Source organism: Dreissena polymorpha, chromosome 8 (genome assembly GCF_020536995.1).
Source record: "Dreissena polymorpha isolate Duluth1 chromosome 8, UMN_Dpol_1.0, whole genome shotgun sequence".
In the NCBI taxonomy this organism is placed as follows: domain Eukaryota; kingdom Metazoa; phylum Mollusca; class Bivalvia; order Myida; family Dreissenidae; genus Dreissena; species Dreissena polymorpha.
Window position 1 is genome coordinate 105,165,968 of NC_068362.1, and position 72,089 is coordinate 105,238,056.

Genomic DNA, 72,089 nt, shown 5'->3' on the forward strand with positions numbered 1-72,089 from the left:
GCAAAACAATCATGTCAAATTGCAACTAGTGAATGGAATAGTAACACAGTCATGAAAATTAATGAAAAATGCTTTAATTCGTAGATGTAGTTGGTTAATCAAGGTCCATGGACATAATTAGAATGCTGCATTGACCATGCAGTAAACGCAGTTGTAACTCCTGAATTTTTGTCTTTGTCAACCATAAGCTTCCATATTGCTTAGCCAACAGATTTGAACTGAACCAATTTTGTGGCACAATGTTTCAGAGATAGAAAGCTTCTGAAAATAATATAGACATGCAATGCAATCATTTTAAATCAACCAGAGAATATGTGTTGAGTTAATTTCAGTATATTCTTAAACTTATTTCACAGGTGGTTATAGAGAAACAAATATGTTCACCAGGTGCATAGCAATGGGGGAAAGGGACTTTCTCTTAATCCCGGAGTGTTAAAAATATGATATCCTAATATTTCATCACTTTACATTGACAATACTTAAAAATACATGAAAATTGATCAGATATCATGTTTTTGCGTAATACTGTATTAATGTGGGACCTTAGTCAAGTGGTGGGATGTTGGTCTAGGAAACGAAAGGTCCCAAGATAGGATTCTGCTCACACCACAGAAACTGTGCAACTCAACTCAAACAATTAATCCCATTCTTGTTCTATTGGGTACCTGTGAGGGAAATAAGCAAATCTGCTGTGGTTGCATACTGTGCAGAATGTAAACGGACGACTTATATCCCAGTGATCAGGTGCCACAGTGTACGTTTTGCAATGGTTAGGGGACTTACCTATTGAGATGTAGTGAATGAGTTGGAGTTTGTTAGGATTTTTCTCTGTGAATAGAAACCAGCTCTTTGCGCATCACTGACATATGTCCCTGTAAACCAAATAATTAATGCATTCTGAAATAGCATCAGTTTATATGGAGGTCAATCAATGTTGTTTGATTAAATAATATAAGAAATACATTATGTTTGAAGGCTCTTGATGCAAATGAGGTATACAATTAACACTTCACACACACACAGCCTACTATATACTGTTCACTTGATACAATCATTTTTCATCCATATCTAACCAATCTGCATTAAGTTACGTGTAACTCCAAAAGAGTTGGACGGACATAAGGAAGAATTGAAGGACGGAGAGAATTCTACAATTCTATCCGACATCCCCCCTGCACCCTTTCAAGGCAATACAAAAAGGCAACGATTATGAATATTTACAATTACGTAATGAATTTTGTTTAAGTTAGCAGCAAGGATAGAGTATTACCAATGTATAACACGCACACACTATTGAAATAAAAGTTTGAGTAGTAACACACTGCACATTATACACAGTAAATTATAGGACCAATGTACCTTGTAGAAGAGGTAATATCAGCCCACTTGGCAGGACAGTTTGGAGCCCCAGCTTTAGACTGGCTGCACCTATCCGGACCCAGCTTACCAGACAGCCTGTTGTTCAGCTGGGTACCGATCTATGACAGCATGGGATCCTGTAGGAACCTCCTCTTAAAACAAAATTCAGGAACTTAAATAAATATTGAAGGTAATAATTGTATAATGTGCTGAAGTCATTAAAATAATTGATTTGCTAAAATTAAATAAAATTTAACAAGTCTATTACAGCAGATTTTGTATGGAAGGATAAAAGCTTGGTTCAAGGGCTGAATTTCGGCCAAAACGTAGACAAAACTATGCCTTCACCTTCTATCATTAAACCTGATATGAGATCAATTGCTATTTGCTATTTATTTATCAAGTGGATTAATTTTAAAAACACATACTAAACCATTTGATGCTAGGAGATTTCTTCAATCAGGCAGAAAAAATACTGATTTTAAGTGAGCTATATGAGCCTCATTCTGGGAAAATAGGGCTTAAAGTATGTGCAGTATGCACAGGCTAATCTGGGATGACACTATAATAGGACTTAATGTATGTGTAGTCTGCACAGGCTAATCTGGGATGACACTTAAATAGGACTTAATGTATGTGCAGACTGCACAGGCTAATCTGAGATGACAATTTAATAGGACTTAATGTATGTGCAGTCTGCACAGGCTAATCTGGGATGACACTTTAATAGGACTTAATGTATGTGCAGTCTGCACAGGCTAATCTGGGATGACACTTTAATAGGACTTATTGTATGTGTAGTCTGCACAGGCTAATCTGGGATGACACTTTAATAGGACTTAATGTATGCGCAGTCTGCACAGGCTAATCTGAGATGACACTTTAATAGGACTTAATGTATGTGCAGTCTGCACAGGCTATTCTGGGATGACACTTTAATAGGACTTTATGTATGTGTAGTTTGCACAGGCTAATCTGGGATGACACTTTAATAGGACATTATGTATGTGCAGTCTGCACAGGCTAATCTGGGATGACAATTTAAGCACATACATGAAGCCCCATATCCCAGAACACCGCTAAGATACTACTTATTGTTCTTGTTGCTGCTGCTGCTGCTGCGACTGGGCCATAGACAGAGATGTAGTGAGTCCCGACGCCGAAGTCGCCACCCCAAACCCGAGAATTGCCGACAACAACTGTTGTTGAATGGCGTCAATCGCATACTGCTCTCCAGGCCTAAGGTTCACATTATTTGAGAACAACATATCGAGGTCAGTCACATTAACAGACGTGTCACGCAATGCCTGCTCTACCTGTTGGATCAGATCGTTTCAGTTCGAGCGACTTGTCCGGCCTAATTTGTCGACGCCCATCATCCAATTGTTGCTAAGCGACATCGATGCTGAGACGGAAGTCAATTCACCAAGGCTCTGCTGTTGGAAGTGTTGATGTAGCCAACATGAGAGGAGATATTGATAGGAGGCTTGGTATTCTGACGCAAGACGTCTTCATGCTGAATTTCTTAAGCGAGTTGTAGTATGTGTGCAAGAAGGGGGCTGTTATCGACTTTCACTTCAATGACGTTTGTCATGTTTGCTAGTAAAGTTCACTGAAAAGGAAATGGAAAGTAAACTAAAACCAGATTGTTTAGTGACACATGAATAAGCCTTGCAACACCTTACTTTACAGACCTGTTTTTAAAATGCCAAACATTGTGCCTAAAATTGATATTTAGAATATTGCAATTAATTGTTCACCAATTAGAACTCAGAATAACGTAGTATCAATGTTTTACGCGCACCAACTTGAAATTGGAATTTTTGGTTTTGTAGCAAGGTGTTATATTTATTTTTTGTAAATCAAAAACAGGCATTACTTGAGCAATTTAGAATGTGAGACTGTACACCTTTAATTGTGTGACTATAAAACTTTAAATGTGAGAATACATAATTTTAAATGTGATATATATACTCAGCAACTTAAAATGTGAGACAACACAACTTTTAATGTTACAATCTACATATTTAAGTGTGAGTCTGCACACCTTTAAATGTGACAGTTTATGACTTATACCTGAGACTTAACAACTTTAAATATGAGACAATACAACTGTATGGCATTTAATAAGAAACAATAGATGTGAGTTCAAAATAGTAATTTAATTTAGTGAAATAAGCAAACTAGAGCTTTGTCAAAGACGTGATGAATACCCCCACATGCCGCATTGACACATAATATTTTGCATGCCGTCTTCACAAAAACAGCAAACACCATGCTCAATTTTTAAAACGCAGTAAGTGACCCCTTGACCTAGTTTTTGATCTAGCATGGCCCATGTTCGAACTTGGCTTTCAGATTATCTAGATAAAACTTCTGACCAAGTTTGGTGAAGATCGGATGAAAACTACTTGAATAAGAGAAAGGACACCATACTGAATGTTAAAAAAAGCACAAAGTGACCCAGTGACCTAGTTTTATGCTCGGCATGGCCCATGTTGAAACTTGTCCTTAAGATCATTCAGATAAAACTTGTGACCAAGTTTGGTGAGGATTGGATGAAAACTACTTGAATTAGAGAGCGGACAACATGGTGAGGTTTAAAACGCACTAAGATACCCTGTGACCTAGTTTTTGACCCGGCATGACCTATATTCAACTTGACCTAGACATCATCTAGATACAACTTCTGACCAAGTTTGATAAAGATTGGATAATAACTACTTGAATTAGAGAGCGGCCAACATGGTGAGGTTAAAAACACACTAAATGACCACGTGACCTAGTTTTTGACCCGGCATGGCCCATGTTCGAACTTGACCTACACATCATCTAGTTACAACTTCTGACCAAGTGTGGTGAAGATCGGATTTAAACTACTTGAAATAGAGAGCGGACATGCTCAATGTGTAAAACGTACTAAGTGACCCCGTGACCTAGTTTTTGACCCGGCAATGCCCATGTTTGAACTTGACCTCAAAATCATCTAGATACAACTTCTGACCAAGTTTGGTGAAGATCGGATGAAAACTACTTGAATTAGAGAGCGGACAACATGCTGATTGTTTAAAACGCACCAAGTGACCTCATGACCTAGTTTTTGACCCGGAAAGGCCCATGTTTGAACTTGGCCTAGACATCATGAAGATACAACTTCTGACCAAGTTTGGTGAAGATCGGATGAAAACTACTTGAATTAGAGAGCGGACACTTAATACAGTCAGACCGACAGACCAACTGACAGACAGACAAGTTCACTCCTATATACCCCCTAAACTTCGTTTGTGGGGGTATAATTAAGCCAGTTATTCTGAAAAAAAACTTTAAAATGTGCTATCACTAGGGGCTAGCTCTATTTTTACCTTTTTTGGATTGGGACTATTCGTGACAAGAGCACCGCATTGCGGGTGCAGACCGCTCATCTATTTTCTTTTTAAAGGTGAAGGGACTCTCAATTTCAATCACAAAGGAGGGAGGGGTGGAGTGAAGAGAGGTGTATGGTGTGGGAGTGTGGACATTTATTACATTATCTTCCAAAAATGGGAAAAAAAATGAAAAAAAAAATCGGGGGTGGGGGGGGGGGGTGGGTGGGTGGAAGGGGAATCTTTGGTGCGATGGTTGTACGTATTTCAAAAATAAAATAATAAAATAAATATTTGTGTTTTTTAACTGTTTCAAAAAAAAATTGGGGGGGGGGTGGGGTGGGGGGGGGGTGTAATGTGTAAGGATGTGGTGGTCATTTGTGAGATGATCTTAAAAAAAAAAATTAGGGGGGGAGGATTCGGGGGGGGGGGGGGGGGAGGGCACGGGGGATGGTTTGGGTGGAGTCTATTGTGGTAATTGTCAGCCAAGAGTAGTTTTGGCAAAGTATCAATCAAATCTAATCATAAATAAAGAAGTTATGGCAATTTTAGCAAAATCTAATAATTTGACCTTGAGAGTCAAGGTCATTCGAAGGTCAAGGTAAAATTTAACTTGCCAGGTACAGTTACTTAAGATAGCATGAAAGTATTTGAAGTTTGAAAGCAATAGCATTGATACTTTAGAAGTAAAGTGGATCGAAACACAAAATTTAACCATATATTCAAAGTTACTAAGTCAAAAAAGGGCCATAATTCCATAAAAATGACAACCAGAGTTATGCAACTTGTCCTTTTACTGTACCCTTATGATAGTTTGCGAGTGTTCCAAGTATGAAAGCAATATCTATGATACTTTAGGGGTAAAGTGGACCAAAAAAAAAACATTAACAAATTTTTAATTTTCTAAGTATAAAGGGCCCATAATTCCGTCCAAATGCCAGTCAGAGTTACATAACTTTGCCTGCACAGTCTCCTTATGATAGTTAATAAGTGTTGCAAGTATGAAAGCAATAGCTTTGATACTGTAGGAATAAAGTGGACCTAAACACAAAACTTAACCAAATTTTCAATTTTCTAAGTATAAAAAGGGCACATAATTCTGTCAAAATGCCAGTCAGAGTTACATAACTTTGCCTGCACAGTTCCCTTATGATAGTTAGTAAGTGTTGCAAGTATAAAAGCAATAGCTTTGATACTTAAGGAATAAAATTGACCTAAACACAAAACTTAACCAAAATTTTCAATTTTTTAAGTATAAAAAGGGCACATAATTCTGTCCAAAATGCACGCCAGAGTTATCTAATTTTGCCTGCCTAGTCCCCTCATGATAGTAAGTAAGTGTACCAAGTTTGAATGCAATAGCATTGATACTTTCTGAGAAAAGTGGACCTAAACGCAAAACTTAACCGAACGCCGACGCCAACGCCGACGCCAAGGTGATGACAATAGCTCATAATTTTTTTTCAAAAAATGGATGAGCTAAAAAATCATAGTGTTTTGAATTTAATTGGGAAAATGGTTGTAGTTTTTGCTAAACATAATTTAAACAAGGGACAAAATTGTCACAAAACCAGGTTTTCATTGTGAAAAAAAATCTGATAAAGGGAGACAACTCAAACTGAACTTTTGAAATGAACAAACAAAATTAACCCCCTTTGTAAGTTTGTTTTAAAATAAATCTATTTTTAGTCGTGGCGACCTTGACATTGGAGATATTGACGTGATTCTTTCGTGCGACACACCGTCCCATGATGGTGAACAAATGTGCCAAATGATTTTAAAATCTCATAATGAATGACATAGTTATAGCCCAGACAAGCTCATTTATGGCTATTTTTTACCTTTGAACTCAAAGTGTGACCTTGACCTTGGAGATATTGACGTTATTTTTTCGCGCGACACACCGTCTAATGATGGTTAACAAATGTGCCAAATGATTTTAAAATCTCACAATGAACAACAAAGTTATGGCCCGGACAAGCTTGTTCCGCCCGCCCGCCAGCCAGCCAGCCAGCCCGCCCGCATTCGCCAATCTAATAACCAGTTTTTTCCTTCGGAAAACCTGGTTAAAAACCTGGTTAAAAATGAGAATAAGTGTTATCAAGATAAATTGTGCTAAGGTTCAACTTATACAGCTGCATAAGGAAACAAACTCAATTTGTAACCTATTAAAACATTGTTTGGGGTCAAACCTTGAATTGAGAACTTTAGCCAGTAATTATGGAAAAAATAAACTGTTTAAGATTAGGAATGGGACTCAATTTTGGCCACAATTTCGACAAAATGAATAACACTGTATGATCTCACCTGAAGCTCAAGAAGCTGAGCTGATATGCTGGCCTCGGTGATATTGCCAAAGGCTGAATTTGAGTTCTGATTAACTCAATGTTGCAACCTATCAAAACATTTTTTTTCTACTGGGAAACCATGAATTGAGAACTTAAGCCAGTAATTATGGATATAGACTTTTTGAGATAAGAATGGGGCTGAATTTCGGCCCCAATCTCAAAAAAATAATAAACACAGTAAGGTCTCACCTGAAGCTCAAGGAGCTGAGATGACATGCTGGCCTTGTTGATATTGCTAAGAGGCGAGTTTGAGTTCTGCTTTCTTCAGGTTGCGAGTCGAAGGGCGTACTGGACCACACAAGAAAACTGCTGTCATTTTCAAAGCCTTCTCAATTCAATGTGAGGCCTTTTTGGCTCGGAGTGCTAAGTGCTCATAACAAAACAGAAAACAGAAACCAGACATGTTCACTTTAAGCACCTTGTTCACAATAGTGGGCGTAATTTGAGTCTGTGGCACACCCCATGGATGTATGGATCTCTCAGTGTATACAACAAAGTCTTTACTGCCTTTCTGTGTCATCATGGATGTAATGTGCTGTGGGTGTTTAAACAACCAAGTCTTTACTGCCTTTCTGTGTCATCATGGATGTATTGTGCTCTGGGTGTTTACAACCAAGTCTTTACTGCCTTTCTGTGTCAGCATGGATGTATTAAGCTCTGTGTTCACAGCCAAGTCATTACTGCCTCTATGTGTAAGCATGGATGTATTGTGCTCTGAGTTCACAGCAAAGTCATTACTGCCTTTCTGTGTCAGCATGGGTGTATCGTGTTCTGTGTTCACAGCCAAGTCATTACCGCCTGTCTGTGTCAGCATGGGTGTAACGTGTTCTGTGTTCACAGCCAAGTCATTACTGCCTTTCTGTGTCAGCATGGATGTATTGTGCTCTGGGTATTCACAACCAAGTCATTACTGCCTTTGTGTGTCAGCATGTATGTATTATGCTCTGGGTGTTCACAGCATAGTCATTACTGCCTTTCTGTTTCAGCATGGATATATCTTGCTCTGGATGTTCACAGCATAGTCTTTACTTCCTTTCTGTGTCAGCATGGATATATCTTCCTCTGGGTGTTCACAACCAAGTCATTACTGCCTTTCTGTGTCAGTCTGGATGTAATATGTTCTGGGTGTTCACAGCATAGTCATTACTGCCTTTCTGTGTTAGCATGGATGTATCCTGCTCTAGGTGTTCACAGCTTAGTCATTACTGCCTTTCTGTATCAGCATGGATGTATTGTGCTCTGGGTGTTCACAACCAAGTCATTACTGCCTTTCTGTGTCAGCCTGGATGTATTATGTTCTGGGTGTTCACAGCATAGTCATTACTGCCTTTCTGTGTTAGCATGGATGTATCGTGCTCTGGATGTTCACAGCTTAGTCATTACTGCCTTTCTGTATCAGCACGGATGTATTGTGCTCTGGGTGTTCACAACCAAGTCATTACTGCCTTTCTGTATCAGCATGGATGTATTGTGCTCTGGGTGTTCACAACCAAGTCATTACTGCCTTTCTTTGTCAGCATGGATGTATCGTGCTGGAGGTGTTCACAACCAAGTCATTACTGCCTTTCTTTGTCAGCATGGATGTCTAGTGCTCTGGGTATTCACAACCAAGTCATTACTCCCTTTGTTTGTCAGTAACATTGCCAAAAGTCCGTTCTATTATGATATTTTGGCCGCTGAGAGGACAATCTGGGGCAGTCCGTAACCCTACAGTCGTCCAAACTATTAACAGCAGAAGTATCCCACTAGGAAAGCTTACGCTTTTATTGTTCCTTGATTTTCTCCCGTTCAATTTCTGTTTGTCCCATAAAGATTGGAACAAGTTATTGAACGTTTTATTTTTCATGATATTTGTTGTGATGTCAAACAGCAACAACTGACTGTTGGCGTTACCATAACTACTGCTATTACTTTTCGTGTCTGTAACACTTGTCCCTCTCAGGCCCACAGGGAACTCTAGCTTAACAAAACTACCCAGGCTTATGTTTGGAAAACGTGACATGGGCATTGCGTTTGTTCAGAATAGAATCATGCTCAGAATTTCCTGCAGAACAGAGTTATTCAATCATGCTGACTTTTTGAGTCAGGAGGTCAAGGGGGATGAGTTAGAAGTCAGGGGAGGGGAAGGGTCGTTCTGGACTGGGGCTCCTGCAGGTAGGGCTCGTGCGGTTGCTGGGCCAACTTGATATCAATGCTGGTGCTCTGCTGAAAACAAAAATAACACAGTGGGTGATAGGAACTTGTAACAAATTATATTATAATCTATAACAAACTATGCCTCTTGACAGGTTGTGAAGGTTTTCAACAATATGAATTTCTAATCTGGCATTTTATTGGTTCCTTGTCCTTAATAGCATGAACATAAATACAGTTAAGTCATTTTGTATTACAACAAGAAAAGTATTGGCTAATGCTATACTTATCTGTAAATTTATATCTATTATCTTTACTCCATTTTCAGAGATGTATTTTCATAAGCCAATATGCGGATCACTAATGTTAGAAAGTGTCGTCCCATTTTAGCATGTGAAATTCACACAAGCTAATAAGGGCGGGTAATTTCTGACTAGACTGGATTTTCATAAAGAGGATTATTTGTTTAATGAAAAATACCTTTAAGAGGAAAGTGTTGTCCATGATTAGCCTGTGTGGACTGCAAAGGCTAATCTGTGACAACAATTTAAGCACATGCATAAGGCCCCATTTTTCCACATCACAGCTTATTTATCTATTAGCCAATTTTTTGCTGCATAACAAAAAGCAGGAAAACCATCTGGTTAAAAATTTAATATTTTTTAATTGTACTTATTCTATTAATCACATTACTTTCAAAATGCCATTAGATATGTTTTATTGTTAATATATGTTTCAATAAATGGGAGGCAACAATATTAATATTTAATAATAATATTAATGTCTCACCAACATTGCAAAAAAAAACACAAACATATTATTTTACCATGCCTTTACAGATCTTTAATGGTTAAAATCTGTTTAAATTCACACTAGAAAACAGTTTTAAAGTCAATCAACATGTAAGTTGTAAGACATAATAAAAATAAATAAAACATTAAACAACTTAAGGGCAACAACTCACTGCTGGTGCAGATCTACAGTTCTCTCCCTTGTTAGTTTCAGCTAAAATGTCCTTCATGTTGCAATACCAGGACATGGAAAGGCTGTGTCACCCTCACATTGCTGGACTTTGATTTGGCTGAGCCTTTCACTACTCCTTTGTCTTCTGTGCTTAGCAGTTGCTGTAACATTGAGAAAACCAATATGAAGTCTTTTGAACTAGTAAATTAGTAATACACCAGCAATTTTTTTGCCAAATTGAAAAAAGTATTTGTACCACACCAATGAGGACAAGGGCTGTTTGTAAAACATGCATGCCCCCCATATGGGCTGTCCGTTGTAGTGGCAGCCATTGTGTGAATACGATTTGTCAATGTGACCTTGACCTTTGACCTGGTGACATGAAAAACAATAGGGGTCATCTGCGAGTCACGATCAATCTACCTATGAAGTGTCATGATCCTAGGCAAAAGCGTTCTTGAGTTATCATCCGAAAATCATTTTACTATTTCGGGTCACCGTGACCTTTGACCTAATGACCTCAAAATCAATAGGGGTCATCTGCGAGTCATGATCAATCTACCTATGAAGTTTCATGATCCTAGGCGTATGTGTTCTTGAGTTATCATCCGGAAACCATTTTACTATTTCGGGTCACCGTGACCTTGACCTAGTGACCTCAAAATGAAAAGGGGTCATCTGCAAGTCATGATCTATCTAACGATTAAGTTTCATGATCCTAGACGTATGCGTTCTTGAGTTATCATCCGGAAACCATTTTACTATTTCAGGTCACCATGACCTAGACCTTTGACCTAGTGACCTCAAAATCAATAGGGGTCATCTGCGAGTCATATCAATCTACCTATGAAGTTTCATGATCCTAGGCATATGCGTTCTTGAGTTATCATCCGGAAACCATTTTAATATTTCGGGTCACCGTGACCTTGACCTTTGACCTAGTGACCTAAAAATCAATAGTGGTCATCTGCAAGTCATGATTAATCTACCTATGAAGTTTCATGATCCTAGGCCCAAGCGTTCTTGAGTTATCATCCGGAAACCACATGGTGGACGGACCGACCGACCGACCGACATGTGCAAAGCAATATACCCCCTCTTCTTCGAAGGGGGGCATAATTATATTCTTTGACATGCGTTTGTGTTGAAATGTTCAGTTTCAGTGCTCATTTTATCAATCTCTTGCACGACGGTTACATTACATTCACCTCTGTGTTGGGCTCAGAACGGACTATTGTTATGAAAGCGTCTCATTCATGTCATGATCATACCAAGCGTTTATCATTAAGGTTACAGTATACTAAACAATATTTTGCCCGACGGTTACATTGCATTCAATGCATTTAAGAAAACCATCTCATACCATGATAACTTATATCAGTCTTAATTCATTCTTATAAAATTGATATGGTTTTTTGATGTTAAGAAACCAACATACATACACACGTCGAAGCAATTCCTAACGTCACTCAATAAACATTATGTTCAATTATTTACATATGTAAAGTGCGTGCCATGATTCCATCTGCGTAAATGGGCAATAAAATAGTTCCAAAGAGTTGCATTAAAACTCGCAAGTATTTGCACGATTTATCGAACATTTTAAAGTCATATTTCTTAATTTAATGCATGCGATCTTAAATATCCAATCAAATATACATTGAATGCTTTTGTTCGGTTTTAGCTATTTTATAGACAAAATGGCGTGCTGAGCCTTTCGCAGAGTTGTATGTGAGAGCAAAGAACGACAACTCTGCGTGGAGATTGTCATTTTATTAGCCCACTTGCATATAAGTGCCTATTACGTGTACTTTATAAAGATGGAAAGAAAAGGCTTTTTTTTCACATACACAATGGAGTAAAAATTATGTTACAGGCCATTTGCCCTTAATAACTATCATATTACAATACTAGTTTGCCTGTACTTTGATGACGCCCATAAATCTATATTTTCAGTTACCAATAACAAAACAATATTTTGTCCAAGTTATTTTAAACATTAACTGTGTTTGATATGATATTCTGTGAACAAAATACGGCTCAAAATTTTTAATTTTGTGAAAAAATGAGTAGCCAACTCTTTAAAAATGGCAAACTATGTTAAATTGGGATATTGTGAGCTACTATTAGACTTGCTTAATATGTATGTTAAATTTGCATTGATATGTACACTGATGTCTCAATTACCAGTTTTTAATCATAGTGGTTTTTATACCATATTTGATCTAATCAGAATTTACAAATACCAACAGACTGGAGGCAGACTAAACTTGAGCCATATTCCGGACAACTGGGCTTAATGAATATGTATAGTACCACATTAGCCTGTGCAGTCCACACAGGCTAACTTGAGATAACACTTTCCACCAAGACATGATTTTTGTTTAGAAATAATTTCTTTAAAGCGAAAATTTCCTCAAAAATGGAAAGCATTATCCCTGATGATTCTGAGTGCACACTGCACAGGCTAATCTGTGGATGGTACATAACATGCATTAAGCACCCTTTTCCCATAACAAGGCTCACCTGGTTTCATCTTGTACAACTCTGTAACAGACTGTAGGAGGATTTACTTTGAGCCTCATACCGAGAAAACAGGGCTTTATAAATTGTGCACTAAGTGTCTGCCCAAATAAGCCTACCGGTAACAACTTATAATGAAAGACTACATAATTTTTAATTTTATACTCGGCAACTTTAACTGTAAAACAATACAACTTTTAACATGACACTGAACAACTTAAAATATGAGACTGTACATATTTAAATGTGCACATCTTATTACGCGAGACTAATCAACTTGCAATAGACAATACAACAAGTCATAAGACACAATACTGTAAGTATATGAGTACTTGATCACACACGTTTTGCCTATGGATTAGACAGAAATGCAAAAACAGATGAAAGTCTATGGTGAATTAAGTATATGATATTCTGTCTTGCTACCAGGGGCCATTATACTAGTAATAATAGCCAATTCTGGTTAAATTTTTTATATGTACGTGATATTGAATCGATACTAGTTAATGTCTACATTTTATGCAATTGTTTTTGTAACACAGACCTTAGATGTAAAGTTTAGTCACTGGCGTTGAAAGTGTGTGCATAAGGATATAAAAGCAGTATAGTGATATTGTCTTTGCAAACATCCGGTTTCTAATTTAAATAAAAATCATAATCAGTTATACGTGAACACAAATACTTAACAATTTATAATTTTTGATTTGTATTTTGATTGTACTAAGTTTCAACTTATACAGCTTAATAAGGCAAGTAACTCATTGTTGCAACCTATCAAACACTTTTTTTGGCAAATAATGCATTGTAAATTTTAACCAGTAAATATTTATAAAACAAGGGCTGTGTGTAAAACATGCATGCCCCCCATATGGGCTATCCGTTGGAGTGACAGCCATTGTGTGAATATGTTTTTTGTCACTGTGCCCTTGACCTTTGACCTAGTGACCTGAAAATCAATAGGGGTCATCTGCCAGTCATGAATAGTGTACCTATGAAGTTTCATGATCCTAGGCATAAGCGTTCTTGATTTATCATCCAGAAACCATTTTACTAGTTCAGGTCACCATGATCTTGACCTTTGACCTAGTGACCTTAAAATCCATAGGGGTCATCTGCGAGTCATGATCAATCTACCTATCAAGTTTCATGATCCTAGGAATAAGCGTTCTTCAGTTATCATCTGGACACCATTTTACTATTTCGGGTCACGGTGACCTTGACCTTTGACCTAGTGACCTCAAAATCGATAGGGGTCATCTGTGAGTAATGATTAATGTACCTATGAAGTTTCATGATCCTAAGCATAAGCGTTCTTGAGTTATCATCTGGAAAGCATTTTACTATTTCAGGTCACCATGACCTTGACCTTTGACTTAGTGACCTGAAAATCAATAGGGGTCATCTGCAAGTCATGATCAATGTACCTATCAAGTTTCATGATCCTAGGCATAAGCGTTCTTGAGTTATTATCCGGAAACCATTTAACTATTTCGGGTCACTGTGACCTTGACCTTTGATATAGTGACCTCAAAATCAATAGGGTTCAACTGCGAGTCATGATCAATCTACCTATCAAGTTTCATGATCCTAGGCATAAGCGTTCTTGAGTTATCATCCAGAAACCATTTAACTATTTCGGGTCACTGTGACCTTGACCTTTGACCTAGTGACCTGAAAATCAATAGGGGTCATCTGCGAGTCATGATCAATCTACCTATCAAGTTTCGAGATCCTAGGCCTAAGCGTTCTTGAGTTATCATCCGGAAACCATTTAACTATTTCGGGTCACGGTGACCTTGACCTTTCACCTAGTGACCTCAAAATCAATAGGGGTCATCTGCGAGTCATGATCAATGTACCTATGAAGTTTTATGATCCTAGGCCCAAGCGTTCTTGAGTTATCATCCACAAACCACCTGGTGGATGGACCGACCGACAGACCGACCAACAGACCGACATGTGCAAAGCAATATACCCCCTCTTCTTCGAAAGGGGGCATAAAAAATTAGACTTTTTGAGGAATGGGGCTGAATTTAAGCCCAATCTTTGACAAAGTTACTAACACTGTAAGGTCTCACCTGAAGCTCAGAAGCTGAGCTGATATGCTGGCCTCGCGGATATTGTTAAGGGCCGAGTTTGAGTTCTGATTAACTTCGGGCTGAGAGTCGAAGGGTGTACTGGAGCATACAACAAAACTGGTGTCATGTTTTTTAGCCTTCTTTAGTCTCAATTCAATGCAATGCCCTTTGGGCTCAGAGTGCAAAACCGGACGTGTTTACTTTTAGCAACTTGTTTTCAATAATGGGGTGAATTTGCGTCTGTGGTGCACCACATGAATATATTGTGCGCTGAGGACAGTCTGTAACGCTACTACTGTCCTAACTATCTACATCAGATATACTTCTGAATGAATCATTTCAATTGTTCCTTTTTTTCTCTCGTTCCTTGCTGAATATATAGCTGTCTTATAAAGAATTAAACAAATTATTCAACGTTTAATTCCTCGTGAGATTCTTCGTGATGTCCACAGCAACTGTTAGCGTTAACTGTTAGCGTTACCATAAGTACTGCTATAACGTCTCGCTTCTGTAACACTCATCCCACTCGGGCACTAGAGCTAAACAAAACTACTCGGGCTTGCTTGGGGAAATCTCAACACAGACATTTCAGCTGTTCATAACAGCGCGTGAAAACTTGACGTGCTGAGGATTTATTGCACAGACTTGTGTAACGATGCTGACCGTTTGAGGCCGGAGGTCCAGTGGGAGGAGCTAGGGATCAGGGGAGGGAAAGGATGGTTCTGTATTGGGGCTCCTGCAGGCCAGACTGGTGCTGTTGCTTGGCCAACTCGATATTAATGCTGGTGCTCTCCTGAAAACAACAACACTAGATTGGGGGATATGAACTTGTAACACATTTTTATAATACAATGCATAATACACTACATATATGCCTCTTGATTGGATGTGAAGGTTTTCAACAGCAAAACATAATTATCTGAATTTCTAATTTGGCATTTCATTGGTGCCTTGTCCTAAATAGCAATTAATGAAAATTAATGCAATTAAAGGGATCTTTTCACGCTTTGGTAAATTGACAAAATTGAAAAAAGTTGTTTCAGATTCGTAAGTTTTCGTTTTAGTTATGATATTTGTGAGGAAACAGTAATACTGAACATTAACCATGCCATGGTTCAAACAGAAATCTCAAACCTAAATTCAAGCACTTTTCAAGGACTTTTTAAGGCCAAATTTTCATTTTCAAGGCCGATTAACACAGTATATATCATTTATTTGCTTGAACACATTAAACTTATTTCACAATAACTCATACATGTTATTTATAGTCATTACATACAAATACACATTATCCATCCTTAACTCAGAGAGTCTCACATATGTATTTACTTTTTAAAGTTATTATAAACAAACACATTGTCTCTTTCTATGCTCACATCAAACAGACTAGTTCATTTTATTTAAACATAAATCAGTTACTATTACATTTTGTATTTCACAGGGCTGTTGTTGTTTATGACTGTTTTAGATTCAACAGTTTTAACAATAGTACCTTCCTGTTTCACCAAAAAACACATTGCTTTTCAAAGCGCTGTCCCCCATTCCCCCGACCCCAATGGTCTTCATATAGACCAAACATTGTGCTTTTCGAATGTCATTTGTTTTCTGTACCCAGAAATATTCATAAGTTTCGACCAAAACATAACGATAAACGTCATTGTGACAACTTCTTTATGACCAGAAAATAGCGCCATGAATATTCATGTTTAAAGAATGTTGACGTATCGTATAAGTTGTAATTATTTAAGCATTTTTCTGCATTTCATCGGTGTTATGACCAGAAAGTAGCGCCAGGAATATTCAGTTAACCACTCTGCTTTGAAACGACACTTCCCCATCGCTGAATTTTTACGCGCGAAAATAAATCACAACGGAGATCCTCTGACCTAGTACACATAATCTGTGACGTGTACACTTAACGTTTCGTACCCAATAGTGTACGAAACTTATATTTCGTACTTAACTTTTTGCGCAAAGGAATTTATGATAAATTTTCGTTATATTTTCCTTAAGAACGATTAAAATTCATGGCAATGATAAAAGTAATTTTGAACAGAAATAAACATTTTCAAGGCTTTTTTACATGAAATAAGCACTTTTCAAGCACTTTTTCAAGGCCAACCTTAGTTCAAGGGCTTTTCAAGCCTAGGACTCGTTTTCAAGCACTTTTCAAGCCCTGTGCGAACCCTGCATGCTCTAATATAGCCATTATATGCATCTTTTGACGATTTTAAAACCTAACAAGAGTTCCGCGGTCGGAGATGACCGCATTGAAGCCGGATTTTTGATTTAAATGACAGGAAAGTACCTTTCGTGTTTTTGTCAATGCAATACTTAAATTACTGAAATATTGTTCAAAGGTCAAAATGAAATGTAAGTACTTTTCAAGGCATGAGCAAACCTTGTGTTATGTTTTGAATGCATGCATATACATGAACAACAATAACATTTAAGGTCACAAATATGAACTTGAATTGACAATTAGGAAAGTTTGATCTCAATTTTTTTATTTTTTAACATTTTTACATTCAAGGTCACGGTGACCTTGACCTTAAAATGACCAGTGGTCATCTACTAGATCTGGCCAACCTTCATATCAAGTTTGAAGACTCTAGGTCTAAGCATACCAAAGTATTAACAACTTTAACATATTTACATCCAAGGTCACAGTGACCTCGACCTTCAAATGAATGACCTTGAAATGACCAGTGGTCATCTAAGTGTGCTTGCAAACCTTTACGTCAAGTTTGAGATTCTAGGTCCAAGCATACCAAAGTTATAACAATTTTAACATTTTAACATTGAAGGTCACAGTGACCTTGACCTTCAAATGAATGACATTGAAATGAGCAGTGGTGATCTTCTAGTACTGGCCAACCTTTATGTCAAGTTTGAAGACTCTAGGTACAAGCATACCAAAGTTATAACATGGAATAAGAACTTTAACATTTTTACCTACCAAAGTTATAAGAACTTTAACATTTTTACATTCAAGGTCACAGTGACCTTGACCTTAGAATGAATGACCTTGAAATGACCAGTGGTCATCTAAGTGTGCTTGCAAACCTTCATGTCAAGTTTGAAGACTCTATGTCCAAGCATACCAAAGTTATAACAATTTTAACATTTTAACATTTAAGGTCACAGTGACCTTGACCTTCAAATGAATGACATTGAAATGACCAGTGGTCATCTTCTAGTACTGGCCAATCTTTATTTCAAGTTTGAAGACTCTAGGTACAAGCATACCAAAGTTATAACATGAAATAAGAACTTTAACATTTTTACATTCAAGGTCACAGTGACCTTGACCTTCAAATGAATGACCTTGAAATGTCCAGTGGTTACTTACTAGTTCTGGCCAACCTTCATGGCAAGTTTCAAGACTCTAGGTCCAAGCATACCAAAGTTATAACAACTTTAACATTTTTACATTCAAGGTCACAGTGACCTTGACCTTCAAATGAATGACCTTGAAATGTCCAGTGGTTACTTACTAGTTCTGGCCAACCTTCATGTCAAGTTTCAAGACTCTAGGTCCAAGCATACCAAAGTTATAACAACTTTAACATTTTTATATTGAAGGTCACAGTGACCTTCACCTTCAAATGAATGACCTTGAAATGACCAGTGGTCATCTGTTAATCCTGGCCAACCTTCATGTCAAGTTTGAAGACTCTAGGTCCAAGCATACCAAAGTTATACCATGAAATAAGAACTTTAACATTTTTACATTCAAGGTCACAGTGACCTTGACCTTCAAATGAATGACCTTGAAATGACCAGTGGTTACTAACTAGTTATGGCCAACCTTCATGTCAAGTTTCAAGACTCTAGGTCCAAGCATACCAAAGTTATAACAACTTTAACATTTTTTATATTGAAGGTCACAGTGACCTTGACCTTCAAATGAATGACCTTGAAATGACCAGTGGTCATCTGTTAATCCTGGCCAACCTTCATGTCAAGTTTGAAGACTCTAGGTCCAAGCATACCAAAGTTATACCATGAAATAAGAACTTTAACATTTTCGAGCACGCCGCCCGCCCGCCCGCCCGCCCCCCCCGCCCGCCCGACAACATCAATCTATAAGCCGAGATTTTTTCGAAAAAAATCCGGCTAAAAATTATAAAGCGTTGCAACGCGAAACGATTGAATAATTTGGAGAGTTCTGTTTTTGTCGTTAAATTTTGTGCAACTACGAAGATTGCTTATATATGGTATAAAATACGTCAAGAATGTGTACTCGGCGGAATAGCTCAGTAGGCTAATGCGTTTTTACTTCAGGACTCTGGCAGGACTCCAGGGGTCACTGGTTCGAAACCTGCTCCGGGCAATGTTCTTTTCCTTTTTTAAAATTTTTTTCTTGATTTTTTACTGGAGCTTTAACGATCCAATGCTTACATTTATCAATATAAAGCATTTAATGAATAAGTTAAAAAAATGCCAAAATCTGTGAAAAGGCCCCTTTAAACCATTTCGTATTAAAACAGTGTTGGCTAATGCTTTAATAACCTGTAAATTCATAATAATTATTCTTACTTAACTTTCAGTGTAATTTTATAAGCCAAATTGCCGCTCATCAATATTAGAAGCTTTCGTCCCAGATTAGCATGTGAAATCCACATTAGCAAATCATGGAGGACACTTTCTGACGATACTGGATGTTCACAAAAGAAGATACTTATTTTCAACCAAACATACATTTAAAGAGGTAATTGTTGTCCCTAAGTAGCCTGTGCGGACTGCACAGGCTAATCTGGGACTACAATCTAAGCACATGCATTAAGCTCTATTTTTCCACAGCGTGGCTCATGTCTTAAGCCAGTTTTTTCCTGCATAACAACAAAAAAGAATGGAAAATCATCTTGTTAAAAGTAATAAATGGTTTATTGTTCTCATAATCATAAACGGTTAACTTTTACAATTCATTCACAGAGGATTTACTGTTGATACAAGTTTCAACAAGCAAATTCGTTGAATTGATATCCCCTGCCAATATGCTTCTGGACACAAAAGTGTTATATTTATCACTCAAAAAAGCATTTTTTCAAGATACAAAGTGCCATAACTCTGTTATAAACAGATGGTGTACAACGCCGTTTGGCGTGCATCATTCTCTTATCAATATATATACTCATACCAAGTTTCAATGCAATCCGCTAAAGCACTTCCAAGATATGGCTCCGAACGAATGGACGGACGGAAAGACAGACGGACAGACAACGCCAAAACAATATCTATCCACCTATGGCGGGGGATAATAATAAATGGGAGGCAACAACTTCATATTAATGTATTCCCAAAGTTACAAAAACACACACACCATTTTTACCATGCCTTTACAGGTCTTTGGTGTTAAACTATGTTTAAATTCACACTAGACAACAGTTCCAAAGTAAACCATCATGTCATAAAAGTTGTAAGATATATTACAAATTAGTAAAATATGAAACAATTTAATGGCAACAACTCACTGCTGGTACATATTGACAGTTCTCTCCCTTGTTAGTGTAAGCTAAATTAATTAAAGGCCACAATATACTAAATGATTTCCCTATATAATTCAATTTAAAAGCGTCAACTTAAAGAGAAAATAAATGCAACATTTTGAACATAGAGACCACCATAACCAAACTTTTACTGAAAGTTCATTCTAAGTTGAATCAATTTAAGCAATAAAAAAGATATGTCATGTTAAAACCAAACATTAACTTTACTCAAATCAAACTCTACTTCTTTTGCGCCTTAAATTTTGCGGCCATTTTCTAGTGCAATGTAACTGTTTTCAGGTCAAACTTGTACTTTAGTCTCTAACTTTATCATATGTCAGGGATTAAATACTGAGCACCTTTTCTTTCCCTTCCAATATATCCAAGAGATAAAGCCAGAACACCAGTCTAAAGTGTAAAACATGGCTTCGAGTAAAATATGATTTTTTTAGTCAGTACAGCCCTACATGAAACGATTATTTAGTATAATGTAACCTATAAAACAACCTGACCTGTTTAAAACGCAAAAAATATGCACTTCCTTATCATTTTTCATCTATCCTCAATGTGCATGCCAAACTTCAGATTGATCCTTTACGTAGAAATGTTTGAACAATGAAAATTATTATAATAATGCCTGATAAGACATATGGCTTCAATTGTCGGTGCTTAAATTTATAAAGGGCTTTCAAGAGCAAATAATATTAACTTATATAACAGAATACAGTAAATATACTGTAAACTTCTTATATGCTTTATCGAAGAAGAAATATAATATTATTAAAACGTGTTTGGGCTTCTTTCAGTGCGAATTTGTGAGTTTAGAGTTGCTCAATACGAGATTCTGTACTTTTTATTATCCCCTGCCATAGGCGGAGGGATACTGTTTTGGCGTTGTCTGTCAGTCCTTCCGTCCGTCCGTCTTTCCGTCCGTCCGCCCGTCTGTCCGGAGCCATATCTTGTAAGTGCTTTGGCGGATTTCATTGAAACTTGGTATGAGTATGCATATGGATAAGAGGATGATCCACGCCAAATGGCATTGTACACCATCAGTTAATAATAGAGTTATGGCCCTTTGTATCTTGAAAAATGCTTTTTGTGTGTCCGGAGCCATATTTTTGAAGTGCTTTGGCCGATTTTATTGAAACATGAAATGAGAATATATATGGATAAGAGGATGATGCACGCCAAATGGCAGTGTACACCATCTGTTCATAACAGAGTTTTGGCCCTTTGTATCTTGAAACATTGTTGTTTTGAGTGTCAAATATAATACTTTTGTGTCCAGAAGCATATTGGCGTGTGCTATCAATTCAACGAATTTGCTTCTTTTAATTATTTTCCCATACAAATTTTCCAATTTAATTATTTTTCTTTACACTTTTCAATACTCGTTAACTCCATGAAACAAAACGCATTTATTCCATGAAACTAACAAGAACGCATAATATCCTGTGAAAAAATGGTGGTTTTATGTAAATCATGCTCCTTTGTGACGGGGCCTGTTTTGACTAAAAAAACAACACTGTATACTCAATGAAAACTTAACACCTCCTCGCAATAAGACTCTATACCGCATTAGATGGAATAGATTCCAATCAAATAGGCTTAATTAAATATCTTACAGCTTTACAAAAACTCAAGGCCTGCATGGGGATGACAGAAATTATTGCGGTGTTGTGTTTCTGAGGTGTCTGTATCGGTAAGTTGGAAAGCATCGAGCTGGAGAAGGGTTTGAGTTATTGATCATCAAGTAAAATAAGTTGTACTGAAAACACGATATACACAAGAATAGACGCCATTTTACCTTCTGTGAAATCATATCATATCATTCTCGTACACTTCACTTATTTATACACTGCAAAAACACTATTATTCGCGGGACATTATTTTTTATCGATTTTAAGGGTTAAACGATCCACAAATTAAATACAAACACACTGGAAAATAACTTACACAAATTCCATATTTATTGTTTCCAAACTGAGAAAGTCATGCATTAACTACCACGTCCATGAAAGTCTTTTTTTAACCACGAAATAACATGCGGACTAATATATATGATTTTACAATAAACAAACAATTTAAAAGGATATTTTACCTTATGTAAATTCATACCATTCTTTGCCACCTCATCTTAATAAACAGGAAATACACAGGCAGTACTTTTCCTTGAGTATTCATGGGTCTGTTTAACAGACCCATACCCAAAGCGTGTTATATGCTGTTTCTTATGAAAATTATATCTAAATTATGTTTCAATTAGATCTAACAAAGTTTATAACTATTATAATAGGATTTTATTCCTATAATTTGAAGTATAATTAAAACTTATATTAAATGTGTTTTTCCCAAATCAATGGACTTTTAGCACAAAACAAATTCAAAATCCCAAAATTGCATTTTTTCCCAAAGTGGCCAAGAAAAGGCCTGACAAAGCGTCTCTTTTACCTTCTGCGTCATGCTTGTCCCCCACATCCTCAGCATCGTTGTCCCGACCCAGCAGCAACTGAAGCAGCAGAATAGCTTGATGTTTTCCTTGTATGTATATTTAGGACTCACACACACTGATATAAATGTAATAACAATCAATAAGACATGTTCAACATCATAAAATATGGCAAATTAATAAATCTCACATCAAGTGTAACCTTTCTGTAAACGTTGCGTAAAATATCAATATATACTCCTCCAAAGATTACTTAAACAATTTCATATTTTATTAAAAAAGTATTCATCACTATACATTTCTTACATGGCATGGTGTTTATAGAAATGAAAGTCTAAAAATAGCCTCAGTTGCTATGTTCATGTGCATATATGTAGAAATATTAAATTTTCAGTTGAAATGCTTTGTTTTTTCATGCAAAGTTTACAAGATCTAAATTTTAGGACCATAATGACACAAAGGTTATGACAACATAACATAATATGCATTAGATCTTATGTTCAAAACAAAAACCCTCACATTGTGTAATCAGATAACATATGTGCACATAAATTATTTGTATCTTTAACTACACACTTAATGTTGTATTGTAACATCACACACTACTATGTTCGTATGCTAAACAACAAATTGTCATTGAAATAATAATCACAAATTACAACAACTAATACATACATGTACACACTATTCCACTCTGAACACCAGGATGTTGTCACTCCATTCCTGTCCCACAATGATGGATGATGTTGTGCTGCTGTAGCAGACTGACTCTGGGTACCTCACTCCATCTCTCTGAGTAGCAAGATTAGCCAGCTTACTCTCTCCCTCCCAGCCCACCTGTAGTACAGTGTCGGACCAGTCTCCACAGACCAGCACCTGGCCTGCAGGGGTCACATGTAGACCAGTTAGGCACCCTAGTGCTAGGTCTGAGTATGTAGCCAGGAGTGTGCCATCCCTGGCCAGGGTGAGAAGCTTGTGCTGCGGCCCGTAGCTGGTGATGTACAGCCTGTCCCCTGTGGGACTCACAGCACACTTGTATACTGCAAAACAGAGTAACATCAAGATATTGAATTACTGTTAATGTTAAATAATCTTATTAAACATACTGCAGTGATATTGTATTACGCATATGTTGCTATAAAGAGGCCTTTACACATCTAAAATATATGCATACATTTCAATGATTTAATAGTTAAGTGTGCCAATAAACTTCAGTAGCAGAGCTATTGTGTTTACGTTTGACAAGTTTAAATGCGACTGGTGAGTAAGATATGAATTAGAGCAAAATTACACAGATGGAAATAATTACACATACTGAAACAATTGCACACTTCAATCAACAGGTAAACATATTGTACATGTACAATCATTTAACAACCACAAAATTAAGACAAGGTCAGAAAGTGTCTCTTTCCCAGGAACACAGTTTCTATTTATAGACATGCCATGTAGTGACAGTCAAAATACTTCATTACTCATGTTACTATAATTTATATGATTAAAAAAAAAAGATAAAGGCCTTATGGGTCAATATTTGTTGATTGAAAAAAATAAATCCCAATTCGGTTCATTAAGTTGATAAAATTTGTCATTGTATGGATTTAAAATAACACAATTTGACTAGACTCCATTTCCCACAATGGCTAGAAAAATCCCTGTACATAATAGGAATGTTATGAGGATGGATTCACCATGATTCTTACCTGGCATATAAGCTAATCTATCTTGGTAGAGTCTGCAGATCAGTTTGCCATTCAGCGTGTATTTGTACAATTCTTCACCAGAGGTGACAAAAAGGTCTTCATAGTGATGGGCAATACCTGTACATTCATGTTGTAACTGAAACTTCCTGCCAGGAACAAGCTTTCCCTGGTTGACAGTGATAAACTGGACCTCATGTATCTTGCTAGTATTCACAGCCACTGCAACCTCACTGGGTGTGATCAAACAAATGTCAACTGGCCTAGCATTAACATCCCAGTGACTCACCACCTGGTACTGCTGGTTCAGCAGCTTGACTTTCTGATTTTTCGAGTCTACAATCAGTACCTGCCCATCGGGAAGAACACATATGCCTGTGATAAAACATTCACCTGAATCACTTGGTATTCTCACATTGTGCTTAGTATTACTCTGGACATCAAATGCCTTGCCTGACTTTCCCAGCAGAGTCAGTGCCTGCTGTATTATATGCTTACATTTTATGCTGGCTATAAGGCAGAGCTGCTTATGATCTCCAATTTTCTGAACAATTTCATGGAATTGTGACAAGTCATTGTGAACACTGGTGCATTTATGAATAGAACTTGTAACTGACCCTTTAATGCTTATAACTTCATCTTTCATCTCGTTAAGTTCCTTCGCAGTAATATTATCAAATTCATTCACGATAGAGAGAACACTCCTACACATCTCTTCTTTTAAATATTGCTCATTTCCGCCTGATGTACCCACAGAATTATTATCACATTCATCTATATAAGTATTTAAATTGCCACGCATTTGCTCTATCATAACTGCACTATGTTCCTTGTATGTTCTCTGCAATGACTGAATGCTGGCCTTCTGACTGATTTGCAGGGTTTTAATTTCCCCCAGGACAGTTTCCAGCTCCACTGACAGCCCCTCTAAGCCTGTGGGCTGCGAGTTGGTCAGCTCCGAAATCTGGGTCACTTTACTGCACTGGCTGAAATAAACAATTAATACATGTACATATTAAGGAATAGTCAGTGATATTATGTAATGCTTCAAACAAGTATAGTGTCAAATAAAAACATACATGGACAATAAATAAACGCTTCTTGGGCTTAATATGGGGCTATATAGATTTGCACTTTTCCATCCATCTGCATGACTTTTTTGTCGTATATAACTCAATATGTATTCCTGCAACTTTACAAGTACAGTAACCAGGCATGTGAGCTAATGTGCACCTCTATACATGTATGTTGTTTGTGTTGTTTTCATCATAATTGTAGTAGTGTCTCCTTTTTAGACAAAAATGACATTTTAAAATATGTGAAGAGTGTAAAATAAACAAGGGCTGTGTGTGAAACATGCATATGGGCTGTCAGTTGTAGTGGCAGCCATTGAGTGAATACGTTTTCTGTCACTGTGACCTTGACCTTTGACCTAGTGACCTAAAAATCAATAGGGTCATCTGCGAGTCATGATCAATGTACCTATGAAGTTTCATGATCCTAGGCGTAAGCGTTCTTGAGTTAACATCCGGAAACCATTTTTCTAAGTTGAGTCACCGTGACCTTGACCTTTGACCTAGTGACCTGAAAATCAATAGGGGTCATCTGCAAGTCATGATCAATGTGCCTATGAAGTTTCATGATAATAGGCATAAGTGTTCTTGAGTTATCATCCAGAAACCATTTTACTATTTCGGGTCAACATGACCTTGACCTTTGACCTAGTGACCTGAAAATCAATAGGGGTCATCTGCCAGTCATGGCCAATGTACCTATGAAGTTTCATGATACTAGGCATAAGCGTTCTTGATTTATCATCTGGAAACCATTTTACTATTTTGGGTAACCGTGACCTCGACCTTTGACCTTGTGACCTCAAATCAAGTCATCTGCGAGTCAGGATCAATGTACCTATGAAGTTCCATGATCCTAGGCCTAAGCGATCTTGAGTTATCATCCGGAAACCATCTGGTGGACGGACAGACGGACATATGGACAGACCGACATGTGCAAAACAATATACTCCCTCTTCTTCGAAGGGGGGCATAATAGTATTGCTACTAGAGGACTAACACTTTACATAAATATTTATCATTGTGTAATTTAACCCACATGCATAGTTTGGTATGTCTTTTTTCAACATACCCAGAGTTATGGCCCCTGTTTAGCAAAGAAATCACATTTAAAATTGTGTTGTGAGTAACTCAAAGAAAACAGCTGAAAAAGGGATTAACTATTCTTAAAGTATTACCCACCATGTGAAATTATGCACCTTGATATTTTTTTTAAGTTTTTTTTTTACATAAGAAGAGTTATGTGACAATCCCTTTAACCAAATGATATTTTTTCAATTGTGAGAATCGTTACTCAAATAGAGGGATACTTCTACAGTAACATATTAATCATCAGGTTAACTTGTGCAACTCCATATATTTGTTCATAATTTTAAGACATTTGTGCAGTTGTGGGACAAATTGGATTGTAGAGGTCTCCATGTACTCAAAACAATGTTCTAGTTGTTTATACTGTTTTCAATTTTAATATTGTAAACCTTGACCACACTATCAATAATAACAAATGCAAGAAAAGAGGCATGACTTTTAGTTTATGTATATTCCCACACATTTTTAAATAAGCCATAGATGAAAGTCAATATATTGTTCACAACCACCTGTCTTAAGTGGATTAAAAGTCAATGAATGAAAGCATTTAATAAGGGCAGTACTGTAATATATATGAAGAATGTCCAATTGTCCTACATGTACAGTGTTTTATGATAATGAAAATCTGTTTAAAATATTGTTATGATTGGTATAACAGGTACGTAAACTGACCTTTATACATGTAACTTCATGTTATAAGCTTCTGTGACTTTTGACCTATTGACCGAAACATGGATTTACCTCTTAATCTTCCTGCATGTAAACATAAAATATGTTGCATGGTTGTAGGACGAAGTATTCCCTAGACATCATGTGGAAACAATTTGTCTACAGACCAATATACAAACGGACCACAGGACAGATGCCAACCAAAATAACACGGCTTCTTAAAAGAGGGTCCTCTATTTCATAAAGTCTCAGCATGAACAATCTAGCCTGTGATGAGTGGCTTATGACATGCAACCTCATGGTCTACTATATCCCAATATGTTGTGTTGTTATTTTAACTATTGTCATTACTTTGCTTTAGTTGTTGTCACATGATCTATGTGTGGAAAAGAAAAGACGCCATTGTAAATTGTTTTAAAGAAGGATCTGAGAGATTGGTCTATTGTTTATTTATATGTGATATTGAAATACCATACAGTAGCAAGCCTAGTGGCAATGATGTATATATGAATAATAATTTTGCAATTTACTTTATACTACACAACATAACAAAAAATTATAACTTTTTAAAAAATTTGTGGAAAATATACTTTTATTGTATTCGCATTATTTGCCAAAAAAAAATGTTAAATGGCACCAAAGCAAGAGCCAATCGCTGTTCATAAGCTATTTTCACATTCAAAATGTTAATTTCCTAATGTTAATGAAATCCAAGATACAAAACATGTTTATGATTATTTTACACACATATTTTACAGTATTAAAAGTGTACTTAATATTGAACACAGAGGACTGCACATTTTCAACAAATATACACTCATTTACTTTTCTAAATTATTCAATAAAAACAAAGGTTTAAGTATTGTTGTGTTGTTTTCTTCCTTAAAGTCACATAACATCCACCGCATGAAATGTTTGTAAAAGTTTATGTATTTTAAATCACATTATAGTGTTAGTAAATATAAAAAATAACCTGTTACTCTGTTTATCATACCTCAAGGTCCCCGATTTTAAAGAAATAATGACAAAATCGCTAAAAAGCTGCAGTTTAAGCGGGAATGAAGATGACTTTTGTCATTTGACGTGTTAATAATGACGTCATGAGCACGGGCACACTTAATATTTGCAAAAAATGTGTTGTTTTTTTCTGTTTGTGTTGCACTTTATGTTTAAAATATATGACATCTTGGTATCAAATTGTTTGTTTTGTTGAAACTTATCTATTTTACTAAAAATGATTACTTTATAGCTGATTCCGAGTAATATGACCATCCTCCACACATGACTGATATAAGAACTTCCTGTTGACCGTGATATAAATAGAGAATATATGACTGGTGACTTTTTATATCACATGATATCAAAAGTCACCAACCATATATTCTATTTATTATGCCACATTGAAGTAAATAAGAAAATATTAACAAAACAAACAACAACAAACAACCGCTTAATTTCATTGATGTACTGTAGTAAAATATGCAAATTAGTAGCACCCTGATTACATCCACTAGCATTTATGCATATTTACACATAAATAATAGTTCGCAAGTAAGCAACAAACAATAAAATTTAAATGCTTATAATTTAACAAAATAAAACAAGATGTATTTGTGAAAAACAATGTCCCCCTATATGATGTTTGACCTTGTAGGATGACCTTGACCTTGACCCTTCACCACTCAAAATGTGCAGCTCCATGAGATACACATGCATTTCAAATATAAAATTGTTAGCTTCAATATTGCAGAAGTGACATTACATGAGCAATTTTGACCCATATATTTGACCTTGAAGGATGAACTTGACCTTTCACCTATCAAAATGTGCAGCTCCATGAGATACACATGCATGCCAAATATCAAGTTGCTATCTTCAATATTGCAAAAGTACTCCTAAAATGAGCGATTTTGGCCACATATAATTGACATCTGACCTTGAAGAATGACCTTGACCTTGACCTTTCACCACTCAAATTGTGCAGCTCCATAAGATACACATGCATCCCAAATATCAAGTTGTTATCTTGAATATTGAAATACTGCAAAAGTGTACATTAAATGAGCGATTTTGACCCATATATTTGACCTTTGACCTTGAAGGATGACCTTGACCTTTCAGCACTCAAAATGTGCAGCTCCATGAGATACATATGCATGCCAAATATCAAGTTCCTATCTTCAATATTGCAAAAGTTATTGCAAATGTTAAAGTTGGCGCAAACCAACCAACCAACCGACCAACCAACAGACCAACCAACAGACCAACAGACAGAGCAAAAACAATATGTCCCCCACTACTATGGTGGGGGACATAAAAATTGAAGCGAGAAATTGATACTTAAAATTACAATTTCTGCACTAAAAACGAATAACAAATATATTGTTTATAATAACACATTCAACGTGTACATGTACTTCCAAGTACACACCAATCGCTATTTTCAAAGCGAATGTGTAGAGTGAAAATCTCAAACAATAACGACAATAACTAAATGGAACTGGACTTTAACGCACTGCGCTAATTGGAAGTGATAAGAGTGATTTATTTGTCAACTTGTCCATCTCCGTAGTATACGTTTAGTAGTGAGATGTTAACGGTTTCGCTGGGAAGTCAAAGTGGGTGGAGAACGCAACTGCTTTTGGATTTTGAACTTTCTAAGGAAGCTGCTTTTGTGCAATATTCAGCGATTTCGCAAGCTGTGTGTTTGGAGTTGGAGATATATTGCTGAGATTAATGATGTGTACGTTATTGTGACCAATGATATGCATGATATCAGTGGGAGAGCATCCTGAATCCCACATAGTCTGTGCAACCATATGTTTCCTGGTCGAGTGGTTGGTAAGTTTCATCGTTATACATACACATTACACATGCTTCATTATTTTTGCTATTTTTGACACCCATTTTCATTCTGATGAACCAACAGTCAGTGCCAGTACAGGGCCCTCAATCTATCAAATCTGCCGCCGAATTTCTGCGGCAGTCCCCCACCTGAAAAGTATACTTTTTTCCCCTTTTGGGGGGAAAAATTCCCCCTAAAAAAAAAAAAAAAAAAAAAAATTTTTTTTTTATTTTTTTTTATTTTAATAGAAAGATGTGTCTCATGATTATTATATCTCAATTCTATTTCAATTGAATCTTTTCAAACATACTATATTATGAAAAATGCAATGAATATAGTGCAAACATGTACAAATGAAATAATGAGAGAGTAAGTAAAAAAATCCCCCAAAAAGGGAAACGCCGCAAAAATTCCCCCTCCTAAGGGCTGCGGACCCCTTCCCCCAAAGTAGTGTGAGGGCCCTGCAGTAGTCCTACTGTTATTGGTCTGTGTGCTTGTTGAAAAAAGAATGGGTTGTTTAGCTCCGAAAAGCAATGGGGCTATTTTTTGGATAAAATTTCTGGCAGTGGGCTTTTCTCATCTTTGAGCAGCTATCTTTGCCCCCTCATTTTGTGAAAAAATTTGTCGCACACTGTTCCTATTGTGAAAAAATGAGTCGCGCACTGTTCACAGTTGTGAAAAATGGGTGGTGACCATTCAACATTGTGAAAACATGAGTCGCGCATGGTTTAAAAGTCATAAAATATCAGTCGCAAACTATTGAAAATTGTGAAAAAATGAGTCGCGCAATGTTGAGTATTGTGAAAAATGAGTCGCGCAATGTTGAAAATTGTGAAAAATTAGCCGCTCCATCTTGAAAGTTGTGAAAAAATAAGCTGCACACTGTTCAAAATTGTAAACAAATTAGTTGTTACTGTTCAAATTGAGAAAAAAATAAGTTGCACATTTTTCAAATTTGTAAAAATATGTGTCTCAAACTGTTCAAAATTGTGAAAAAAAAATTAGTTGCTATAAACTGTAAAAAATGTGAAAAAAAATAGTCGCTTACTTTTTAAATATTGAACATTTGCATCACAAATTCATCAAATTTGTGCAAAAAAAGCCATTTGCTAATGAAGAAAAAGCCCCTAGTCTATTATAAAAAGGTTTTCAGTTTAAAGACATTCTTAATTATTTTTTATCTGCCATTTCATATGCCTATATTATCATTTTTTTATAATGATATTGTGTGCCTGTCTAAATTGTAATTTGTTCAAGTTGTGCTACATGTATAAAAATGTTATTTTAATAATCTCTATTTTGACATTTTGTCTCAATATTGGGTTTGTTAGATTTAATTATACAATATATTTTTTTACATTTTATTTGCAGAAAGTTGCAACCACATCTTTTGATGGGTCATGACCATTCTCCCAAGTTCTTGGCAAAACAGTTCTAGCCTTATCAGTTTAACCGGTCTCAGTCTTTCTCTGCCACTCAAAGAATTTAAGATATACATTATATACCCCCCCCCCCCCCCCCCGCTGCATTCCGGCACAGCTTCAAATCAACCAGTGTAATTACTTTTTTTTGAAAGGTGAAACTTTTTTCAACAAATTTATTATTGAGTAAAGTGTTTTTATGTTTTTGTTTTATCTTTGAATGTTATAGATCTTAATTCAAATAAAAAGTCTAATAATATTTTATAATTTTTAGATTTAGATTTTCATTTTAAAAGTAGTTGTGCAATGAGTGCTTAATTATGTTTTTATAAAGGTTTCTTTATTTCATTTTCAGGTTAACTAGAGTACTAGACTACCAATGTACACAAACATTTTCTGTTTTGTTAAAGATGTGGAGACAGAACCAGTTTCATGTAAAATTATGATTTCAGACACTTTAAATTGAATAGTTCATGTATTATTAGATATCATATGGCAGGTGTTGACTTATAAGAAAGAATCTTTATTATTTAGAATTTTTCTTAAAAATTGAATAATTTTTCTCTGTTGACATTAATTTTTTGTGTATGATATTCACTTTTTTGCCTTGCTATTTTGAAAGAGTGACACAAAAAAGAAACACATTTGCATCTTTAAAGTATAAGTTGTCCTGAATTCTTCTTTTGATCAAATCTGTCATGTTTATTTTTTTTTATTAAAACCTATTAAGTTTATTTTTGTTAAGTTAAATGTTTCTTATTATGCTGTATTATTTTTGTTCTTTTTAAGTGAAGCAAGTGAGGCCCAAATTAATATTTGCTTTATTTTTCCCATAGATGAATGCTCATTTCTTTCATGCTTTCCATGTTTTATAAACTTAAAGTTTTAATTATTACTTACTAGTTATGGATTTTCTGAAAACAATATGAATGGTTCAATTTGTTTACATTTTAACGACGTAAGCGATATTCCACGCCTCTAAAAAAGTAGTTCTCAGTATGGGCGGGACTTAGCAAACATTGAACGCTGCACAAAATAATGGTGAACTCAAATGTGGGCGGAGTTAAAAAAATTATTTTTATGGGCAGAGCTTAAAAGTGTAATTGGATGGGGTATCCGATAACACTTTAAAAGATCATGTCAGCGTCTCCAACGTAAATGCGCAGTAGTGGCAAAATACAAAAATATATCAGGCAACGTTATATCATGCAGGCAGATATCAATGCGGTGGTATGATAAATAGAGAATAACAGGTTACTGTCCCATCATTTTGTAATATATCAAGCGAGGCTTAGAATAATATAACGGCGAGGCTTGCTGAGCCATTATTTTATTCGTGCCGAGCCTAATATATTACAAAACGATGGGACAGTAACCTGTTTTTCTGTTTATCATACCATATTTTCCTAAAAATCTGCAAAACAATCCATTTTTTATATCTAAAATGTACGGATCCCCGTTGATTCTGCTGATCCGGCTTTTACATGTTGACATACATGTAACAACGGCGTAGGAAAAGAGGTCATGAATAATCGTTTAGAGAAAAATAGATGTTTTTACTACGAATGGGAAGAGACTTTAGGGTTACGTGCACCCGCTTTAATTATAAACGTCTTGAATTGGAGATCAGGAATGGACTGCAGCGACAACATTTAATGTTTGATTAAGACACATTTTTCTTTAACACATTCAAATAACACTATTACATCCCCGTCATGCGAATATTGGTCTTATAGCATATTTGGCCAGCGTAGCTCAAGATTTCGTGATATCTCCTGAGTATCCTCTACAAAATGCATATCCTGAAAAGACTGCTGGACTGGAGCTACGCTGGCAGCATATCGCATAAGACCCATTTGAACATGACACTGTTATTTACAAATCTCTGCATCTTGTAAATGGAACATCAAGCCACAATACTTTCTAATAGAAAATTGAAGTCACACTGTGTTATTTATAGCAAAATGGCAAATGTCAGTTGCCTATTCTGGATTACAGGAAAGATTTTCAAACAGACTGAGTGCGTACATGTACGTCACATATGTGTGGCTAGACAATTCAATGATTTCAGATCTAGCATGCAAACTATATTATTTTGGTAATTGAAAGACAAATGCAAGACAAACAACATTTACCAATATATTTTAGGTTTTCAATAATTTATTTCCATAAAATTCATGGGATCTTTATTTGATATCTTAAAAAGCAATATTGTATTATCAAAATGAGGTATTTATTAATAGTACAGTCCATCTTCCCCTGACAACTTACTGACCAAGCATGGACCCTGAACGTATTGGAGACAAAATTTATCTGTAATGTCTAACTGTAACTGGGCCAAAACGAATATGAAAAGAGAAGTCAGCATTTCCCTACTCTGTGAGTGTTTCATCCGATACTACAGACGTGGTTATGTTGCCAATGCTCTGGGGGGTTCTGTTCAAATCAGCCAATGGAATGAATGGAGTGTATTCATTCGGGTTTGTTGGCGTTATGTAAAGGTCATTTAAGGTAAAAGCTGGGTTTTTCAAAGATGTTGAATGAATTTATGTTTTTATATTACCCACTACTGTTAAGGCTATGACATATATGCTCACTGGGTGTAAAGTAAATCATATGCACTAATGACAAGATCATGACCTTGACCTTTGACCTAGTGACCTGAAAAATTAATAGGGGTCATCTGCAAGTCATGCTTAATGTACCTATGAAGTTTCATGATCCTAGGCATAAGCGTTCTTGAGTTATCATCCGGAAACCATTTTACTATTTCGGGTCACCTTGACCTTTGACCTAGTGACCTCAAAATCAATAGGGGTCATTTGCGAGTCATGATCATTATGTACCTCTGAAGTTTCATGATTCTAGGCCTAAGCGTTTGTCGTAGGGTGTAAATATAATTGTATTAGATCGATAGTACAGAAGTAGTAAAAGAAATTAAGGTTATTTAGTGTAGGGTATATGTGGGTTTTTAGTTGAATCTAACATAGTTGAATGTAACCTATCTTCCCGCTTTTTCTGCACGAGCACGGCAGAACTCACGCAGCATTGAACAAGGCTGATCGATGTTTATTGCACATTGAATACTATCCATATTTGTAGGCTTTAATTTATAACCTACAGGTAAATACAATACTTTACATATGGCATTGTTATGTTATCTGGATTTAACGTTTTTATCGTATTTTAGATATTTGTTATTTGGTATTTGAGTATTTGTGAAATGTCGCGCTCATCATACCGCCATTTCAATTGATTGTATTTCGTGTATTATTATTGTTATTATTCTAATTCTTCTTCTTCTTCTTCTTATTATATATATATATATATTATTATTATTATTATTATTATTATTTACATATTTGTTACAGGGATTTATTCCTATCCAAATCTATCAGACAAAAGATCCACGACTTGTCTATTTATCCGAGAGCGCATAGGCGTAGCTAGGTCGGACGACAATGGCGCCCAACGTTTTCTGATGTTTGGCCAAATGGAATGCAGTGCAGATTGGTAGACCGGTTCTTCTAGACGGTACCATTGATATTCGGGAACCCGCGGGTACGAAACGTTAAAAGGCCTCCTCCTTCTTCTTGACAGTTACATCACAAGACCAGAGAATTCTACGCTGGAGTTTTGACATTAAGTGTATTTGTGACAGTGTGTGAACATTGTGTTTCGTTGTTGACGATTCATTTATACGGTGGTGTGGTGAGCGTTTTAATTTTCGTTGTACTTTTGATAATAATTGTTGACACCATTTTTTATATTTCATTTTTTTTAAACAATACATTTAGGAATCACAACACTAACATTTAAGTTGCATGCAATCTAACCTAAGCCCCTGCATTTGAGCAAAACACTTCTATACATTGACAACTAATCCTTTAAACAATAGATTGCTATGTAGATTTGTCAGTTATAAAAACACATTACTGTATTTAGAGCTACCCGGGTGTACATTGTCCAGGGTAATCATGGAACTTAGGCTGGAAATCCATGGTATAACATGGAATTCCATGGTAATCCCTGGAATTTGAAACAGTTTCCAGGGTTTTCCAGGGTTTTGTTCTAGAAATGTCCATGAAACGTGGACTTTTTTTCCAAGCATTTTCCAGCCTTGGGTGGAAAAGCATGGAAAAGGAATGGAAAACGCTGGATTTAGGCTGGATAACCCTGGAAAATATTTCCAAATAGCATGGAAAGTGGAACATAGAATTTTTTAAGCATGGAAAAGACTCTAACATTTTCAGCTAACTCTGGAAAAAACTTAGACTTTATAAGAGGAGAAAATAACTTATAAAAATGCAACACATTTTATTCAAAGTAAATCAGAGTTCAACAATTTACACAACATATGAATAAAACATAAAACAATGTGCATAGTTTGGGCAGAAATAGTAGTAGTTATAGTAGTAGTAGTAGTAGTAGTAGTAGAAGTAGTAATGCTGGTGCTGGCAGTAGAATATGTTGTAGGAGTAGAAGTAAAAGTGGTTGTTGTATAAGTTGTACAAGCAGTTAAACTACTGATAATTATACTATTGGTGCAAATTTAAGTGACAGTAGCAGTTACTATTGTGTTGTTGTTTTAGCATTTACAGGAATAGTAGCAGTAATGGTAGCAATAGTAGTATAAATAATAATAACAATACTAGTAGCAGCAGTAGTAGTAGTAGTTAAGGAAGTAGCATTTGCAGCAGCAGCAGTAGTAGTAGTAGAAGTAGCAGCAGCAGCAGTAGTAGCAGTAGCAGCATCAGCAGCATCAGTAGTAGTAGCAGTAGTAGTAGCAGTAGTAGTTGAAGTACTAGTAGTAGTAGTAGTAGTAGTAGTAGTAGTAGTAGTAGTAGTAGTAGTAGTAGAAGTAGAAGTAGCAGCAGTAGTAGTGGTAGAAGTAGTAGTAGTAGTAACAGCAGCAGCAGCAGTAGTAGTAGTAGTCGCTGCAGCAGGAGTTGTAATAGTAGCAGCAGCAGCAGTAGCAGTAGTAGTAGTAGCAGCAGCAGCAGGAGTAGTAGCAGCAGTAGCAGCAGCAGTAGCAGTAGTAGTAGTAGTTGAAGCAGTAGTAGTAGTTGAAGTAGTAGTAGTAGTAGTAGTAGTAGCAGTAGTAGCAGCAGTAGTAGTAGTAGTAGTAGTAGTAGTAGTAGTAGTAGTAGATGTAGTAGTAGTAGTAGTAGTAGAAGTAGAAGTAGTAGTAGTAGTAGTAGTAGCAGTAGTAGTAGTAGTAGTAGTAGTAGGTAGTTGTTGTTGTTGTTGTGGCTGTTGTAATAGTAGTAGTAGTTTTGCAGAAGTAGTAGTAGTAGTAGTAGTACTAGTAGTAGAAGTAAAAGTAGTAACTTTCAAAGCAATGTCTACAAGTTTAAATTCCTTAACCCTGTTCAAGGTGTATACACACTCAATATTTAACTACAGTCCAGGTTTGCAATTAACAAACTATCTGAAAAGCCTGTGTGTGAGTCAGATGTGTCTGCGGCTAATCTATTGGTTATAAAATATCACAGCCTTTTCTGATTGGCTGAGTTCAAATACAGAAAGTTTACCTGTTAGATTGAAATTATGGAGAAGGCGTATTGAAGAAAAAATGCAGGTTAAACTTGTTGTTAAAATGAAGTTAATGTAATTTCACAAACAGTAGAGTTTAACTTAATGAGTTTTTCCATTAACAAGAATTTCTTAAAATAATAATGTATGGATATCATTTGGAAAGTGACATGAAATGTTGTTAAAAAGTGATGCATACAAGTGTTTCAGAAGTCTGTCTAGGAATAGAACAACAACTGAAGGTTTGTGCTTTTCATTATTTCTAAATATTCCTTTAAATTTATTCTTCTTATGTCATCATTGTAGACCTTTTTTATGTGACATTTAAGGTAAAAGTATGGCAAATATAGAAGTTTAAAAGCAGCTGTCACACACATTTTCACTAAGTGCAGTTTGCAGCTTGATAAAGGAAGTCCTATGTGGAGATATTAATAAGCTTGAATGTAGTATCGGAAGTTTATAATGCATGGCTAGGGAACTGAGGCTAAGGGAGTTATGTGCTGTGCATGATGAGAACTCAATGCTCATTAATGCTGTTAATGTTTATAAATAAATTAATTAAACCAATAGCATTGTTTTTTAGGTTTCACTGTACATTTTCATACCAATAGAATTACACATCATTCTAATTATAGCAATAATAAATTTGTACTAATCATACCTACAAATTTTGTTATGCTATGCTTTGTGATGTATTAACTTCATTGTAAGTTATTATTTAAAGACAATTTTACTAAATATTTAAAACAATACTTGAATTATTTTCTATATACATTTTCATTATGTGTTTTAACTGTAGCTGACCAGTTGATGGAAGATACTGCAGAGTTTGGCAGGGAAATAACCCAAGACAGCAAAGCGGCTCTTTTGGCGCATTTACCAAGAGGACTAACATGGCCACAAATTCATGGTAAATATTGTTATGCCCCGGGCTCATATAAGTAATTTAGTGTTAACCACCTGAAAGTATTTTGTCTTTTTGGTATCCAATATTTTGGTCTAGTTTCAATTACAGGTTATTTTTATATGAATTAGCAAATTAGCATATCTTTCATATAGCAATATCTGAATATAAAATTCCTATATGTTTGAGTTTCCAGATACATGCTAGTGTACCCCGTTTTGGGGCATTTAAGAAAACAACAATATAAATTTCAAAATAAAAGAGAGTCATATAAAAATATAAGTTAAATCAACAATTTATTCACTTGAAAGTCTCAGTTTTCCTGTGTGGTTGCCTGTTTGCAAGTAGATTAAAGCCCGCTTGCAAACTTTAAGAGAATAAATTTCAGTAAATGGAAAAGAAATAATTGCTAACTACTTAGGATCGTAAATGTTCGCTCAAATAAAAAAAAGCCAGATGTACCGAATTGAGCAGTGATATGAAATATCTAAAATAGATTAAAATATGAATGAGCATTGAAGTATAGATATTCAATCATATGATTGCTGCACATTTACTTTTACAGATGAATGTAAAAAACTTATGACTTTCTTGTAATATTGTTTGCTTTGTTTTTCTTTCAGAGATCATGCAGGAGCCGTACAGTATAACAGCAGTACAAGTTCTATAAAAGATCCACGACCTACTGAAGCCCAGCTAATTAACAAAAAAGTTTTTAAAAACTGTAATTTTATCCCACCTGGGTACTTATAATTTACTAAGCTGCCTTCACAAGTTTTAGACTTGCAATTATATTTTAAACTGTCACTTGGAAAGTAATACATGTACATGCATTCATGTTCTGAATTTCTTTGAACAATAAAATTATATAAAAGTATTTTAATGAAATTGAGCACCTAAATTGCATTAAAGTGAAAGTAGCTGAGAAAAATAGTATCCTTAATTGTTCTCATGGGCAGCTACATATATTGTGACAAACATGAAGTAGCTAAAATAACTTAAATTTTTCATTTTGTTTCTTGTATATAGTTTGTACAGGGTTCGTGAATTGTTACTGTATATTACTTGACTTGCTTGTATTTTGTTACTTTGAATACATGTTGTTAAGGTTGCATTATACTTTTTAACTTTTAAAGTAGCGCCTGTTCTGTTATGTAAGGGCCTGATTTATGATAATGGACCTAGAGGCTTTGTAAGCATGTATTAAACAACACTTGTTTGATCTGAATAATTTGTTAAATAAATGTAACACAATTTGTAATCTGATGTTATATTTTGATGAATTGTGAACAAAATAATACATCGAAGAAACTAAGGCATTATGTTGATTTTTTGTTTTGTTTTAATCTAACCTTAAATTATGATTTATTTAAGCTGTGAGTATTGTATTCATTTAATACATGAATATTGTTTTTAGACCAGAAATTTCTTTTTCTATTCAGTGACCATGGTAAACGCTGGACAATTTTCCATGTTATACCAGGCATCCATGGAATATTAAACAAAGAAAAAACCTGGAACATTTTCCAGGGTTTTCCAGCCAGCATGGAAAAAATACCGTCCGAATACTCCATGTAATCTGGAAAACCCTGGAAAAAAATCCATGGTTTTCCATGGTTTTCCAGATTACATGGAGTATTCGGACGGTATTTATTCCATGCTGGCTGGAAAACCCTGGAAATTGTTCCATGGTAATTATTCCAGGGAGCCTGGAAAACCATGGAAACTATTCCAGGCTATTTCCACATACCATGGACAATTTTCCACCCTTTTTTTTTAAATATTGACGCTGGAAAAGGCTGGAAACTTAGTCCGAATACTCCAGCCTCATATTTTCCATGGATTTCCATGGAAAACCCTGGACAAAGTACACCCGGGTAGTAAAAGCCAGTTTGTATTTTTAGTCACTAGCAGTATTAGTTAACCCCCCAATCTGTACTTATTTATTAACAGTTAGCTCGATATACCCGTGCTTTTTATGATTGCAGCGGTATATGGAGAACGTGACCGTTTTGTTGAAAGTTATTTTTCAATGAAATTAGTATAAACCAATTTCATTGCAAAATAAAGAAGGTGAATAAAGAAAATCCTTGCAAGGTAGCGTGATTCGAATCGTTCGCGGTCGTGCGTTAATATAATTCGGAATATTGTAAAGGTTTACAGTATAAACCTGTAAATTTTACATATATTGCGGATAGAAGAGTTTATCGAGTTTATCGATATCGGTTCGTTGCTGCTAGAGTTAAGAGCGCACGCTTAAGTTTATGATTGGATAATTATTGACTAGTACTGATAGTTATTATAAATTTCGCGTCAGCGCAGCAGTTAAACTTTGAACTGGAACCGGATATCGATGTAACGGAAGTCGATTTACCGGAAATAAATTGCGCACTGTGACGTATTACAACTGTTAGTGTGTTAAAGTAGCTTTATCAAATTGTATTTGTGTTTTGTATTTGTTTTAATTTTAGGAACACACTTGTTTGTGTTTATTGTACAATAACTACACTTATAATTTGAATTCATTAATTAATTATTAATTATTATTTAAAATTTAAATACCATTTATTTATTTTGTTGAAAATAAAAATAAAATAATTAATTGCTTATTCAAATTGAAATTAAGCATTCGAATGAATAAGTATTATGGCTTTAAGAATTTAATTAAATGATGTTATACTTTTAAATAACTCGAATAATTGCAACAGTTTTGCATAGTGTAATAACATCTAGTTTAATTGAAAGAATACTTACGTGAAGCGTGTTCACACGTTTATACCATTAATGTACATTGTGATGTTGTTGTTACTGTTTTTTTTAAGTGAATTATGAATTTTAATGTTGTTTAGAGCGTGAACAATGAGATATTTTATATGATATAGTGATAGTTTAATCGCTGATTATTGACAGTTGTGTGACTCTCATTTGAAGTGAAATACATATTTGAATATATTTGCAATCATAGTGCTGTACATTTATGAATTGTCATTCTCCAAACATGGAAGGTGATATAACAGATAGGGAAAAGAGACTTCGAAGGAGAGGAGTGCTGAGAGATGAAGTTAATAGGATTGCAAATGAAAGAGAACTTGAAAGGATAAAACAGAGGGATAGAGATATTGAAATGAAACAGCTTAGTGAATTAGAGAGACAGAGAATTGAACAAATTGAAAAACGAAGAAAGGCTAGTCATGACAAGGATGAAGTAAATAGACTTAAAGAAGAGGAAAAACTTAGGCAGAAACAAGATGATGATCAAATAAGAGAACTAAAGGAACGAAGGAAAGCGTTAGAATTAGAGGTACATAGAATGAGAGAAACTGGCATTGGTATTGAATTTGAAAATGATGATGAACAGGGAGCTTGTGGATATGAATACAGGAGTGGCAAGAGGATAACCGAATACCAGAGAGATTTTGACATATACGAGCGGAATACAGATAGAGGACACACACTTATAACAGTTGATGAATACGACAAATTAGATCAATTAAGTAACAGATTTGAAGGATTGAGTATGTGGTCAAACGCAAGCGAAGATACTGTAGACAAAGAACTTAAGTGGTTAGACGATAAGGCGTTGCAAGAAAATTGTCTAAATAAGGTTAATTCTGGGGACAGAATTAAAATGGAGAGAGAGAAAGTAAGAGAACATGATGATTATGGTACTCGGGACAAGGATCAGTGTGATGATGAACTTGAAGATATAACAAATTTAGAAGAGCAGATTGTAATGATGAAATTGAGAGAGATGGAAATGGTCAAAACTATTCAGATGAAGACTCAATTAAAAGAAATGAAGGAAAACGAAAGATTGAGAGAAGAAAGAAAGAGAATACAAACTCTAAGAAAACAGAGATCAGAATTAGAACAAAGTTTGTTTGACAAAGAGACCATAATAAGTCAATTTGATAATGAAGAGAGATTGAGAGAAGAAAGGAAGAGAATACAGACTCTAATGAAACAGAGATCAGAATTAGAACAAAGTTTGTTTGACAAAGAGACCATCATAAGTCAATTTGATAATCAACCTACTAGAAAACAATACCACCACGTCAATAAAGAGGAAGCAAAGGATTCAGTAGACAATAATCACAAAACGTTTATGATCAAACCGAATATTCCAAAATTTTCTGACCCAAACCAATTTAACGAGTGGAAAGTTGAAATTGAAAGTATCCTCGAGTCGAACATTTATCATAAGGAAATATTAAGACAAGCGATACGAAATGCCATAAGTGGAAAACCTAGGAAAGTATTGACAACACTTAGACCCACAGCAACTAGCGAAGAAATCTTAAAAACCTTAGAAAGCAATTAACGAGATATTAAAAGTGGAGAAAAACTAATGGAAGAATATTACAACGCACAGCAGGAAAAAGACGAAGACATTTCGGCATGGGGCATCCGACTTGAAGAAATAATTCAGAAAGCCATAAACAGAGGGGAAATCCAGACATGCAGAAAAGAAAGAATGCTGAAAACACGATTCTGGAAACATCTCAGAAATGTTGAATTGAAAAATGCGACGCGATTGTTTTTTGAATCATCAATAACATTTGAAGAACTGAAAAGAAAAGTAAGAAGAGAAGAACTAGAGATGAAGGTGAACAAAGAACCAGAAATCAAGAAACAAATACATGTTCAACAATTCGACCCTCATATAAAATTGTTGGATGAATTAAAAGAGCGAATTAAATCAATGGAAGAAAAATTAAACAGCTTGTCAGAAGAACGACAAAGGCCACCCATGGTAGCAGAAACCGGAAATAGATGTTACAACAGGGGTCAGTCATATAGAGGCTTTAGGAACAATTCAACATTTAGGGGCCGAGGTGGATACCGCCCACGAAACAATAGATTTTTCCGTGGGAATCAAACCTATGAACAGAGAAGTAGTAACTCAGAGACAGGTTGCCAAAATAATGACAAACACAAGACACATTTAAACTAGATGAAGCTCTTATCGCAGGGTTGGATGAGAGTGGAAACGAGAAAAGAACAATAAACCCTGAAACATGGACAAATAAAGAAATATTACAACGCATGATTGGTGATGCCAAATTAGATCAAATCAAATTGAACGGAATACATACTACAGCACTGATTGATAGCGGGTCACAAGTAAGCACCATCACTGAAGTATATTATGAAGGCATGTCACCAAAGCCAGAATTGTACACTTTGGAGGACTTTGGTCTTGAATTAAAATGTGCAAATGGCAGTACAATTCCATACTCTGGATATATATTTGCAGATATTGAAACAGAGTTTACTGATAAGCCAATTCAAACTATTTTGCTTATAGTTCCAGTGAAAGAATACCATGGTACTGCTCATGTTTTGCTCGGCAAAAATGTATTGAGAGAATTAAAATGTAATGCTGACACTTCAACAATAAATGATGTATGGGCAACTGGATTTATGTCTGTTAATGCAGATATTGGAATAGTTACCGCTACTAAGCCTATAACATTACATCCTGGTGAAAGCAGAACCGTGACCGGCTTTTACAGAAAACAAGGCATTATGAATGAAGCTGTAACCGAGCCAATAGAAGACATACAATGCCACAGCGCCATCATATGCCCAAGAGTTGTACGTATCGACACAATTGGAAAGACAGCTCGGATACCTGTACGCATATGCAACGTGACAGCTAGACCGATTAAAATAAAAGCCAAACAGACTTTATGTCAGTTGAATGAGGTAAAAGTACTGCGTGAAGCACCTATATTCCAACCGCTGAATGCACCTATAAATCATGTCGAAGCATCTGAAAAAGAAAACAAAATAACAAATGAACATTTAGAACAGAAATATAAAGCAGACCTTGATGACTCCGAATTAACAGAAGAACAAAAGACCCAAGTTTACAACTTGTTTGAAAAATGGGATGCTATATTTCCGAAATCCAGTTTAGATATGGGTCACACTCAAGCCGTTAAACATAAGATACAACTTCTCAATGAAGAACCATTCAAGGAGCCGTACAGAAGAATCCCACCAGCACTCTTTAATGAAGTTAGAGAACATCTGAAAGATATGTTAGAAGCCGGTGCCATTAGTGAGTCAACATCTCCGTGGTCTTCAAACTGTGTGATAGTGAGGAAGAAAGATGGCAGCATACGATTTTGCATAGACTTTCGGCGTCTTAATCAACGAACAAAGAAAGATAGTTACGCTTTACCGAGGGTCGAAGACACATTACACCTTTTATCCGGATCGAAGTATTTCTCTAAATTAGATTTAAAATCCGGGTATTGGCAAGTAGAGTTAGAAGAGTCGGACAAAGAGAAGACAGCATTTCAGTGTGGCGGGCTAGGATTTTTTCAATGCAACAGGCTTCCATTCGGGTTGTGTAATGCCCCTGCAACATTTCAACGCCTTATGGAGCGATGTATGGGTGATTTGAATCTTCGTGATTGCCTAATATATTTAGATGACATCATCATTTTTTCTTCCGATATCAGTTCCCATATCAATAGACTAGACCAGTGTTTTTCAAGATTAGCTTCATACAACCTTAAAATTAACCCTTCGAAGTGCCAATTCTTCCAGACTAAGATAACTTATCTTGGTCACGTGGTCTCCGCAGATGGGATTCAAGCAGACCCAAAGAAAGTCGAAGCCATCGCCAACTGGCCAGTTCCTTCTACGGTCAAAGAAGTCAGACAGTTTTTGGGCTTCGTTGGTTACTATAGACGTATTATTAAAGGATTTGCACAACTAGCTCGACCACTGAACAATTTACTTGTTGGTCAGCCCACGAAGAATAAGAAAACTGACAAAAGTACAAAGAAACCAAAATTTAAATGGGAAGCTGCACAACAGGAAGCGTTCGAAGCTTTGGTTGAGACATTGGTAAATCCACCAATATTGGCATATGCAAACTATGAATTGCCATTTAGCTTACACACAGATGCATCAGGGTCAGGTTTGGGTGCTGTTCTTTACCAGCATCAAGATGGAAAGGACCGAGTCATCGCATATGCCAGTAGATCTCTTAAACCATCGGAGAAAAATTATCCAGCGCACAAACTCGAATTTCTAGCACTGAAATGGGCAGTCGTTGAGAAATTTCATGACTATTTATATGGTGCAAATTTTGAAGTGATCACGGATAATAACCCGCTTACTTACGTTACCACCACTGCAAAACTCGATGCCACAGGTCAACGTTGGATGGCAGCTTTAGCGAATTACAACTTCACTGCTCGCTATCGTCCCGGAAAGAGCAACGCGGATGCTGATGGTTTAAGTCGCATGCAGATTGACCCACAGACCATACAAGCCTTGACGACGTCAGTCACAGCTACAGTCGAAACATTGCCATTAGTTGTCAGCACCGTTGCTCCAGACAGTATTTTAGACGTGGAGGCTGAAGCGAGTACAACAGTTCCTAATGATGTTTTGTTAGCATACGCACTGAGTTCCAAGGACTGGAGACAAGCTCAGGTGAAAGATCCCGTAATATCCATACTTATTGACCACGTTCGGAAAGGCACCAGGCCGTCAGCTACGCGGGCTTCGGGCAACATATCTGAGGTAGATAAGTATCGGCGCGATTGGGATAAGCTGGAACTTAGGGATGGCGTGTTGTACCGTAACGGTGTGCTTTATGGACAGCAATACCATCAACTTGTTTTGCCTTCTACGTTAAGAAACGAGGTATTTCAAGCTTTGCATGATGATCTTGGACACCAAGGAAGGGATCGAACCACGTCTCTATTCAAACAGAGGTTTTATTGGCCGGGAATGGACACATTTGTTCGCGATAAGGTGGCTGTTTGTCCCAGGTGTATCCGACGCAAGGCAGCACCACAGTCTGCGTCTCTTGTGAACATATCCTCGTCTGCCCCTCTAGAGATGATTTGTATAGACTACCTTAGTCTTGAAAGGTCGAAAGGTGGTTTCGAACATATACTAGTTGTAACTGACCACTTTACAAGATATGCCCAAGCATACCCAACTACAAATCAAACTGCGAGGACAACTGCTCGAGTTTTGTTTGAAAAGTTCATTGTAAATTACGGTTTTCCGGAGCGAATTCATAGCGACAAGGGAGCAAATTTTATGTCCACCTTGATAACGGAACTATGTCGTCTCGGAGGTGTCAACCAGTCCCGTACTACCCCATATCATGCTATGGGTAATGGCATGGTAGAACGGTTCAACCAAACCCTGTTGAAGATGCTAGGGACAATGGACGAAGATAAAAAGAGCAACTGGAAAGATCACGTTGGACCAATGGTTCATGCATATAATGCAACAATACATGACAGTACTGGTTATTCACCGTACTATCTAATGTTTGGTCGGCACCCTAGACTGGCAATAGATGCTCTACTTGGTTTGAACACCGACGACATCCATGCGAAGTTTACAAACGAGTATGCACGAAAACTTCGTGAACGCCTTATAGACGCCTACAAGAAAGCCAAGGAGATAGCTACTAAGACAGCAGAGGTTAACAAACGTCTGTACGACCAAAAGGCACACGCAGCGAAAATTGTACCAGGTGATCTTGTATTAGTACGAAACGTCACCGTGCGCGGAAAACACAAGATCTGTGACAAATGGGAAAACGAACCGTACCTTGTTGTGGATCAACCTAACCCGGACATTCCTGTCTATGACGTCCGGAGAGATGGTCCACGAGCAAGACGTGTTCGTAGGCTCCATCGCAACCTCCTGTTACCACTAGGACTGCCAAACGACAAATCAACAAAGTCGGTTGGGGAGGATATCGTACCAAAGAACAAGAAGTATGTTATTCCTCAACGACGTGGAATGGGAAGTCGAATCGACGGTGTTGTTCCATCGGACATACATCCGGGACCACGAAGGTCGGCGAGAAATAGACGTGTGCCGATGTGGCAAACAAGCGGACAATACGAAATGTGAAGAGTAGTAAACGTACAGTGTAAAAATGCACGAGGACACAATATATGTGTTAAAAATGGGTACAGTCTATCGCTTTTGTGTATTAAGGTGCATTAGTTTTATTTTATGTATTGTTTCTGGTTATGTGAATTTAAATTCAGTGTAAATTTCTTACTTCATGTACTTTTGTTACTTAAATGTACTGTATCTGGTAATGTGCAATTTTTTTTAGTTAAAATGTACATTATAATAGAAATATGTTTATAATTCGTTTTATACGCCTATGTAATACATGCGTTTGCGACATGTCATTGAGTATATGACATTAACTTTGTTGCGCATAATTTATTAATTTACCGTTTTGTTCTTTTAAACGCGCGTACACATTCGCGTATGTCGCGCGCGTTCGTCTTACAATTGTTGTAAAATGTCGGGACGTCATTTTTTAAAGAGGGGGGAATATGTCGTAGGGTGTAAATATAATTGTATTAGATCGATAGTACAGAAGTAGTAAAAGAAATTAAGGTTATTTAGTGTAGGGTATATGTGGGTTTTTAGTTGAATCTAACATAGTTGAATGTAACCTATCTTCCCGCTTTTTCTGCACGAGCACGGCAGAACTCACGCAGCATTGAACAAGGCTGATCGATGTTTATTGCACATTGAATACTATCCATATTTGTAGGCTTTAATTTATAACCTACAGGTAAATACAATACTTTACATATGGCATTGTTATGTTATCTGGATTTAACGTTTTTATCGTATTTTAGATATTTGTTATTTGGTATTTGAGTATTTGTGAAATGTCGCGCTCATCATACCGCCATTTCAATTGATTGTATTTCGTGTATTATTATTGTTATTATTCTAATTCTTCTTCTTCTTCTTCTTATTATATATATATATATATTATTATTATTATTATTATTATTATTTACATATTTGTTACAGGGATTTATTCCTATCCAAATCTATCAGACAAAAGATCCACGACTTGTCTATTTATCCGAGAGCGCATAGGCGTAGCTAGGTCGGACGACACGTTCTTGAGTTATCATCCGGAAACCATCTGGTGGACGGACAATACGGACATAGGGACCGACATGTGCAAAACAATATACCCCCTCTTCTTCGAACAATAACAATATGTAGGGCTCTTAAACCAGGAAATCACTTTTTCAAGGTAATCAAAGTAATCTAGGTAATCATTAGTAGTTTCTTGACAGCTTTATTTCTTATTGCAGCTGGATAGAGATTTATTTAATATTGGAAACAAAACACTAGACAAGAATTCTAGTACACATAAAGGTAGTCTTGTCTAAAAGGCTTGTAAGAATTGCTCATGCAGTGTGACTGGTCTGACAGTGATTGTAGAGCTCATAATTTGTGTTGAATGCACTTTGTTTTACAAGTTAAAACAATTGTAACAATCATACATCAAACATGAGCTCTACTTTGGACAGAGAACCCAGTGTATAATGTAAATCTATTCTATAATAACTCCAAGCTAAAAGACCTCCCATACCTGAGCATTTAATATATACTTAAATTTAGTTCTGTACTGTTTACTTAAATTTAGTTCTGTACTGTTTGAATTGAAACACACCTTCAAACTTCTTGTTTTTCTGATGCATGGTTATTAAGGACACAGGTTATAAATGCCATCACAGGAAATATTAAACTCCCATGAATAAGAAGTTCAGGAAATATCTTAATTAAACAGTATTTCTGTCAAAACAAATAACAAGTCCAGAAAAGACACAATTTCAAATTAATTTCATAAGTCATTTCTAAAAATTTGAAAGAAAGTGTAGTCGTAAAATTTCATTGTATTTGATTCTTTTCACAAAAAATTCAGGAAAAAATGTGTTTGTTAAAATACAATAAATCAAAATTGCAAACTTGACAATACTTAACTCTCATTAACATTGTGACATTATATAGTTCATTGATTTCTAAACACGTTTATGTGCCAAAGTATTTCAGAAATACCTGTGATCATTGAAGGCACACTTTGTGCAGCACAACTGACTGTGGTCATCACATAACATTTCAATTTTGTTGTCCTTGTGCGCTTGACACTTCAATAGAAATTCCTCCACCTGTTTCGAAACTGGCCATTCTTTCATGACATTCCTTCCATAAGCTGAATGTTTTTTAAACCACTTATCATGCAACTGAATACATTTCCCACAATAAAGTTTCAAACATGTTTTGCAGTAAAAATCTGCATTTGCTTGCTCTTTGCATGACAAACAAATAAAATCCTTAACCTCATCAGAGCCTTTGGCATGAGAAGACGTAGACAAGTCCGCCATTTTGATAATTGACATTTTAAGCAAACAAAACGTTCAGGAAAATTCTTAATTTCACAGTATCTCTGTGAATACGAATAACTAGTTCAGAAAAGACATAATTTAAATCTTTTATTAAAAAGTCAAGCAATCACAAAATATGTACTGAACAAAAATCCAGTTAAACCTAAAATGGTTAAGCCATAAAGTATTTTTGAACTGAACAGAAACCAAATAAACTGTCAAATGACAATCAATTGTAAGCAGTAAACAGTGTAACTATGTAAACTGTAATGGGACTATTGGGTCGCGTGGGTATTGAATATATAACATTTCCAATTGTGGCAAAGAAGATACCGAATTTGAAATTAGATAATGTTTAACAGATAGATAGGCCAGACTTAATGCAGTGAGTTTGAATGCATATTGATAAATGGACAGAAATTTAACAATGTATAAGGCATGTAGTTAGTGAAGGCCAACATCACAAATATTGTTCAATATTTTCTATTATGAACACGTTCTCTGATTACATCACAAATATTGTTCAAAATTTTCTAACATTAACATGTTCTCTGATTACATCACAAATATTGTTTAATATTTTCTTACATGAACATGTTCTCTGATTACATCACAAATATTGTTCAATATTTTCTAACATTAACAGGTTCTCTAGATTTTGTGTGCAAACTAATATTATGATACCAGATTATGTGACCTTGCCATTAAACTTTATATGTTTATTACTTTCCACCAAAGAAATCACTAAACCTTGTGACACTGACCTTTGACATCATACATGCCAGAAATGTTAGGGTCCAAATCGGGACAGTCCATTAAAAATGTCGGTACATTTTACCAAAAAACAGGACACCTAAAACGATCAATCATGCCACCTTAACTGAAGTCAGCAATCAGCTAATTACTTACAAAACCTCATAATATCTGGCAAATATTGATGATAAATGTGTTTAGAATTGCATGAACACAGACGTTCTCCATTTTCCGGAAGTAAACAAACATGTGCACTATGCAGATAAACCCATTTGTGACTAAGGCAACGTTCAGCGGGATGTGCGCACATCGAGCACTGTTTTGATTCAACCAATCATCCATTAACTCTAAATTTAGATTGATGCAATAGACTCTATGTACAAATTATTTTCTGAAAATCAGCCAAAAACGAAAGTAAATTTATGACTCTGGTATTGGTCAGCGCTCGATTTGTTTGACATATAATACAATGAATAACGCGTAATAATAGTATCTTTGGACTTGATTTGGCCCATGAAATACAAAAGCAATCTGCTTAATGCACTACGATGCATCTATCCCAAGCAATTAACGACCCTTATCATAAAAATACCCTGGTGTAAATGCCTGATCAAATCAATAATTTGCAGATATATCGCTGATAATATGTCAAAAACAACACTGGATCACTCGACTAGTAGAAATGGTTTGTTAATAGGGGGACATAAAGTGATTAGCGATGGTAATTAAAGCCAGACGGAGCTTGAACAGGGAATTTTGTTGTGAACTTAAAGAGCGTATATCGTTTTGTTCGAATGTCGGGACAAATAGTGTTACATTGGGACACTGGGACAAACACCCCAAAAGCAGGACTGTCCCGCCAAGATCGGGACGTCTGGCATGTATGTTTGACATGTTGACCTAAACATTAACAAGGGCTGTTTGTAAAACATGCATGCCCCTCATATGGGCTGTCAGTTGTAGTGGCAGCCATTGTGTGAATACGTTTTTTGTCACTGTGACCTTGACCTTTGACCTAATGTTAGTTATCATCTGGAAACCCTTGTACTATTTCGAGTCACTGTGACCTTGACCTTTGACCTAGTGACCTGAAAATCAATAGGGGTCATCTGCCAGTCATGATCAAGGGGGGAGTGAGAGAGGGGTATAATGTGGGTGTGGTAATTTATAAGATGTTTAAAAAAAAAAAAAAAAATTTTTGGGGTGGGGGTGGGGGGTATAATGTGGGGTTTGGTAATTTATAAGATGTTTAAAAAAAATGGGGGGGGGGGGTGGGGGTAGGGGGGGGGGGTAGGGGGAGTGAGAGGGGATAAAATGTGGTGTGTGGTAATTTATTAGATGTATTTAAAAAAAAAATGGGGGGGGGTGGTGGGGGGTGAGAGGGGGGTATATTGTGGGGTGGGGTAATTTATAATATATTTAAACAAGATGTGTTTGTGAAACACTATGTCCCTGTATATGACGTTTGACCTTGAAGGATGACCTTGACCTTGAACCTTCACCACTCAAAATAGGCAGCTCCATAAGATACACATGCATGTCAAATATAAAATTGCTAGTTTCAATATTGCAGAAGAGACATTACATTAGCAATTTTGACCAATATATTTGACCTTGAAGGATGACCTTGACCTTGACCTTTAACCACTCAAAATGTGCAGCACCACGAGATACACATGCATGCCAAATATCAAGTTGCTATCTTCAATATTGCAAAAGTACTCATCAAATGAGCGATTTTGGCCACATATATTTGACCTCTGACCTTGAAGAATGACCTTGACCTTGACCTTTCACCACTAAAAATGTGCAGCTCCATGAGATACACATGCATGCCAAATATCAAGTTGCTATCTTGAATATTGAACAAGGGCTGTTTGTAAAACATGCATGCCCCCCATATGGGCTGTTCGTTGTAGTGGCAGCCATTGTGTGATACGTTTTTTGTCACTGTGACCTTGACCTTTGACCTAGTGACCTGAAAATCGATAGGGGTCATCTGTGAGTCACGATCAATGTACCTATGAAGTGTCATGATCCTAGGCAAAAGCGTTCTTGAGTAATCATCCGAAAATCATTTTACTATTTCGGGTCACCGTGACCTTGACCTTTGACCTTGTGACCTCAAAATCAATAGGGGTCATCTGCGAGTCATGATCAATCGACCCATGAAGTTTCATGATCCTAGGCGTATGCATTCTTGAGTTATCATCCGGAAACCATTTCACTATTTCGGGTCACAGTGACCTTGACCTTTGACCTAGTGACCTCAAAATCAATAGGGGTCATCTGCGAGTCATGATCAATCTACCTATGAAGTTTCATGATCCTAGGCGTATGCGTTCTTGAGTTATCACTAAAAACCATTTTACTATTTCGGGTCACCGTGACCATGACCTTTGACCTAGTGACCTCAAAATCAATAGGGGTCATCTGCGAGTCATGATCAATGTACCTATGAAGTTTCATGATCCTAGGCCCAAGCGTTCTTGAGTTATCGTCTGACAACCACCTGGTGGACGGACCGACTGACCGACAGACCGACAGACCTACATACGGACATGAGCAAAGCAATATACCCCCTCTTCTTCGAAGGGAGGCATAAATATTGCAAAAGTGTACATTAAATGAGCGATTTTGACCTATATATTTGACCTTTGACCTTGAAGGATGACCTTGACCTTTCACCACTCAAAATGTGCAGCTGCATGAGATACATATGCATGCCAAATATCAAGTTGCTATCTTGAATATTGCAAAAGTTATTGCAAATGTTAAAGTTGGCGCAAACCAACCAACAAACAGACCAACAGACAGGGCAAAAACAATATGTCCCCCACTACTATAGTGGGGGACATAAAAAAATTAGGGGGGGGGGGGTAGGGGGGGTGGGGGTGAGAGGGCAGGGTTTTCATTAGGATTCATTGTAGCAGGCTTTTGAGTTATTTGAGGAGGCCAACCTGCTAGGGGGTATTTTTTTTAAATAAAGGTGCCAAATCGTGGCTTCTGAGTGATTTTGGGCACATATTTTACATGATTTTCCTCAGTTAAAATAGAGGATGTTAATGTGAATTGTTAAGTCCTTAGGTTACATCAACTCAGGGGTGTCAATTGTCCCAAATTTGAAATCCTGAAAATAAAATCTGGGTGCCGATAGGGCCCACGGTGGGTTCAGGGCACACCCTGGACAGGGGTCCAGGGGGCCAGAGGCCCCCGGAAGCACCTGCAATTTAACTTATTTGAAACAAAGAAATCGCTTCTCCTGAGCTTTAAGACACCTGTATTTTTAAGAGATTCAAAACAGAAAAAAATACTTTGGCTAGCAAATATCACAATCTTTTTCTTTAAATTTTCATGTAGATGCATGGGTCTGAGGTGGAATGTCCCCGTTGGGGGCGAAGAGCCCGGGCCCTAGCTTAATGTATAATTTCTGTGCAGTACATAAAATGTATTTTTTACAGTATTAATGAAAATCTGAATTAAACAAACACTGGAAATTTTAACATTTTAATAAGTTGTACCTTCCAATAATGACAATGACATTTCAAAATATATAACTAAACCAATTTAAATGACTAGTCCACAAGTAGTTATTGCAAATAAGAAGAAACAGTACAAACTGTAAACATCTTTATCACATGTCAAACAATAACATTCAATATAATTGACCTCTACTTAACACGATCCCATTTTACCAAGAGTATGTGAATAGCAATTCAAATAATATTACCAAAGGAGTAAATTACCTTAAGAAAAATAAAGTCTAAAAAACATCACAATAATTAAAACAATAATACTGAAGCATTTTATGAGCAAATACCTGAACATTTATAAGTAATACTGTGTTAAGAGTACACAATGACTGTCTTTTTCTGAAATAATTGATTATTCAGTTTATAAAGATTGTGTGCCTGTTGACATGAGAATAATTGTTTTTATTTTATAAACTTAGGCAATTATTTGGAAAAAAATCGGGCATAGGTTGCCCCAGCTGATGCAATCTTAGGATTTAAATATTTTGCTGAGGAAGCTTCTTTGGGCCATTTTTTTTTTCAAATACAAATTTGGACATAGATTAACATTGCAGTGCCAATTCAATATATTTAGCATTTAAGCCAACCAAGTCCGATCTTAATCATGAAAAAATCAGGAGAGTTTGGGGCTCGAGAGTTTCATTTATCCTAATGAAAGACTCACCCTCCTGTAAAATGTGGTAACAAATAAATCCACTTACAGCTCGGAGGATCAAAACTCCGCGGAAAAAAACAAACATCAACGAAATCTGTCGAAAATCGAATAAAAAACGAAATGTAAGTGCCGGTAAATGATAAACGTTAACAAAACTGGAACAAGATAACTTCAACAGCGAATTATCGTTCTTACTCGAAACACAAACGAAAAAGTCGTTTATTTTTCTTTCTTTTTTTTGACATATCCAATTGTTGACTTTGTCACAGTTTGTGACCTTGAATCAAAGTCGTACAGTCTTGTTACCCGCTTCGCGATTGGACAATTATATCGATACGACCAATGAGAAAGCAGTTAACATATATTGGTTAAGGTTGTTTACTTCCGTTTCAGACAGTTAGTATATTAACGAATACTAAATATCTCGGTATCGTCGTGAAAATTTGCCGCTGTTTTTTTTTTTAATTTTCTTTCCGAATTTGAGCCGGCCTGAATAACATTTGAGGCAGTCAAATCAGCCGCCGGCCGCCTCCTAATGAAAACCCTGGAGGGGGTAATAATGTGGGGTGTAGTAATTTATTAGATGTTTAAAAAAAATTGGGGGGGGGGTAGGGGGTGAGGTGGGGTAGGGGGAGTGGGGGGGGTGAGAGGGGGGTATAATGTGGGGTGTGGTAATTTATAAGATGTTTAAAAAAAATTGGGGGGGATGGGGGGAGAAGGGGAGGGTGGGGTGAGATGGGGTTATAATGTGGGGTGTGGTTATTTATTATTTATATGGCAAATATTAGTTTAAAAGCAGCTGTCACCCACATTTTCACTTAGTGGAGTTTGCAGGTTTGAAAAGGAAGTAATAAGACCTATGTGGAGAAATTAATAACGTTTATATGTAGTATCGGAATTTTATCATGCAAGGTTATGGAACTGAGGCTAAGGAAGTTTTGTACTGTGCATGTTGAGCACTCATTGCTCATTAATGGTGTTAATGTTTATTATTATACCCCGCCATAGGCGGAGGGATATTGTTTTGGCATTGTTTGTCCGTCCTTCCATCTTTCCGTCTGTCCGTCTTTCCATCCGTCCGTAGCCATATCTTGGAAGTGCTTTGGCAGATTTCACTGAAACTTGGTATGAGTATGTATATGGATAAGAGGATGATGCATGCCAAATGGCATTGTACACCATTAGTTAATAACAGAGTTATGGCCCTTTGTATCTTGAAAAAATACTTTTTTATGTGTCCAAGGCCATATCCTGGAAGTGCTTTGGCGGATTTCATTGAAACCTGGTTCGAGTATATATATGGATAAAAGGATGATGCAGGCCAAATGGAATTGTACACCATCTGTTAAAAACGGGGTTATGGCCCTTTGTATCTTTAAAAAATGCTTGTTTGAGTGTCATAATAATACTTATGTGTCCAGAAGCATATTGGCGGGGGATATCAATTCAACGTATTTGCTTGTAAATAAAAAATTAAACCAATGGAATTGGTTTTTAGGTACCTGAGTGTGCATTTTCATACCAATATAATTACACATCATTCTAATTATAGCAATAATAAATTTGTACTAATCATACCAACAAATTAAGTTATGCTTAGTGCTTTGCGATGTATTCACTTCGTTTTTAGTTCTCTTTCTAAAGACCATTTAACAACTTAATATTTAAAACAATTCATGAATTTCATTATGTGCTTTAATTACCATTGACAAGTTGATGGAAGATACTGCAGAGTTTGGCAGGGAAATAATCCAAGACAGCAAAGCAGCTCTTTAAGCGCATTTACCTAGAGGACATACAGGGCCACAAATTCATGGTAAATATTGTCATGCCCTGGGCTAGATAAGTTATTTAATGTTAACCACCTGAAAGTATTTTGTCTTTTTGGAATTCAATATATTGGTCTAAGTCAGTTACACTTTTCTGGATCCTGGGATAACTTTAAAAGTTCTAAGTATTTTTTCATGAAACTTGAAACATGAACAGATGACAATAAGGACATTTTGCACGTCATTTCATGTTGTTTATAATGCAAGAATTCTGGTTGCTATGGCAACAAATATATTTAACAAACTTAAAATAGTGAAGTTTAACAGGTAGGGGACCATATTGCTTTGCAATCTCTTGTTATAGTTTGAATGTAAAATTACAGTAAATAACTCTTTGCTTTAGACATTTTTATGATTTTTTATTCTGTACAGCACAGTCATGTGAGCAGTATACAATGTACCTCATACCAAAAAGGACCCGGAGGCAGTGACTGGTGTTCAATATTCTCAGAAGAAAAGGAAAATGGCAGTGGAAGACTTTGACAAACATTTTTAATCAAAGCGCTGAAGGCACTGAAGATGTTCGCTATTGCATAATTTAACACGCAATTCATTTTTCAAAATCAATCGCAAGTTTGAAATGAACACACGCCATTCAACTTTAAAAAGTGTGTGTCATAGCGCACGGGTCGAGTTTTGTGTGCACTTTTTATCATCCTTATTTCATAGAAATAACTAAGACAAAATAATAACAGCATGCTTTTTTGGAAGTTCTGAAAGCAAAGAAAGTATGATGAAAATGGTAATGAAAACTTAATATAAAGAAAATTTGCAGTCACCATCATATTAAAGGAATATTTTTTCTAATATCAAATGACTATCTCACCAAGAATATAAATTCATAATGAAAGTTCCGTGTACAAAACTTTTGATTTTTGACACCATATACAAATTCAAAATATACAATAATCTTCGTATCTTGTATATGGAGGAATAAAAGTATATAAACATTGCTGTTTATGCTTTACTTGTTACCCGAGCAGTTCACACGGTGTCAACAACGCTAACATAAACATAGGTATAGAGCACTAATGCGCTTTTAGGCGAAGCTGTTTCAGTTTTCATCTTTGTGACTTTAACATAACGCCAACAGACACGCATGAATATTTTCGAATATTTAATAAGCTGATTCGAGATATAACCTCTGAATTTTTGCTACATCACTGCGTATGTGCTCAATTCAAAGGATGTAGCACTGTTCAGTGTAAGGAATTCCGGACTATTCTCTGTATGCTCAAACGACACAAATTGTGGCCCTGTTACAATTACGCGTTACAATCCATCTCGCAGAATTTCAATTTCGCCTCCAAGATGAGAAAACAATCATTAGCGAAATAGTATAGTGTCACGATAAGAGAAAATCGTTTAATTATCATACCACAATGTTTGTCGTACTTGGTCAGCACGTCTGGAAATCATTCCTTAATGCGTCGATAGGCTGCCATTATTAACAAGTTTGCTATTTTGAATTCAATTTTGTATCAAAAAGCATTGTTTTTAAATGTGGGATTTTCAATTCGCAATGAGATTTGTAATGACCTCGTCATGCGAAAATGGGTCTTATTCCATATGCGCCCATCATATAAATAGCCCACTCAGCTATCCCTCCTTCTGGTAAGGAGAAACATAACATATTGAGTGATTTTAAAGCGAACAGCGTCGCCTATGGCCTGACTGCGCAAGAACACATGTTGGGTTTAACAAACGCTTGCCGAAACGCATAAGACCCATTTTCGCATGACGGCGCTATTGACGTGTGATTTAAATGTGACGAAAGAAAACTGCGTTTAAATCAAATATAAACATACGATTTATTTCGATAATGAAGAAAGATACTCATAACAAGGCATATGAGGACACATATGAAGTGCTCTCCCGTAGTATATTTTTTATTTACTCACACTAATGTGTGGTTTGACAATGCTAACACACATTTCATGCGGTGAATATGCAGCTTACAAGTGAAAAACACAACACAATAGTTCAACTTTTGTTTAATTGTATTCAATTATTTAGAAAAGTATATTGCTAACTTTATTTCAAAGTCGGCGTATACGCCGACTACATTTTTAAAATTGTTATAAATATATTTAATATAATATATTTAGTTGTTTTCGGTTTTAGCGATTATAAAGCATTTTCGAGGTTGCCTATAGTATGCCTGAGTAATTGATGAACTCATATCCAACTGTCAATGTATTGAGAACTGTGAATATAAACAAGCTAAACCTTCTACTAAGCTTCTACTCTTGCGTTGCTAGCACCCGTAAATACAAAAGATCGCCGCTATGTGTTGAGAACCAAGAACGCTTTCCAGAAATACCCGATGTAGTAGCTTCAACGAGGTTATGAAACAGGTCATTCGTATTATTATTATAAATTATTTGTTATATTCGGGTTTGGCGATTATGATTTTTTTTAGTCTATCGTATCGTTGAAGTTATTGTTGAACTTATGTTCAACGTTTTATAAATTGAGAATATAAATAAGCGTCAACTTTTTCCCAAATCTCTCAATTTACGACCTGTACTACGTCATTGAGTTGTATGTGAGAGCGTAACCTATTGCGTTGTTATCGCCCGTAAACTTTCCTTTGTTTATCGACAGGCGCATCTATTAATAGCCTCATATCATGAATGCCAAAACACCCGCGAAAAAGAACCACGTGACCAAATAGGACGCTAAACGCAAATACCATGCGACTACGACTTTAATTATGTAAGAACGCTCCGCAATTCCTCTGAAGCCGGGGCCTTGTGATTGCTTTTACGTAAAGAATTGACCTCTAACTGAAGTAAGCAAAGGAAACGCAGCACCTAATTGACCCATTCCTTCTATGTGCGAAGGCAGATTGAATTTTACTAATGTATGGTTTGCCTATTATAACACACATTATAATGCGGTAAATATGCGACTAAAAGTAAAAAAACACTATAATTAAACTTTTGTTTTTAATTAAGTTATTTAGAAACCAAAATTCCAAACCTTATTTCAAAACAGCAAGACTACATTTTTTAGAGAATATTCTTGTTATATTTAAATGTTTTTTAACAGTTTCAGCGATAATGAATCATTTTTATGTTGTCTATCGTATCCCTGTAATAATTGTTGAACTCGTGGTCAACGTGTTATTAATTGAGACCTGTGAATATAAACAAGCGTAACCTTATACTAGTGCGTAATTCTCACCCGGACTCCCCTTTGTTTATCGCCAGCCTCAGATTTATGAATGAGATGAGCGAAAATACTACGTCACGCAGACGCAGCAGAAAGTGGACTATTTTAATCATTCATAAACAATCTCCTCCGCGACACGTGCAATACGATCATTGTTTTTTTTATTCTTTTCTATAAAACACCATTCGAAACTATTGCATTTAACACGATATTAATATAATGTTTCCATTTGTGAATAAACATAATTGGAGAACTCAAACCTCTTGCATAAATTATACAAATCTTTCTTCGCGCGTAGTGTAAGCGGGAATTGGGCTAATCATACCCAGGCCGCATCGACCTGAATTTTACATCAAGCACATTAGACGGTCGCTAAAGCGACCATCTAAAAACTAGCCTCTGTGTTAAGCCTGGCAGTCTGTGGCTGGTGACATGTTTTATTTTGGTTACTTCTTGTATAAAAAAGACCAGTTATTTATTTTGTGAATTGTATTTTGTGTTTGTTTTTTGTCTTAATTTATTTGTTTTGTTTTTTAATTTAGGAATTTGAAACTTGGATAATTTAATAAAGTACGTGTTCAACAGTACTGAGCATAGTATAATAAATAACAAATTTACAACAGTTGTTAATTTGTTATGTATTATTATTAACTATGCTCAGTTTTTGAATACTGGCTGTCTGAATGGGAATTTGTTTTCTAGAAAGTTGGTTTCAGACTTAAATATTAGAAGTTAACCTTCGGAACTTTTCTAGAATTGTACTGGAACACATCAACTAAAACTGAACTTCTGTTATCATACTGAAAGTGTTCTAGAATTAATAAGGAACAGTTGTTAAACGTTAAAATTTATGAAAAAAGGGCTGTTTGTAAAACATGCATGCCCCCCATATGGGCTGTCTGTTGTAGTGGCAGCCATTGTGTGAATACGTTTTTTGTCACTGTGACCTTGACCTTTGACCTAGTGACCTGAAAATCAATAGGGGTCATCTGCGAGTCACGATCAATGTACCTATGAAGTGTCATGATCCTAGGCAAAAGCGTTCTTGAGTTATCATCCAAAAATCATTTTACTATTTCGGGTCACTGTGACCTTGACCTTTGACCTAGTGACCTCAAAATCAATAGGGGTCATCTGCAAATCATGATCAATCTACCTATGAAGTTTCATGATCCTAGGCATATGCGTTCTTGAGTTATCATCCGAAACCATTTTACTATTTCGGGTCACCGTGACCTTGACCTTTGACCTAGTGACCTCAAAATCAATAGGGGTCATCTTCGAGTCATGATCATGAATTTTATGATCCTATGCGTATGCGTTCTTGAGTTATCATTCAAAAACCATTTTACTATTTCGGGTCACCGTGATCTTGACCTTTGACCTAGTGACCTCAAAATCAATAGGGGTCATCTGCGAGTCATGATCAATGTACCTATGAAGTTTCATGATCCTAGGCCCAAGTGTTCTTGAGTGATCGTCTGACAACCACCTGGTGGACGGACCAACAGACCCACCGACAGACCCACCGACATGAGCAAAGCAATATACCCCCTCTTCTTTGAAGGGGGGCATAAAAACTGTAATTGTGTGTGTTTATGAACATATGTGAGAAGGAAGTATACTTGTCATAAGAGAAATGTAAAATTCTACTTCTATGTTTTAATAATATTGTACCTTTTATAAGTTTTTCTTTTCTCACCTGTATATGCGTGCATGTTTATGGATGTGTTTTTGAATGTGTGCATGCATGCCTGTGGTTAAGAGAGTTGGTACTTAATGAAAATGTAAAACCACTCATTTTTTAATATGTACTGTGACTGCATGTGTGTGGTTAATGATTAATGCCAGATCTTGTTCTTGTTTAACTTCTATAATGAAACCTTTAGTTACATTCACATTTGTTTTTCAAAATCAATAAAATGCCTTTGATCTATAATCTGTTTTTTTCTATTTTATTCCAGCTTTTTATTAAATTCCATAGCTTTTCATGGAATTCCACGGCGTTCTATGGAATTCCACGGCGTTCTATGGAATTCCACGGCGTTCTATGGAATTCCACTGCGTTCTATGGAATTCCATGGCATTCTATGGAATTCCACAGCATTCTATGGAATTCCACGGCATTCTATGGAATTCCACGGCATTATATGGAATGCCATGGAATTCTATGGAATTCCACGGCATTTTATGGAATTCCATCCCATATCAAGTCCCGCTTCTGTTTTTTTTTCACTTTTCCATTGATTGCATGGAATCAGATGGAAAGTTAGTGCCAATACTCCACGGAATTCCATCTAACGATTTCCATAGAATTCCATATGATTCCACGGCAGATCTACAGACTGGCCGTGTTGAACAGTTTTTTATCGAGGACCAAAAAAAATATCTGACATCACATACCACATTAAATGTGTGTGCTTTGTGTATGTTATGCTACAATATACATGTACACTATGAAATATTTCAGTGTAAACAACTACAGACATCTTTTTAGGAATGCAAAAATTACAGAAATGATATTAATTTCAGACAGAATACTCACACACACACAAGAAGTCATGCATAGACTTACAGTGTGACTAATATGTGCCCTACTTCAGGGGCCTAAACATGTCCCAGGGCTATATATAACAAGCGTATTTGCCTTATTACGCAATTCAAATAACCAAAAACATAATTAAATTCAAAATAAAGCGTACAAAAACGCAAATACAAATATAATTACATTATTGCTGTTAAAAACCTTGCGTCACAAAACGCAATTCTAATGAACACCGGGCGTATTTTTTAGACTGCTTATTTTCCATACCAAATTGTACCAGATTATAAGTTTATATGCCGTCCTATGAAGAAGGAAGGAAGTATTTCTAGCGGTTATCAACCTTTGGGGTATTATTGTAATTATTCGTAGACCCGTCTGATTTCTACTTTCATTTTCAAGGTATTCATTCAATTCAAAATAACCCGAAAACGGGTAGCATCGCTTTTAACAGCCATAACTTCATTCATTGTAAAGAGATTTTCATGAACTCGGTCTTATTCAACGCAAAAATGTTATGTACAGGTACCTTTTTGAATTTCTGATTCTAATTGCTTCTGATTCTAATTCTAATTGCTGATCGCAGTGCATTTTGAATTGAAATTTTCAGATATTGGTTTCATATTTTTAAACCATTACTAGTCAAAGGCTTTGAGTGACTTGTCAGGTATGGTATACAAGCAATTCAATGGATTGTAGAAAATTGCCTGACAGGATTTTACACTCACACAAAGAGATTTGCGGAGCAATTATATCAATATATATATTACAATTTACAGGTATTCTCTGGGTACCCGTCTGTAGATCTGCCATAGTCATTAGCACTTTTCTATGGAATTCCATAGAAAATATTATGGAATTCTACGGAAATCCATGGAATTTGATGGAATTCCATCCACTTGCCAATTTTCCATCTGAAGCTGTTATGAAATTCCACGGAATCTCGACTAAAATTCCATGCATTTCCACGGAATGTATGGAAAACACCATGGAATGTTGGACTTAGCCATTTTTTTCAACGGAAATCGTTATGGAAAATAACTTATACATTTTTATTGGATGGAAATCAATGGAAAATAACTTAGAAAATTTTCGCTGGTTGTCTGAAATGTATTTGTAGTTTAATACATGTATGAATTTATTTGCATCATGTATTTTGTATTTAAAAGAAAATGCAATAAAGATAATTATAAATTTGTTCTAGAAATTGGAACTGTTCTGGAACTGTTCCATATTTGTGTTCTAAAACGTATGTTCTGGAATTGTTCCAAAACATTTTTTTTAGAATAAATCCAGAGCATTTGTGGAAAATGGCTTAGGACTGAAACTGTTCCAATAATTTCAAGAACCTTTTTAGAACATTTCAAGGACAAAATATGGTCAAGAAATTTCTAAAAATGTTTTAAAATGTAGTTCTAGAACACATCTAGAACGCCTTTAGAACCAGTAAGTTCTACAAAAGTTCTAATGGGGAATAAGAACACATATAGAACACCTTACACTTACAAATAGCCAAATAGACTTCATAGTAGCGACAGCAGCAGCAGCAGTAGTAGTAGTTGTTGTAGATGTAGTAGCTGTATTAGTAGTAGTAGTTGTTGTTGTTGTAGTAGGTGTTGTTGTTGTAGTAATTGATGTAGTAGCAGTAGTGTTTTTTATATCAGTAGAGGTTGTGGTGGTAGTAGTAGTAGTAGTAGTAGTAGAAGTAGTAGCATTGACAGTTTCTGTAGCAATAGTAGTAGCAATAGAAGTAGCAGTAGTAGCAGTTGTTGCAATAGTAGCAGTTGTTGCTGCTGCTGTTGCTGCTGTTGTTGTTGCTGCTGTTGCTGTTGTTGTTGCTGCTGTTATTGTTGCTGTTGTTGTTGGTGGTGGTGTTGTTGATGCTGTAGTAATTAAAGTTGTAGTTCTGCAGAAGTAGGAGTAGTTGTTACTTTCGAAGCAATTTCTACAAGTTTAAATTCCTTAACCCTGTCCAAGTGGTATACACACTGTTTTTTCTCAATATCAAACTCAGCCAGTCCAGGTTGTCAAATAACAATCTATCTGATAACCCCAGCGTGTGCTTTGCATCAGATGTTGGGTATGTTTGCTGCAAATCTATTGGTTATAAGATATAACAGCCTTTTCTAATTGGCTGAATTCAAACAGAAAGTTTACCTGTTAGATTGAAACATGAAACATGGTGGACAATGTACTGGTTTAACTTGTTAAAATAAAGTTAAAAAAATTTAACAAACAGAAGAGATCAAGAGTTTTTCCATTAAAAACACTTTCTTGAAATACTTATGTATTTATATCATTTGAAAAGTGACATGAAATATTGCTAAAGAGTGATGCATACAGTGTTTGAGCAGTCTGTCTAGGAATAGAACAACAACTGAAGGTTTGTGATTTTTATTATTTCTAAATATTCCTTTAAATTTAATCTTCTTATGACATTATTGTAGACCTTTTTATGTGATATTTGAGGTTTTAGTATGGCAAATATTAGTATAAAAGCAGCTGTCACCCAAATTTTCACCAAATTTTCACTTAGTGGAGTTTGCAGGTTGAAAAAGGAAGTAATAAGACCTATGTGGAGAAATTAATAACGTTGAATGTAGTATCGGAATTTTATCATGCAAGGTTATGGAACTGAGGCTAAGGAAGTTTTGTACTGTGCATGGTGAGCACTCAATGCTCATTAATGGTGTTAATGTTTATTATTATCCCCCGCCATAGGAGGAGGGATATTGATTGGTGTTGTCTGTCCGTCCTTCCATCCTTCCGTCTGTCCGTCTTTCCATCTGTCCGTAGCCATATCCTGGAAGTGCTTTGGCGGATTTCATTGAAACCTGGTTCGAGTATATATATAAGAGGATGATGCACGCCAAATGGAATTGTACACCATCTGTTAAAAACGGGGTTATGGCCCTTTGTATCTTTAAAAAATGCTTGTTTGAGTGTCAAATATAATACTTATGTGTCCAGAAGCATATTGGCGGGGGATATCAATTCAATGTATTTGCTTGTAAATAAAAAATTAAACCAATGGAATGTGTTTTTAGGTATCTGAGTGTGCATTTTCATACCAATAGAATTACACATCATTCTAATTATAGCAATAATAAATTTGTACTAATCATACCAACAAATTAAGTTATGCTTAGTGCTTTGCGATGTATTCTCTTTGTTTTTAGTTCTCTTTCTAAAGACCATTTAACAACTTTATATTTAAAACAATTCATGAATTACGTTCCCTATACATTTTCATTATGTGCTTTAATTACCATTGACCAGTTGATGGAAGATACTGCAGAGTTTGGCAGGGAAATAATCCAACAGCAAAGCGTCTCTTAAAGCGCATTTACCTAGAGGACTTACAGGGCCACAAATTCATGGTAAATATTGTCATGCCCTGGGCTAGATAAGTTATTTAATGTTAACCACCTGAAAGTATTTTGTCTTTTTGGAATTCAATATATTGGTCTAAGTCAGATACACTTTTCTGGATCCTGGGATAACTTTAAAAGTTCTAAGTATTTTTTCATGAAACTTGAAACATGAACAGATGACAATAAGGACATTTTGCACGTCATTTCATGTTGTTTATAATGCAAGAATTCTGGTTGCTATGGCAACAAATATATTTAACAAACTTAAAATAGTGAAGTTTAACAGGTAGGGGACCATATTGCTTTGCAATCTCTTGTTATAGTTTGAATGTAAATAACTCTTTGCTTTAGACATTTTTATGATTTTTTATTCTGTAGAGCACATGTGAGCAGTATACAATGTACCTCATATCAAAAAGGACCCGGAGGCAGTGACTGGTGTTCAATATTCTCCGAAGAAAAGGAAAATGGCAGTGGAAGACTTGGACAAACATTTTTAAAAACTAGCCTCTGTGTTAAGCCTGGCAGTCTGTGGCTGGTGACATGTTTTATTTTGGTTACTTCTTGTATGAAAAAGACCAGTTATTTATTTTGTGAATTGTATTTTGTGTTTGTTTTTTGTCTTAATTTATTTTTATTTTTTTTTAATTTAGGAATTTGAAACTTGGATAATTGAATAAAGTCCGTGTTCAACAGTACTGAGCATAGTATAATAAATAACAAATTTACAACAGTTGTTAATTTGTTATGTATTATTATTAACTATGCTCAGTACTTGAATACTGGCTGTCTGCATGTGAATTTGTTTTCTAGAAAGTTGGTTTCAATCTTAAATATTTGAAGTTAACCTTCGGAACTGTTCTAGAATTGTACTGGAACACATCAACTAGAACTGAACTTCTGTTATCATACTGAAAGTGTTCTAGAATTAATAAGGAACAGTTGTTGAACGTTAAAACTAATGAGAAAAAACTCTACAACAATTGTACGTGATGTGTGTGTGCATGTAATTGTGTGTGTTTATGAACATATGTGAGAAAGGAAGTATACTTGTCATAAGAGAAATGTAAAATTCTACTTCTATGTTTTATATTGTGCCTTTTATAAGTTTTTCTTTTCTCACCTGTATATGCGGCATGTTTATGGATGTGTTTTTGAATGTGTGCATGCATGCCTGTGGTTAAGAGAGTTGGTACTTTATGAAAATGTAAAACCACTCATTTTTGAATATGTACTGTGACTGCATGTGTGTGGTTAATGATTGATGCCAGATCTTGTTCTTGTTTAACTTCTATGATGAAACCTTTAGTTACATTTACATTTGTTTTTCAAAATCGATAAAATGCCTTTGATCTATAATCTGTTTTTTTAAATTTTATTCCAGCTTTTTATTAAATTCCATAGCTTTTCACGGAATTTCATATAATTCTATGGAATTCCGTGGCATTTTATGGAATTCCACGGCATTCTATGGAATTCCACGGCGTTCTATGGAATTCCACGGCGTTCTATGGAATTCCACGGCATTCTATGGAATTCCACGGCATTCTATGGAATTCCACGGCATTCTATGGATTTCCACGGCTTTATATGGAATGCCACGGAATTCTATGGAATTCCACGGCATTTTATGGAATTCCATCCCATATCAAGTCCTTCTTCTGTTTTTTTTCACTTTTCCATTGATTGCATGGAATTGGATGGAAAGTTAGTGCCAATACTCCACGGAATTCCATCTAACGATTTCCATAGAATTCCATATGATTCCACGGCAGATCTACAGACGGGTAGGGTTATTTCATTGTAGGAGCTATTGAAGCATGGGTACTGAATTATTTTCAAAGTCATAATTGGACCAAAAAACATTTTAAGGTATAGCATTTCCATTTTAATTATTCAAGTGCGTTATCAATTCAAATGATCAATTAAGCAAAGTCAATTTTGTGCCATAAGTAAAGTCACTGAAGAGAAATATGTTAATAGATCTGTTATTCAGCTTTTAAACATTTCTTAAACATTCCAACAGACCTATAATAATGTTAAATGAATATACTCTATGGATCATTTCTGTTTTGCAAAATTCTTTTTAAGCTATTGAGTTGGTCATTAGAGATAGATTATCTTACGCAACTAAATTTCTTGATTTAATAATCATACTTCAAATATTTATATTTAAACAATTAACTGATACTAACATTAAATGATTGTGTTAACAATTATTTATCCATGTAAAGTCTTTTTATGTATTGAAAGTTGTGAAGTCAATCTTGTTCAGCCTCTTTACATTAATGTACACCAATCAAGGGCATAAACAAGGGCTGTTTGTAAAACATGCATGCCCCCCATACGGGCTTTCCGTTGTAGTGGCAGCCATTGTGTGAATACGATTTTTGTCACTGTGACCATGACCTTTGACCTAGTGACCTGAAAATCAATAGGGGTCATCTGCGGGTAACGATTAATGTACCTATGAAGTGTCATGATCCTAGGCAAAAGCGTTCTTGAGTTATCATCCGAAAATCATTTTACTATTTCCGGTGACCGTGACCTTGACCTTTGACCTTAAAATCAATAGGGGTCATCTGCAAGTCATGATCAATCTACCCATGAAGTTTCATGATCCTAGGCGTATGCGTTCTTGAGTTATCATCCGGAAACCATTTTACTATTTCGGGTCACCGTGACCTTGACCTTTGACCTAGTGACCTCAAAATCGTTAGGGGTCATCTGCAAGTCATGATCAATCTACCCATGAAGTTTCATGATCCTAGGCGTATGCGTTCTTGAGTTATCACTCAAAAACCATTTTACTATTTCTGGTCACCGTGACCTTGACCTTTGACCTAGTGACCTCAAAATCAATAGGGGTCATCTGCAAGTCATGATCAATGTACCTATGAAGTTTCATGATCCTAGGCCCAAGGGTTCTCGAGTTATCGTCTGACAACCACCTGGTGGACGGACAGACCGACAAACCGACCGACAGACCGACATGAGCAAAGCAATATACCCCCTCTTCTTCCAAGGGGGGCATAATAAGAAGTACATTTGTTAAATTTATATCCCCACAAAAAAGAGTGTTTATGGATGGGTGCTTATCTCTTGATATACAGTATAATCCTTAAATTAAGTAATTATTAGGGCTGCAACAATATACCGGTATATCGGTATATATCGCAATACGCAATCCGCATATTGTATTGCGATATGATTTTCATCATACCGGTACGAAAATTTTACAAAAATTCATTCACATTTTGTCCAGAAAAGCCATCCGAAATAATGATAAAAAGGTAAACAAAACAAAGCAGTGTAAATTATTTTTTACGTAAAAATAGCATTCCAAAAAGTGTATTATACGGAGTAACGTTGTTACATGGGAGCATTCATTCGATGCTTTTAAACAGATTATCGTTGAATTAATTGCGCACAGCCCTTGCAAAAAGTTAACCCACTTTCATACCAAAACACACTTAAACCAACATAAAACTGTGTTTTTTCTAAGTTTTTCTGAGCGGAAGTTGGTTTTTGCTAATAAAAGCGAGTTTTATGTGAGCTAAACTGTGCTTTAACTGAGTTTAAAGTTGGTTTTTTAAAGTAGATGTGTGTTAAAGCGAGTTTTTTTGCTGTAAGAAGTTGGTTTTTTATGTGTCAAAAGTGAGTCTTTTTATTTATGAGTTGGTTTATGTGTGTTTAAGTGTGTCTTTTTGTTTCATAAGCGAGTCTTTTACAACAGAAGTGGGTCTTTTTATAAACAGAAGTGGGTTAAAGCGAGTTTAAGTTGGTCTTTTTATAAATAATTTGAAAGCCGCAACAAGGCTAAAAGACTCACTTTAACACACTTATCAATAAGTTGGTCTTTTGTTTATTAACATAACTCAACAATAAAACAATAATTCTTCAACTAGGTCTTTGTTTCATGTTTATAGCCATATATTATCAAGGTGAATTGTAAAGGGGCTTTTTTACAGCTTGTTTGCCATTGCACCTTTTGTACATTTATGGGCTCCCCATAATTTTAAGGAAACATTGGATAAAAATTGCTCTTTCAGAACATCACAGGTTCACAGATACTATAAAAATGTTAAAATGTTCAAACTTAGTTTTATACCTGAATATGAAATTGTTTGTCTTTCACTTTGAATCAATACATAAATATTAAATATATTATAAGAACAATCACACATCTATAAAAATGTGTATACTTCCATTTAATTCATGTTCTTTGGAGAATTCAATAGACTTACAGTGTGTTTTTTTATAGATTTTTTGAGGGGGAGAGTGACACTGTTTTTATAATAAATAAAACTAGTTTCAGTGTGAAAGTGTTGATTAATATATGGAAACTTATGTGGGCTTGCCAGCATCAATTATATCTCCTCAACATAAAAACAATAACTATTTTAACTTTCTTATACTGATATTTAACCCCAATACAATTAATGCCTACCACATTGACCTTTAACATACAATTTAAAAGGCAATAAAAATAAATAATATTTATACTATTAATATTATTTGCTAACACCATTCAGCATGTTTTTTTTTAAATATTCACAATTAAATATAATATGCTAAGGCACGGAGTGTATATTGACAGGAGATGAATCGAGTATTTGACCCTTACTTTAGTAAATTCAATCTTATGCAAAAACTATTCATCCGATTTTATTGGTTTATACGTTATCTTGTTGCTTATTAATTCCTCTTTCAAAAAAATATAACTTTTAGTATATTCCTGTTGTTATTAATGGATTTATAGCGAGTTAAACACAAGAAATACAAATTTTATGTTTTACCACCGCGCGTTTTAACGTGTCGTGGCTATCGATCTTTTACGATTAGCGAACAGCGAAGCGCCGAGGTTATACATTTTGATGTACCCACTCACGTCTTTTGTTAAATTATAGTTTCATTTCTCGGCCGATTTTGACAAATTATATATCATTAGAAAGCTTACGTTACGCAGTAAACAGATATATCAATATATATTAAGTTTTTCTTCTGATTTCGACAGCCCGGCGAGTTATAACTTTAACTTTTGCAAATATCATACCGTTTTGGAGTTTTAGAATCTAGATTTACGGTTGACATGTTCGTACTTAATACCAATTTGTAGCGTTTATATTTGGAGTTCAGTTTTAAAAATTACATCTTGCTTAGGAGAAAAGAATTCTGTATACGATAGAAAAAATTTTTGTTTAAAAACCAAAGTAATTAAGGAATGAAGGCGGGAAAATGTAGCGCGCGTTCCTAACGCACTGAACTGATGCTACGGTCTTGGCGATTATGCTTTTGTTTAGAAATCGGCCATTGAATTTCTTTTGCCATCTTATTATATTTTTTATGGAATATATTGTAGTATTTTGTTCACGAAACATATCAATAAAGCTTATTATAAATGAATCTTAATAAATTAACGATTTCAGCTCTTGTTTATAACACAGAAAGGTTGTAAAATTTATGATGAAACAGCGTATATAGCGGACCCTCTCGATATTATTCGGCTTTGCATGCATACTTGAAATAAAATGGGTGTCAAAAACATTCATCGTTTGCTGTTTATTATCAACAAGGTAATTATGTATAATTATTTGAAATGTTATTTACCTTAAATTATCAATTTATTAAAGATTCTTGAAAATCACGGTCCGTGTTACGCGGGTCATTTCGTATTTTGACATCAGGGCATCATGTCCAACTATTGAAAATCAGATTTTTTCACCGGGACGATGACGGCTTGGATTTAGACAGGCAGACAGATAGTTTATTCAGACTTAAACAACAGTACATCGTCTTCAACTCAAATATATAAATTATTTTTAGACGAATTGTTAGGTGATTACACATATAGCAGTGATGATTCTGAGAATGTTGCCATGTTTCTTATCCGTGTATTCTAGAGTCCATGGTTTGAGCATTTTTATCGCGGTGTTCAAAAAAAGATATCTCAATAATCTTGTTTATTGATAGATCTGTGGTTTTATTGCCCCTGTGTTCAGCACAAACCAATTATCTCGTTATGATCAGATACTGTGCCGACCAATACTAAATAACACTATGGTGTCATACGCCACAGCAGGGACCTATACTTGTATATTGGTCCCTAACCACAGGTGGCAATGTCTGGTCAGATTACACTTTTTATGATACCTCCATGTCTTCTCGTGGTATTAGTGGTCATTTCTTGGAGTAATGTAACGCCCAATACTCAATTTTGCGTTTATGAGATATGTAGCGTATTGAAAACATTTATAGTCATCTGCCCATACAGATTGCCATAAACTAAATACTGTATAGATGTCAGCCAGCTAAATCACAATAATTATAAGTGCTTAATACCTATACATGTACATTTTAAACATTTAAAAATCTAATACTTAACATTTGACGTATTTAGCGGGTACCGGTAAAAAAACTCTGTCATTTCGTAGTCCTATAAAGAGTGTATGAATAATCTTTCCGAAAAATACAAATAATACAGTGTTTTAATTTAGAATTCTATATATTTATAACTCTGTTAACTTATAAAGATATTTCAATATACATGCATAGACAGTTGACCGTGATTTTCAAGAATCTTTAAATAATTTTAATTAATTTATAATTTATGGTTAATAACCTTTCATATAATTTTACATAATTACCTTTTTGATAATAAACAACAAACGATGAATGTTTTGACACCCATTATATTTGAAGTATGCAAAGCCGAAAAATATCAAGAGGGTCCGCTATACATTTGTATACGCTGTTTCATCATAAAATTAACACCCTTTCTGTGTTATAATCAAGAGCTGAAATCGTAAATTTATTAAGCTTCATTAATACTTAGCTTTATGGATATGTCTCTAGAACAAAATATTTCAATATATTTCATAAAAAATATAATAATCATGGCAAAGGAAATTCAATGGCCGGTATCTAAACAAAAGCATAATCGCCAAGACCGTAGCATCAGTTCAGAGCGTTAGGAACGCGCGCTACATTTTCCCGCCTTCATTCCTTAATTACTTTAGTTTTTAAACAATTTTTTTTTCTATCGTATACAGAATTCTATTCTCCTAAGCAAGATG

The 72,089-nt window shown here is 35.7% G+C and overlaps 1 protein-coding gene and 2 long non-coding RNA genes across 4 annotated transcripts; 1 reads left to right on the top strand and 2 right to left on the bottom strand.

Annotated features, from left to right (window-relative positions):
- Positions 1–812: 812 nt before the first annotated feature.
- Positions 813–23,545, bottom strand: LOC127843034 (uncharacterized). Of its 2 annotated transcripts, XR_008032051.1 has the most exons (8): positions 23,383–23,545; positions 22,710–22,767; positions 15,430–15,559; positions 10,167–10,326; positions 7,259–9,274; positions 2,451–2,971; positions 1,360–1,511; positions 813–872 (listed from the first exon to the last, which is right to left on the bottom strand). It is a non-coding gene; the product is annotated as an uncharacterized LOC127843034 (long non-coding RNA). The 2 variants fall into 2 exon arrangements; XR_008032052.1 differs by lacking the exons at positions 15,430–15,559; positions 22,710–22,767; positions 23,383–23,545 and adding an exon at positions 14,767–15,221.
- An 82-nt stretch (positions 23,546–23,627) lies between these two features.
- On the bottom strand, positions 23,628–49,378 carry LOC127840789 (uncharacterized). The gene is made up of 4 exons (XM_052369199.1): positions 48,825–49,378; positions 24,411–25,393; positions 23,668–23,720; positions 23,628–23,633 (listed from the first exon to the last, which is right to left on the bottom strand). Exons 1-4 carry the CDS (start codon positions 49,163–49,165, stop codon positions 23,628–23,630), a joined length of 1,383 nt encoding a protein of 460 aa, XP_052225159.1. The 5' UTR covers positions 49,166–49,378.
- Positions 36,711–39,258, top strand: LOC127843041 (uncharacterized). Its single transcript, XR_008032059.1, has 3 exons — positions 36,711–37,281; positions 37,839–37,949; positions 38,567–39,258. It is a non-coding gene; the product is annotated as an uncharacterized LOC127843041 (long non-coding RNA).
- Positions 49,379–72,089: the final 22,711 nt, after the last annotated feature.

Bases quoted from the DNA above. Each gene is read 5' to 3' on its own strand.
- LOC127840789 (XM_052369199.1), bottom strand. From the start codon at position 49,165: ATGTCAATTATCAAAATGGCGGACTTGTCTACGTCTTCTCATGCCAAA. The intron at 25,394-48,824 runs GTATTTCTGAAA...TGTTTATTTCAG, and splicing joins TGTGCCTTCAATGATCACAG to CCAGTGCAGTAAAGTGACCC. The intron at 23,721-24,410 runs GTAAGAATCATG...TGAGTCCCACAG, and splicing joins TAGATTAGCTTATATGCCAG to GGGACAGGCTGTACATCACC.